Source organism: Eurytemora carolleeae, unplaced genomic scaffold, assembly GCF_000591075.1.
Source record: "Eurytemora carolleeae unplaced genomic scaffold, Eaff_2.0 scaffold547, whole genome shotgun sequence".
Classification (NCBI taxonomy): Eukaryota; Metazoa; Arthropoda; class Copepoda; order Calanoida; family Temoridae; genus Eurytemora; species Eurytemora carolleeae.
In genome coordinates, this window is record NW_019396443.1 from 122,076 (window position 1) to 194,164 (window position 72,089).

Below are 72,089 nucleotides of genomic sequence, written 5' to 3' on the forward strand. Positions count from 1 at the left end.
GAATAGGAGGAGAGGAAGGAATAGGAGGAGAAGGAGGAGATGGAAGAAAAGGAGGAGAAGGAGAGGAGGAGAAGGAGAGGAGGAGAAGGAGAGGAGGAGAAGGAGAGGAGGAGAAGGAGGAGATGGAGAAGGAGGAGGAGAAGGAGAAGGAGAAGAAGAAGGAGAAGAAGGAGAAGGAGGAGATGGAGAAGAAGGAGGAGATGGAGGAAGAGAAGGAAGAGGAGAAGGAGGAAAATGAGGAAAATGAAGGGAAGGAGGAATAGGAGGAGAATGAGGAATAGGAGGAGAAGGAGGAATAGGAGGAGAAGGAGGAATAGGAGGAGAAGGAAGAATAGGAGGAGAAGGAGGAGGAGAAGGAGGGAAAGAAAGATGAAGGGAAGGTGAGGAAGAACGTGAGAGTGGAGGGTGAAATAAGGTTTGTAAAGAACATTAATTATTTATTTTCAAATGTCCCTTCTTCGGATTTAAATGCTAAATATAAATATTAACAACTGATAAAGCACGCTATCTCTGTTACATATATCTATAGATGTCGGTGTGAAATATTTCTTTTTTAAATAGTTGGTGAAACTTCCGTAAAATTTCCATTGGTTTAGCTATGCATGGCTAAATTTGTTTCAGTTTTAAATGAAATCTGTTTTGCTCTGCCTCTAAAGGAACTGAGCTTTTGTCACACAAACTAAAATTTGCAATTTGATGATGTAAACCTTAGATATTTCAAACTTAGACTATTTGATCTGACAGAATTCATAGTTGGAAATATCTAATGTCTACTACATTGGGTTGCAAAGATATAGGGATTACGATATTGCAACTAAATTAGTCCCTGGATAAATATTCATCTCTAAAGTTAGTTAGGTTCAGCTAGATTAGAAACAAACTAAACTAAAAATTATTCATAAATTTCAATTATTCAAAAGTATGGTTTTGATTGCCACAGACTAACTTACTGGGAAGTATAGGTATATTCTTAGTATTCGTTTTATTATTATAATACTCTAGGCATATTCTTAGTATTCGTTTATTATCTATACTTTAGGTGTATTCTTAGTATTCGTGTTTTATCTATACTTTAGCTGTATTCTTAGTATTCGTTTTTATCTATACTCTATGTGAATTCTTAGTATTTGTTTTATTATCTCAACTCTAGGTGTATTCTTAGTATTCGTTTTATTATTATACTCTTGGTATATTCTTAGTATTCGTTTTATTATTATACTCTAGGTATATTCTTAGTATTTGTTTTATTATCTATACTCTAGGTATATTCTTAGTATTCGTTTTTTAATCTATACTCTATGTGAATTCTTAGTATTTGTTTTATTATCTATACTCTAGGTTTATTCTTAGTATTTGTTTTATTATTATACTCTTGGTATATTCTTAGTATTTGTTTTATTATCTATAATCTAGGTTTATTCTTAGTATTCGTTTTATTATCTAGACTCTAGGTGTATTCTTAGTATTCGTTTTATTATCTATACTCTAGGTATATTCTTAGTATTCGTTTTATTATCTAGACTCTAGGTATATTCTTAGTATTTGTTTTATTATCTATAATCTAGGTTTATTCTTAGTATTCGTTTTATTATCTAGACTCTAGGTGTATTCTTAGTATTCGTTTTATTATCTAGACTCTAGGTATATTCTTAGTATTTGTTTTATTATCATTCTATCAATTTTTTCACAAATTTATCAGTGAATGTGTCTATTTTCTTCAGATGACTTTGTGATATTGTATGTACAGTGAGCAGAAATCAAATAGAAGGAATGAAATAATGTTTGTAGATCCAGACTTTATATTCATCCCGAATACGCATTACTATATATGAATTTCGTGTTTTATTATATAGATAATCTAAGTCTACATGATCAGACATCCAAACAAACAGACAGACACCAAAATAGAGATTATACTTTATATATATAGATATATATCTTGTAATAGATCCTGGTTAGACGAGAACCCCTCCTTCTCCTCCTCCTCCTACCACCTGTTCTCTTCTCATATTAGCTGAAGAACTGGATATTTGTGTAAACAAACTGAGAAACAACATGATTCCTCAACATGAAACCTATTCAAACATTCTCTACACAAACTTGGATGCAGGGCTATAAACTATATTCTAACTATCCCCTATATCCTCAATTATTCTCTATTATCCTCTATTATCCTCTAAACCATCTTCTTCACTCCTACAGCGAGGTATAAAGGTGTATTTTCAGAAAACCTAGTAATTAGTAATATTTCTAAACTTAAAGGGATAGTTGCGAAATGTTAAGTTATTTTCCATTAAAATATGCAGATTTTAATGGATACACGTTGATATTTAAATGAGGAAATGGCGGAAATTGGTGTTTATTTAACTTCTCAGCTTATGTTTAAATAATAAGCATCGTTGTCAATCAGAAGCAAATCATAAGAGGCCACTTTTAAAGAAAAAAAAGACGTTAAAACCAGGAAAGAAATAGGAAAGGTTTAAATATCATATATCATATATCATAATATGTTTATAAACATAATTCCTTGGCACGTTAAACTAAAGTAAATTTCCCGTCATAAATTTTCTGTTCTCATACTTTAGCGTATAATTTCAACCAGAGGGGATATGAGGTCATTAAGTTGTTTGTACCAGTAGTGTCCAATACATTTTACCTTCTCTTTTTGTCTATATTTGTAGTGTAGGCGATCAAACAAACTTTAGGTCTACGCAAACAAAAATTAATTCATAAAAGTTTCAATTTGTACATCACATAGTTTTAATATTTGGTCTCCTCCGGGGCGAAAAGATGATTATAATTGCATAGAATATGTAATGGTGCAGGGAAGACAAGATAATTGGGAACTTAAATTAAACCTTTAGAAATATTACTCTTGTCTTTAATAACTAAATAAACCCTGGAGCTTGCAACTAGAGGTTCGTATACAATATATATATTTATATATATATTGTATATATATACATATACAGGGTTCGTCTCGATAAACTCTGCAGCTTGCAACTAGAGGTTCATATACAATATATATATTTATATATATATTGTATATATATACATATACAGGGTTCGTCTCAATAAACCCTGTAGCTCTGAAACTAGAGGTTCATATACAATTCGTCTCAATAATTAAGGGAGTGAAATGGGTTCCGTACCTAAATTCACAACAAAAAATTTTACTCTAAACTCCAGTGTTTTACTTAAAACTCCGGATATTTACTTTAAATCCTGGGAGTTTACTTCAAACCATGAATTTTACACTGAACACGGAGATTTTACTCCACAAACCCAGGGATAATCCTCTAAACCCAGGGATTAACCTCCAAACGCAGGGATTAACCTCCAAACCCAGGGATTAACCTCCAAACCCAGGGATTATCCTCCAATCCCTGTAATTTCAGAGAAATGAATTCCTTGTTTTTATGTAAATCATACGGTTACACGTTTCATGATGTTTTTCAATTTTAGATTTTTCTAATTTTAAATATTATTTTGACAGACATTTGTAAATGTACATTGAACAGTCATGATATCATTAATAATGGATACAACCAAATTCTCAAAATAGAAAAATCTTTTTTAAATATTTTATACATTTGTCTAATAGAGGCTGGATTTTTGACGAGGAGAAGGGGTCTTCCAGACAATTCCTGAATCGTTTTCGTTAACGAACAAATGAAAATTAGCGAAGAGTGGACGAACGAATTGCCTTAAGAGAAATAAAAAACATATTTTTTTTAAAACTAACAAAAAACGAGAGATTTAAAATCGTTATTGATCGTTCACATTTTCTGTTCAGTCAGACAGTGAACAAACGATTTCTGAATCGGCAATTTATAAATTGTTCACGAATGATTTACAAAATTGTTTGTGTTTTTTTTCGAGGGGGGGGGGGGAGGAACATGACCTTACATAACCTAACCTTTTACTGAACGAAAGGTTTTACCGAATCGAACATTAAGTTTAAAAACGAACGAAATAGAAGGAAAATGAACGATGATTCGGTGAATTCAGTTAATGAACGAATTAAAATCTTTAATGAATGACGAAAAACGAGGTCGTTAACGAACGATGACCGAACGGATTGAAAAAAATCCGAACTCACCAATCTCTATTCCTGAACACGCCTCTGGTATGAATTGTCTTCCTTACATACTTTTTTAAAAATACATAATAAATTTAAATGAATCAGTTCCATGTTCATGAATAAAAGAGAACAAATTCCCCTTGTGTTCCTAACGGTAAATTCCCCCTGTGTTCCTAACAATATCATTTTAAGATTAGACTTTAATTTCTGAATTAATTTAATGTACTTTTTATGTATGAAAGCGGAGCAGATTTAAAACTTGAAAACGTAGCTTAGAAATTACAAAAAATCTCAACCAGTGCAGTGCCGAGACTTATCTTCGAATTAGTTTAAACACCTATGATTTTAACCCTTAAGGTTTTTGTTTATGAATTGTTTATTTTTTATTCTTAAACGATTTTTTTGGGATTTGCATCAGACTCCGGGCGAGAAAGCTATGAACATTTTAGAGATACATTAATCTAACATAACAGTTGTAAATTACAAAATTCTAAGCAACGTGCAGGGTTATTCACAAATGATAAGACTCTAATGACGACCTGAAATTGGATTTCTGCCCTAAATATATTTTTTAAAGGTAGTGTTCGCGCAAAAATGAAAAAGGCTTACGTTTAAAAATATTCGATGGTGATGGCTACTAATCTTATTTCAATCTGTTGCGTCTGTAAGGAGAAAATTGTTAAAAACGACTGATACCGAAGAACGTAGCGTCCATACAAATTCAGAAAAGTTGCAATATTCAACTCGGATGGTAAAAAAAATCAATTTAATTCCAAACAAATCATTCAAATATTAAAACCTATAATGATCGGGGTTTTTTTGACGCATTCATATATAGTTGATATTATCATAATATATATATATTTTTTATATGATGCAATTTTAACGACTATTGGTTGGCCGCCAGGTGTCTCTGCATGGTTACATGTGGGAGAGACACCTAGTGGACAAAGAAATCGTCGTTTTACGAGCATTGTATATAAACAAATAAAATATATTATGAAATATCAACTATATGTATACGAATGCGTCGGAAAAAAATAGATGATTATAGGTTGTAATATCTGAATGATTTGTTTGGAATTAAAATGATTTTTTTACGATCCGAGTTAAATATTGCAACTTTTTGAACTTGTATGGACGCTGCGTTTTTCGGTATGAGTCGTTTTTTTCAATTCAATTCAATTTTCAATAGAAGTAAGATTAGTAGCAATCACCATCGAATATTTTTCGACGTAAGCCTATATCCCCTTTAATAAAATAAAAAAATTTTGTAGGTAACCCTGTATCCGATCAAAAGGTTAAACGAATACGATAATCATTTCTCGATCCTAGTTATCGCAGCATGTTTGGGTAAATTAGACCTAATGCAAACTCTAGATTGAAAAAAGAGAAAGGAAATGATTTCTTATCTTCATTTATCAAGTTTTAAGGCCGGGAAATCTAAAATATATTTTATTTGAAGAGTTGAGATTTCCATTTTAAATCAATACATAAGAATTTCTATGATAAATGAGACGATTTCAAATTATTGAAATTTTGAACAGGGAGTGGTTGGAATGTGGGGGAGTAGAGACTTAGAGAGGAGTAGGAAGGAATAGGGAGGAATAGGGAGGAGTAGGAAGAAGTAGAGAGAGGTAGGGAGGAGTAGGGAAGAGTAAGGAGGAGTAGGAAGATGTAGAGAGGAATAGGTAGGAGTAGAAAGGAGTAAGAAGGGTTAGGGAAGAGTAGTAGAGCGGAGTAAGAGAATACAGGGGTGAAATTTGCGCTCAAACTCAGGATTTACAGATCTTTAAAAAGTTTAATATGTCTCAAATGAATCCGAAAGAAGTTTTCCACAACACTGCATATTCAGTTCAACAACCTTATATAGCCGGTAACTTCCTTTAATAACTTTCAGAATTGTTTGGATATCTGTGAATAATAATAATAATATCAAAATCAAAATCCTTCTTAGTATACCATTTGACTTAAGCACTAAATATCAATTTTGTACAATTATGATGTACACAAATAAGAAAGATAAACAGGAACTCCCAAATGTTTCTTTCCATAAAAAGTGTACTGCAATTTCTGGGAGAAATATAAACAAACTAAGAGCTGCTAGAAAATGACCACGGAACTTTTTTATTATTTAGATAGCCTATAAAGCTGAAGCTGAGAGTTAAATATATGTGACTGATATCACCGCAGCTAAATAAGATGGAATCGTAAAATCGTAGAACGCAAATATTTTTACATTTGCACTAAAGTTATCTATAAAGCGTGTACAAGCATGAAAAATCAGCAACGTAGAGGGTGTGGGGCTCCCCTGTATCTTAGAGGGGGGGGGGGGGGACGCACCCTAAAGATATTGTAGATTTGGTAATTTACAGGACTAAAACATGGAAACCATATGATAGATCACAAAATAATTCTCGAAACGACCCAAAATTAAGTATTTAATTTTTTTAAATTTTACTCACACCTAAAAAAATCCTCCAACCCTGACCCAACACAAAATATCCCAGTTACTCCACTATTTTTCGCACTAATCTCTCTTTAAGGTTGTATTCCAATATATTGCTTGATGATTAATGTTTATTCATGTTTAAAAAATAATAACTTTTAGTAGTTCTAAATAAGGATCAATAAAGTTTTATCTTGACCTAGAAGTAAATATTTACATGAGATACGATCTGTTGAAACCAAAATTAACCTGGGCACTCTACACTCTACACATAGAAGTAAAAACCTCTGCAATATACTACCATCAATACAGACCTTGATTTACTCTTCAATATCAACATTATCTACTATTGGAGGTAAACCTGAGTTGGGAACTTTTGAATAAACGGAAAGGGTTAAACTCGTGCACGACAAAACCCAGCAAAAGGAATTGAGTCATTGGTACAAACTCAAATTTTATAATTCCTATATCTTCACAACCTGATCTTGTAAACCTTTGATATTTCAAACTTAGATTATTTGATCTGACAGATTTGATAACCTGAAATATCTAAGGTCCACGGCATTGGGTTACAGAGATATTAGAATTAGAAAATAAGAGCTTGTGGCAAAGACTCATTTCCTTTTAAGTGTTATGTAACGCTGCTCATAAGGCGAGACGCTTAAAATATGAAAATTGATCTCTGAATTTTATTCCATTTTTATTCTACAATCTCATATAAAATGTTGAAATAATATGAAATTTTTATATTATTTAAAATAATATAGGATAGAATAAATTTAAATTAGATTTTAAATCATAGAATTTTTTTAATGTAGATAAAGCTTTATAATTGAACTTTCCCTATAAATTCATTCATCATATTTCTCTGTTATTAGACTTCTTCTTCTAATGTTTTCTTTAATCTTGAACAGTCTAGTTTTTGTGTCTAGTCAAATACCTTTGATATGCAGTATACAAGAACTCAGTTTATTAGCTTAAAGAAGTATAGGCGGCCTTACAGAAACTTCAGTAGTGAGTAGTAGGTAACAAGGGAATAGGAGCTTAAGTAGTGAGTAGTAGGTAACTAGGGGATTGGAGCTTTAGTAGTGAGTAGTAGGCAACAAGGGGATTGGAGATTTAGTAGTGAGTAGTAGGTAACTAGGGAATAGGAGCTTAAGTAGTGAGTAGTGGGTAACTAGGGAATAGGAGCTTAAGAAGTGAGTAGTAGGTAAATAGGGGATTGGAGCTTAAGTATTGAGTTGTAGGTAACAAGGGGATTGGAGCTTTAGTAGTGAGTAGTAGGTAACTAATGGATAGGAGCTTATTTAGTGAGTAGTAGGTAACTAGTGGATAGGAGCTTAAGTAGTGAGTAGTAGGTAACTAGTGGATAGGAGCTTAAGTAGTGAGTAGTAGGTAACTAGTGGATAGGAGCTTAAGTAGTGAGTACAAGCAGATATACAAACAGATGGATAGACAAGTAGATATACGAGTAGATAGATAGACAAGTAGATATACAAATAGATATATAGACAAGTAGATATACAAACAGATATATAGACAAGTAGATATAATAGATAGATAGACAAGTAGAAATACAAACAGATAGATAGACAAGTAGAAATACAAACAGATAGATAGACAAGTAGATATACAAACAGATATATAGACAAGTAGAAATACAAACAGATAGATAGACAAGTAGAAATACAAACAGATAGATAGACAAGTAGATATACAAACAGATATATAGACAAGTAGATATACAAACATGTAGATAGACAAGTAGATATACAACACAGATGAACAACTGATTAGAATATTGTATAGACTTGTCAAGATAAAATCTCGTGAAGGTTTCAACCACAAAGTAAGGGCTTAATTGATATTTCTATTTATAACATATTGAAATTGGAAATTGGTTTCGGAGATCCCATATCTCAGATAAATAAATACAACTTTTAAGCATAAGAAGTTTTCGAAAAAAGTACCAGTATTCAGAGATGAACGCGCGTTCGGATTTGTTCAATTTGTTCATTCATTGCGCGTTGACGACCCTTTTTGTTCTTGTATTTTTTAGTCGTTCAGATAAAATGATTTCTGTAAAATCGTTCGCTTAAGTAAAATCGTTCGCGAGTAAAATCGTTCTTGCAGTAAAGTCGTTAGTTCATTAAAATCGTTAGTTCATTAAAATCGTTAGTTCATTAAAATCGTTAGTTCATTAAAATCGTTAGTTCATTAAAATTGTTAGTTCATTAAAATCGTTAGTACATTAAAATCGTTAGTTCATTAAAATCGTTTGTTCATTAAAATCGTTCGTTCAGAAAAGGGTTAGTTTAGGCCGGGTCGGGTGAGGATAGGTTTCCAAACAAAAGTTTCCAAACAATTTTAAAGTAGTTTTTGAACGATAAAGTTTGTGAACGAACAATTTAGATATCGGTCGTTAACGGTCTGTCTGATTAGAAAAATGCAAACGATCGTTAACAATTTTAAACAGTTTTTATTCGTTAGGTTTTATTTGTTCTTTCGTTCACCATTCGTTAATTTTTCTGAAGGACCCCATCGTTAAATAAAAAATTTTTCCTTTGTGAATATTTCGTTCGTTAACGAATACGATGCCCATCTCTAATTGTGTATTGTGTAAACTAGTGTATAGACAACAATACCCTTCAAATCTTTATCTGAGTAAAAATGACAAAGTTATCCCTCTTTTTCAATTTAAAAATAGTTTTTTTTCTTTAATTTTTCCAGACAGTTAAACGACGATTTCTTCTCTGTCTATCTATAGATGACGGTTTAAAGGTTACCGGATACGCCGCTCTATAAATGTGGAAGGTCACTAAAAACTTCGCCTACAGTCCCTTTAAAACCATTTGAAAATATTCACTAAAATAATTCAGTGGGAGTAACTATGATTGGGCCAAGGTTCAAGGCACAAATAAAAATTGCAAAATCCTAAACGATATTTCTTATTTATAGATTAAATAAAGACGACTTTCACTCCGCTTTATATTGGTTATGTCTTTATAGTGTAGATTGTTCTAATCCCAGAACTCTGATTTCCAGTTTTCTCTAGTTTTATCTCAGAGTATGCAGAATATAGAGAAATAATGATGAGGTTAATGATGACTGTCGGTCAATAAACTAAAGGGGCAATTCACGATTATCATATGAGAATTGAGAAAAGAAAACTAAATCTTGAATGAAAAATATTTTTATATATCGTTCCCTAGAAATTTTTCTACTTAAAGGGAGTGACCGGCTATGTAAGGTAGTTGCACTGAGGACGCAGTGTTGTGGAAAACTTCTTTAGGATTCATTTGAGACATATTTCACTTTTTAAAAGTCTGTAAATCCTGAGTTTGAGCGCAAATTCGACGTTCAAAACTCCTGATTTTTTTAAATTATTAATTAACGACGACATAAAATGTAAAAATATTCTACAATAAACTACAGACGTCATGTTCAGGAACATTTTGAGAAAATAAAAATTAATCTTATCATCGAAAATAAGTAATCTTGTTCAATTATTAGTTTCTATTATCTCATTATTCTAGTTTCTCGTTATTCACGAAGATGTTCGCAGATTTTCTATAATTATTATTGAAAAGACGACATTTAAAGAATTTGAAGAAATCTGCGAATAAATTCAAAGAAAATTAGAAATTCAATATAATAATATAAACGAAATAATCGATTTTAGCATTGATTTATTGACAAAGGAATTGAGTTTTTGCCACAAACTAAAATCTTCTGATTCCAATATCTTAGCAATCTTTTGATGCAAACCTTTGATATTTCAAACTTAGATTATTTTACCTATAAGTATTAATAGATTGAAATATCTAAGGTCTACGCCATTGGGTTACAAAGATATAGAGATTATAAAATCAGACTTTGTGGCAAAAACTCAACTCCTTTCTTTTGTGAAATATGTTCCTAGCCATCTAATTAGATTACTGTATAATTTTTACTTTATTTTTCGTTGTCGTTATTTAATAATTTAAAAAAAACTAATTCTGAAAGCGTATCCACCCCCAAATCAGGAGTTTTGAACGTCGAATTTGCGCTCAAACTCAGGATTTGCAGATCTTTAAAAAGTGAAATATGTCTCAAAAAAAATCCAAAATTGAAAGTCTATACTACTGTAAGAAATAACAAAACCCGGGGGGGGGGAAGGTGGTGATGCAGGAAGGGCATAAAAAGTGGTTATATTATTCCACAAATCCGCATTTTCTGCATATAACTTTTCTTACTGCAGTTAACTTCTTTTCTTGATCTTACTGTAGTTAACTTCTTTTCTTGATCTTACTGCATGCAGTTAACTTCTCTTCTTGATCTTACTGAAGTTAGCTTCTCTTCTTGATCTTACTGCAACTACTGCAGTTCGGTATTCTTAATGTACATTGCACATAGTGCAGTTTCAATTATTTCTTTTTATGTCACTGCTGTCCGTTTTATACTATGCTACTGTAGTTCACAATTCTTCTTTATCTTAATGCAGCTATATAGATAACTGTTCTTCTTAATTCTACTGTAGAGTTGCCTGATCAGTAATCTTGCAGTTAACTATCTTCTATCAATATAATTATAAAATACTAGCTGAAGTGTTTAGCATTGCCCGTGGAATTTTAAAAAATCGAATTTTGAAGAAGAAAAAAATTTAAATTTAAAAAAAAAGTTTAGTAAACTTGCTAGGTTTACACTCTAGTCATAATCAATAAATAAGAATAAGATTTTTTTTATATTTAGCTCTATATACTAGCCTTAGAGGGCGCTTCGCGCCCATCTTCTAAATTAATTGTGAACATGTTCTCTTTGTGTACATCGTAAAACAAAACAAAAATAATTCGCGGATTTTCACAAAAAATTTCGCGGATTTTCAAAATTTTTAAAAAATTAATGACGATTGAATTTTGATGGAGACAAATATTTGAAATTTTGATTTTTCATAAACCTTCCCTGGGGTCCCTAGATGTCCCACAAAAAATTTGGGCCCGATCGGTTCAGCCGTTTTGACGTTTATTGGATACAAACAAACAAACAGACAAACAAACAAACAGACAAGCCAAATTTATATATAGATATGAGCGAAGAGCTTTATTTTATAGAAGAATAGAAATGTATAAACAAAAAGTATTTATGTTGTATACTGTATACACTCACACATATGTATATATACAAAGAGTAAAATAAGATTAGATAAAATTAGGTTAGAATCAGGAAAGACAAGGACTGGGAGCGGGGGTAATCAAATTTGTATAAAAACTCTGAAATCTAATTAGAGTTAATCTTGTTAAAATTCGTACTTCTCACCGCCACCTGTTTTTCCCAATGTTAAAACCATGTTGTATGTTTGTATCATGTTGTATGTTTGAACCATGTTGTATGTTTGAACCATGTTGCATGTTTGTACCATGTTGTATGTTTGTATTATGTTGTATGGTTGAACCATGTTGTATGTTTGAACCATGTTTTATGTTTGAACAATTTTGTATGTTTGTATTATGTTGTATGTTTGAACAATGTTGTATGTTTGAACAAGGTTGTATGTTTGAACCATGTTGTATGTTTGTATCATGTTGTATGTTTGAACAATGTTGTATGTTTGAACAAGGTTGTATGTTTGAACCATGTTGTATGTTTGTATCCTGGTTTGTTTTTGTTCTATGTTCTCCTGCAGCAATATATCTCAACTATCCTCACTAAATAAGAATACATAAATAACATCCTGCGCAAATTCAGAAACTTTGTATCCTGGATACAGTAAACAGAGTATAAAGTTGCATTCTGGATACGTTAAACAGATTATATAGTTGTATCCTGGATACAGTAAACAGAATATAGAGTTGTATCCAGGATACAGTAAACAGAATATATTGTTGTATCCAGGGTACAGTAAACTTAATATATAGTTGTATCCTGGATATAGTAAACTTAATATATAGTTGTATCCTGGATACAGTAAATAGAATATATAGTTGTATCCAGGATACAGTAAACAGAATATGTAGTTGTATTCAGGATACAGTAAACAGAATATGTAGTTGTATCCAGGATACAGTAAACAGAATATATAGTTTTATCCAGGGTACAGTAAACAGAATATGTAGTTGTATCCAAGATACAGTAAACAGAATATATAGTTGTATCTTGGATACAGTAAATAGAATATAAAGTTTTATCCAGGATACGTTAAACAGAATATATAGTTGTATCCTGGATACGTTAAACAGATTATATAGTTGTGCTGTAATGTTCTAAGATAGTTATCGATATGTACTATAATGTCTAAAAACAGTGCTCCAAATGTACTGTATTGTCCTGGAAAACACTTTAACGTACTATTGTCCTTTGACAGTGCTTAAAATGTACTGTATTGTAATTTGACAACTCTGCAAGGTTACGATATTGTCCTATGACAGTGCTTTAAATGTACTTTATTGTCCTATGAAAGTACTTTAAATGTACTATATTGTCCTATGACAGTACTTTAAATGTACTATATTGTCCTATGACAGTACTTTAAATGTACAATATTGTCATATGACAGTGCTTTAAATGAACTTATATTGTCATATGACAGTGCTTTAAATGAACTTTATTGTCCTATGATCGTACTTTAAATGTACTATATTGTCCTATGACAGTACTTTAAATGTACTATATTGTCCTATGACAGTACTTTAAATGTACTATATTGTCCTATGACAGTGCTTTATATCTTCCTTTAATATATTATTTACGCTTGTGATAAAAAGCCGGAGTTTCTCTGCCGGAGAAAATTTGTCATTTTAAGATGACTTTCTTTCTCTGGTTGAGTAAAAACATTGATATATTTATTCTTGGTCTCTCCTGTATACTGTATACTGTATAGAGCTAATCTAAACCACCATGTTTCTGAATAACAAGATATAAGAACCCTCGTCCCTACTAAAGGATGCATCATGTATCAAGTATCATGTATTTAGCAGCATGTATTTTTATGTCAATTCTTTTCACTGTATACTAGTTACTTCTATACTCACATATAATACATTGTGTTTACTGTATCCTGGATATATACAATTCATTTTCTGTTTTTTTGTATCCTGGATACATTCAATTCATTTTCTGTGTACTGTATCCTGGATATATACATTTTCTGTTTACTGAATCTTGGATATATACATTTTCTGTTTACTGTATCATGGATATATACATTTTCTGTTTACTGAATCTTGGATATATCCATTTTCTGTTTACTGTATCCTGGATACATAAATTTTCTGTTTACTGTATCCTGGATATATACATTTTCTGTTTACTGAATCTTGGATTTATACATTTTCTGTTTACTGTATCCTGGATATATACATTTTCTGTGTACTGTATCCTGGATTCATACATTTCTGTTTACTGTATCCTGGATATATACATTTTCTGTTTACTGTATCCTGGATACATACGTTTTTGTTTAAGCTGTGCCCTGGATACATACATTTTCTGAATACTGTATCCTTGATATATACATTTTCTGTTTACTGTATCCTGGATATATACATTTTCTGTTTACTGTATCCTAGATGTGTACTGTACATGTTCTGTTTACTGTATCCTGGATATATACATTTTCTGTTTTCTGTATCCTGGATACATGCATTTTCTGTTTGCTGTATCCTGGGTATATACATTTTCTGTTTACTGTATCCTTCATACATACAATTAATTTCAGTGAAACATGCATTTTATTTAATTTTTACTGTATTCTGGATATCTTCAATTCATTTTCTATTTACTGCATCCTGGATACATTCAATTAATTTTCTATTTACTGTATCCTGGATACATTCAATTATTTTTCTATTTACTGTTTCCTGGATACATGCATTTAGTTTTATTTTTACCGAATCCTGGATACATTCAATACATTTTTTATTTACTGTATCCTGGATATATACATTTTTTGTTTGCTGTATCCTGGATATATACAGTTTCTGTTTACTGTATCGTGGATATATACAGTTTTTGTTTGCTTTATCCTGGATATATACATTTTCTGTTTACTGTATCCTGAATACATACATTTTCTGTTTACTGTATCTTGGATATATACATTTTCTGTTTACTGTATCCTGGATATATACATTTTCTGTTTACTGTATCCAGGATTTGAATTTGAACCAAAGATGGAACTGAAAAAATTATACATATATATAACTAGAAATAAAGTACATATGTTCATTGTATTGTATATTGTACGTTTTCCCCCGAAAGGAATTGGGTCTTTGGCACAAACTCTAATTTTATAATCCCTTTATCTTTGATACCTGATGTCATAGACTTTCAATATTTCTAACTATTAATTCTGTTAGATTAAATAATCCAAGTTCGAAATTTCAAAGGTTTACATTATCAAGTTCCAAAGATATAAGGATTAGAAATTTAAAGTTTGTGACAAAGATTCAATTTCTTTGCTGGTTACCTTTATCAACATTAATGCGCACTTTTAAGACGCATTATATGATAAAGCATTCATAAACAGGACGCACATTTAGGACGCATTTATGATAAAGCATTCATAAACAGGACTCACAATTAGGACGAATTTATGATAAAGCATTCATAAACAGGACTCACATTCTGGATACCATAATTGTGGTTTTAAATGGATCATATACTGTTTCGGATAATGCATGAAATTGGGCCAAATAAAGAATTGGATTGTTGAATTTGTTTAATGGAAAGTGTGTTGTGACACTGGAAAGTGTTTTTATGAATTATTACAAAAATAAATATAAAAAGTTTTCAAATAAATCTGGTTCCCTCCAGTCCCGTCCACAGATGCGGTGGGAATAATGGGTTTTCTCAAAACTTTCGAAAGATAAAACATTTATTTCATTCTTCTGGTAAAAAATATTTGGTTTGTTTGCTATGCGTAAAAAAAGCTTTAAAAAATTGCAATCTATCGGAATTTACATACGAATTTCATTTATTGAAACTTATGGTTAATTTTTAGAATAATCTGGTTTTATGCGGGGCAAAACTTATTACTTTATCAAATCTTATGATCCGGTAAGAAAAAAACAAAAATTTAAACGATTAAGTTTCTAAAAGGTTCCTGCAGCGTCAAAGATTTTTGTTGCAAAATCCAACCTTTGCTATTTAAGAATGCATTTATGCATGGTAATGTTATATTAAACTAAAAATATTATAATAGAACAAATACAATGGCCTGAACGCTGTTGATTTCCTTAAATGAACCAAAAAAGACAAAGAATCTAGCATCAAAAAAGCTTGTAAAATAGATCAATCCACAATGAACTTAAGGTAAAAGGTAAAACCCATGCGACATTATTGCTGCGACTTTGTGACATCGGAGAGCTCCTCTCGTCTTGTTTTTACATCCAAGTACATGAGAAAAGGATTAAGGCTTAGTGCCGGAGATCCAACCATGAAAAGGTTTAAGTGATAATTGCCCTCCCTCACTCCCTTCTCTGTACTCCTGCAGAAATCTATTAACCAGATGAACCATTAGTTAGATATATACTCCGGATAAAGTATATTCTCTGCACCATGTAAAATACATCCTACTATACCATACAATACAATCAATCCAGAATATATTAAAGGGATTGTTCACTTGTTTCAACAGGGAAGTTCTTCAATTATCGCTCAATTGTATCAAAGTTCGAAATAAGATCAAACACCGTATACCAGAACTTTCATTTCCCCTGTAATGTTGTGTTCCTCTTAAAATGGTTGTATAATTATTGTAAGTTAAATACAGTACGAACCAGAAAACTACGAAACAAGGAGACGACATTTAAGTAATAATTAAATATATTTGATTTTGCTACAAAGAAAAAGGTTTTAATTTTAACTTATTAAATGAAATGGGTCTGTTTTACACTGCAGCTCAGTCATGCTGTGTCTCATGTCAATTGGAATATTCAAAGTCATAATTTGAGCCTTACAGTCGTCTTCTTATTACGGAGTTTTCTGGTTCTCACTGTATATACTTATGGTTAGAGGCGTATTCAGGGGGCAATGGGGGCAGAGCCCATCCTGGACCAGTGAAATTTATTGATTTCAGGGGGTTTTCAGGCCCAAACGGGTGCTGAGCCCCCCCCCCCCCTGGAAAGAAACAAAAATATAAGCCCCCCCTGGACAAATTCCTGAATACGCCCCTGATTATGGTATTATATTAAACATAAATTATGTTAAATAAAAATATATGGCGCGAAACACAAAGAAAATTTCTAGCTACTTTTTAATGGGGAAAACCATTCCATTTCATCTTGGGACAAACAAACAGTTTACCTACCCCACCAGATTTTAACCCTTTACTAAAAGCCCCGTGGGAGGGGGGCCTCCTTGCATGCTCATAGATCCTGGGGAGGGGCAAGAGAAATATATACTCCCCTCCTCTGAATGAGGGAGGGAACCCCCGGACGCCATTAGCCTCTGCATGCACAATACAGCAAAATATGCCTGTGTAATACAGGAGGTTTTTTAAACTTGTGTTTTAAGTTTATATAAAAGATTTTTTTACAAATTTTTTGACAAAGTGGCATGAGAGGTTTCTCAAAGATGAGAAGTTATCTTAAATAGTGTCTAATTATAATGACTAATAAAGTGGTACGTAAAACTCTAAACATTTTTTACACGAATAGGAAAATATTTAGAATTTGAATTGAACTTCATTTTATCTTTTATAATCTTTGATTTAAGTAATACCCTTTTTTTCCTAGTTCAAATTAAATCTAGAAAATTTGTATCATTTATTTAAATCTTAACATTTTTCAAAGAAATATTGTTAAATCAAAAATAAAAGTTTACTCAGAAATATTTCCCCAAATATCTTCCTTTTTGCATAAGAAATATTTAAAGTTTTAGTATAAATCTTATAAACCACTTTATGAGTCCATATATATTTCTAATCATGACAATTAAAAAATAACTCTAATCTTTAGTAAAATTCTTATGCCACTACGTCAAAAAAAAATTGTTAAAATTTTTGATTACAAATAAAATAAAAACCAAGATTTAAAAAAGCTGTGCTGAAAGGTGGAGGCTCGTTTAAACTGCATAGCGGAGACACGGTCTGCACAGCAGAGGCTTGGTCTGCATAGTGGAGGCTTGGTCTGCATAGTGGAGGCTTGGTCTGCATAGTGGAGGCTTGGTCTGCCTAGCAAATCTGGGAGGTTTGTGACTGCACAGCAGAGGCTCATGGCGTCTGTGGGTTCCTCCCTCCCTGAATACGCTACTGCGCATTCCTCTTCTCTGCCAGTTAAATATATCCTCCTAATAATTTTGTACATAGATCTCATATGTATTACGTTGATATTATTAGTCATTTGGCCGCATCGCTTGGCCCCCTAGCCTGTCCTAGCCGCAGCGCTCAGCCCAGAATGTGTCTTAATACCCTAACCTAACCCTGAAATAACACAAAACAAATATTATATATTGTTGAAAATTGTTGAAATTTAGGCCATGTACAAAATTGATAGGAAGAGGTCCAAAAATATCATTTACTAAGACGGACCCAAATATAGTTCAAATGAACCTAAATATAGATTAAATGAGCAAAAAATAATTCAAATGACTAATAAGCCAAAAAAAAAATTTAAAATGGGGCAAAAATTTAGTTACTAGTTAAATTAGCAAAAAAACATTGTTCAAATGGGCAAAAAATAGTTCAAATGAACAAAAATATATAGCTCAATTGATCGCTAAAAAATATTTTCTTATTTGAACTATCTTTTTGATTTATCTAAAATATTTTGTTTTTCCTCATTTGAAGTATTTTTTTCCTCATTTGAACTACTTTTTGCTCATTTGAATTATTTTTTTGCTCATTTGAACTATATGTTTTGCTCAATTGAATTATTTATTTTGCTCATTTAAACTCTTTTTTCTTATTTGAAAGCTATATGTTTTGGTTAAAATTTGAACTTGTTTTGCTCATTTGAAATACTTTTTTCTCATTTTAACTAATTTAAATGGCCATTTGAGCTATAATGTGATTTGGTCATTTGAATTATTTTTATGTCCATGTGAAAACTATTTTGTGATGATTGTTTGACCCAGCTTTTCATGAAATACAAAAATTTTAAACTGCATAGTTCAAATGTGTAAATAATGTTTTGTATGAACAACAGGAAATTACGATTATCAGTTTAGATTGAACAATAGTTCAAACGATAAATAGTTTAAATGATCAATAGTTCAAACAGCAGTAGTTCAAATGTGGATCTGTACCCAATCGAATCGGTCGGAAATATTTAGGCTGTATGATTTTAAAAATGTCCAAAAAAATGAACCATATTAAGAGTGCTACATTGTCTAATGTTAATGACGTTTTTTTGACACCCAGTATGTACTAATGTTTTAATGTACTAAAAACCGGTTTTTGAACAACGGACTTTAGTGGGCTTTAGCGGACGTTAGTCCAGTCGATATGGCACATCTTAATTTGGTTGTAGACATAGTTGTCGTCTTTTACAATAATTTAAATTTGCCGCTTAAAACTATCCGCGGCAAAAACCGGTTTTATTTTCCGGTATGTAGTCACGTGATTGAAAATTAGCTTCCACCCAGCACCATGGCAACTCTGGCAACACGTCTCTAGCATTTATCGGTTTAGTCGCCATCTTTAAATCGCGAACGTTTTGCTTTCCAATACAACACATCAATTTTCCAAATCCTTCAAATATACCTGAATCTAGCACAATTATCTAAGTTTCATTTAGATAAAAGATAAAATGGCAGACAACGAAACTGATCTTTTGGATTACGAAGAGGAGGAACAGACTGAAACCGTTGAGGCAACTGAAAATGGAGCTGGAGACAAGAAGTCCGGAGTCAAGGGAAACTACGTCTCCATCCACAGTTCTGGTTTTAGAGATTTTCTTTTGAAGCCTGAGATTCTCCGCGCCATCGGAGATTGTGGTTTCGAGCATCCTTCAGAGGTTCAGCACGAATGCATTCCTCAGGTACGACAGATTATGGGTCTGTCCTAGCCGCAGCGCTCGGCCCCCTAGCCCATCCTAGCCCCAGCGCTCGGCCCAGAAAGTGTCTTAACTAACCTAACCCGTGGCCGCAGCGCTCGGCCCCCTAGCCCATCCTAGCCGCAGCGCTCGGCCCAGAAAGTATCTTAACCTAACCTAACCCTAAATAACAAAAAAAAATAATTAATAATAAATTTGCTGAAAAATAAATGGTCATGTACTAAATTGATAGGAGGGGGAGGGGGCCTGGGGGGGTCCATAAATCGTATACTAGGACAGACCCCTTTAGAGTGAATAACAAAACAAACCCATTAAATCTACTAACATTTGCCTCCTATTCAATGCATTCCATGTTATTTTCGTGAATTTATCTTTATTACTTAATACTTTTTAACCTAGGCTGTTCTGGGTATGGACATTCTGTGCCAGGCGAAGTCTGGTATGGGTAAGACAGCTGTGTTTGTCCTGGCTACCCTGCAACAGATTGAAATGGTTGATGGAGAGGTAGATAAATTTTCTTTCTTGGAATTATTCACAACTTACTCTGAAGTGGTTTATTGTATCGCCGTTTTTGAATGGGAATTGATTTTTGAGGTTTTGTGTTACCAAAGTTAATTTTAAACCAGGTTTATATCGCCTATTTTATTTATATCACATTTTACCGAAATTTTATCAAGGCAGATTCTTTATTTGTTCATTTGGTTTTAGAATTTACTCTTTTTTCCACCAATTCAACCTTGTATGAGTGTTATAGTCCGTGCTTAGGATCTGCAGTATTTTGACTCCTGCCGTATTCGAAAAATTTGCGAATCCATGGACTCCGAATGGGTAAAATACCATAAAAAATGGATTACAAGCAAATCGCTTAACCCTATTACGACTGACCTCTGGTTTACCCAAAATGGGTCTCAGTGACCCCCCCCCCTCTATTTTATTTTTTGGAAACAAATCTTTAACATTTGATAGATTTTGGGAAAGCCCTTGGACTCTTCTTCAAAAATCTGAAGAACAAATTTCGAATTTGCCTAAATCCAACCATTTATTCCAAAATCTAGCATGAAGTGTGTAAATTAACAAAAATCGCGCTAAATGACAAATAATACATTTGTTGAGCACTTGCCCCAGCGAATTCAAATATTCAAAAATATCTGCAAAATTAGTAAAATATGAATGTGTATTCAAGAAAAACCATAATTGCGCAAATCCTCTTCTAAGTTCTTTGTGTAAAAATCTACGCCAAATTTTGACTTATTGCAAAACAACTAGAAGGGGGGGGGGGTCAGTAAACAGAATAGGGTTTAAAATTAGCGATAAACGAACAAAAAAAATTTTGTTTAAAAAATAAATCGGTAAATCTCGAAGAAATATTTATGACCTGGATCCGGATCCATTTTTTTCCAGATTGGATCCGGGATCCGCATCAAAATGAAATGTATCCTAAGCACTGGATTAAAATTAAAGATTTTTTTTGAAAAATTGAAATCAAGCAAGGGTTAACATTTTCGTCAATTATCATTCCCTCTTTGCTTTAGAAATTTAATCTTAATTTCTTGATCACTTAAGATAAAAGAAAACTTGTCTAATAATCCCTTATTTCCTCCCTCTATTAATACATCTCGAATTTGTTTACTGTTTTTAGGTATCTGTATTGGTTATGTGTCATACGAGGGAGCTTGCTTTCCAGATCAGCAAGGAGTATGAACGGTTCAGCAAGTTTATTCCTAATATGAAGGTCAGTTCATCAGGGCTTATGGAGGTGTCCCAAACTTTCAAGCTTCATGCGTTGACAAGTTATATACATCTTCTAGAGAAATAGACTAAAATCCTTCTACTACTCAGAGTTTTAAACTTTGTTCAGGTCTTAGTCTTACATTTCATTTTTTATTTATCAAATCCCTTTTCCTAGTGAACTAGTTTTTTTTGGGGAAAATTGATATCTGATAAAAGATCAGCTTACGTTTTGAAACTTCTTATGTACACAATGGGGAATAAATTCAAAATAATTTTTTTTTTATTAGGTCTCCGTTTAAATATGTAAAACCCAACTTACCACCCTATTATTTCAAGTTATTCAATATATACAACTGTTATATTTACAGACCTAAATTATTTTTATGTTCAGAGAATTATGGACAAGTGTGAGAAATGATCTCTGAAATTTTTCTTTTCATTGCTTCGTTATTTTTGAACTGTTATTCAAGCTTTTTTACTTAACATTCATGTTTTATTTAGGTCGGAGTTTTCTTCGGTGGACTTCCGATAGCTAAGGATGAAGCTGTTCTGAAGAACAATTGTCCACACATCGTGGTCGGTACACCTGGACGTATACTTGCTCTTGTCCGAACCAAGAAGCTACCCATCAAGAATTTGAAACATTTCGTCCTGGACGAATGTGATAAAATGCTGGAGCAACTTGGTAAGACATATTTCTTTGTTCAAGTTAAATTGCCTCCCCCCCCCCACACACACACACACTAAAAAGCAGGTTGTTGGGTATAAGACATATTTGTTAATGAAGAAAATATTTCCTCTGCGTTGCCTGTTAGATTTAAATTCGCAATTAAATTTAATTATTATTTAGATATGAGGCGAGATGTGCAGGAGATTTTCCGGTCAACCCCTCACGAGAAGCAAGTGTGCATGTTCTCTGCTACCCTCTCCAAGGAAATCCGACCTGTCTGCAAGAAGTTCATGCAAGATGTACGTGAGAAAGTTGAAGCCAGTCCTGGCTAACATCCTGCCCACATCCTCGCCGAGCTTCATACTCGCACAGTCATTCCTAAACTAAACGGAACGCTGCCAGAATACTGCCACCCGTCACTAGCTAGCATTACTCAATCAATCAATCATCCGCTCGTTGTCTTCGTCTCTTAAGTATCAAATCATACCGTTCTTAGCACCTCAAACGTAACCAAGCATCTCATCACACACGACACATCTGGCAGGTTCTGATTATCCATCTTGTAAATTAAAGGAGAAAAGCAAGATTGCTTCAGCAAATGGTTTAATATGTCGGGGAACCAACATGGTTTGGGGATTGGAAAAGTAAGAAAGATCCTAACGAGATTTGCATCGTGAATTTCTCGAGGTGGAGGTGAGTGGCTCGTAGAAACAACTGCGCAGCTTTGACGGATCAATATTTCAATGTTAAATCTGGGAGAGTTGAGCTCGGCACGGTTTGTATGCACCAGGAATATAAGAACTGAAGACCTTTATTTTTTTTAAATAATATTTTGGTTAGCTTAGTCTAACGTTCAGTATTTATGGGTATCGGGTAGGGTGGAGGGATATTCAAACTTAAGGTTTGAGAATTGATCCTGTTAAGTCACGCCACGGAGAAGGGTCGGTTTACTCCGTCCCTGATCTGAGGAAGTTCCCTGGAGCCTGGGCTGAAAGAGCCAGAGTATAGAACTCTTACGTCGGATCATCCGATGGGTTACTCAGAGCAAAGTGATGCGTGAACCTCCTCTCTGGAGGAACTCAAGAGGGGCCACTCTAACGGGATCGATCTCAACCTTGATATTCAAATTAATTTTGTGTTTCTGGGAGAGTATTGAATCTATGATTGGATAAAATATCAAATTGTAAATCCCAGTTAGGTTTGCATTAACGTTTTTTTAGCCGATGGAAGTTTACATTGATGACGAGGCCAAGCTGACTCTTCATGGTCTCCAGCAGCACTACGTCAAGCTGAAGGACAGCGAGAAGAACAGGAAACTGTTCGAACTACTCGACGTACTGGAGTTCAACCAGGTGGGTTGGAGAATATTAATATTGTCTTAAGTACTTAAAATTTAATTTAATTTCATCGAGTAGCAATTACTGTAGACATATTTACAAGTGACCCTCCTATTATACAGTGGCGTGTCTGATTCACAGCCTTATTTTAAAGATAAATAAGATTTTTCTTTTTTTAAGGTTATTCGGTGTACTGCATAAATCTGTTGAGTCACTTTTTCAGATGAACTAAAACGAAAATGAGACACTTTTCTTATGGGAAACTATATATAATTCATCCATAATTAGACAAAATTTAAAGAGTACCGTTCTGAATCGGAAACTCCACTCTATAAATAGAGATAATCTTAACTCACTTCACAGTCTCTCGTGAAAACGCAAAATTGTTCAAATTTTATCTCACTGTCATGATTTCAGGTTGTTATATTTGTGAAGAGCGTGCAACGCTGCACTGCTATGGCTCAGCTTCTGGTTGAGCAGAACTTCCCTGCCATCGCTATACACAGGGGAATGAGCCAAGAGGAGAGACTCTCTAGGTAGGATATCTCGGGTTGGATCTCTTATTAGGATATCTTGGGTTCAATTACATCTCTGGGTAGGATATCTTGGGTTAAATAGGATCTCTGGGATATCCAGAATTCAGCAAGATCTCTGGGAGGATATCCTGGGTTCAATAAGTTGTCTAGATAGGATATCTTTGGTTCAACAAGTTTTAGGCACTTGGCAGGATATCTTGGGTTCAATGAGATCTCTGGGTAGGCTATCTCGCAGTGCTTTGGATTCATTTAATTTTGATGCGGATCCGGATCCTGGATCCGCACAGAAAAAAATGGATCCGGATTTGGATCCGGATACGGATCCAGGTCATTTCTTTAAGATAAACTGAATTTAAAAAAAAAAAAAATCATTTGTTATTTTTTCGCTTATTTTTGTCCTAAAACCATTCAGAAATAAGGAAATTTTTATAATCTCCCTTTTTTCAAAAGTAAAGATTTGGGTTTTAGGAGTAAAAAGTTTTTTTTTTGCAGTTTTGGGTTGATATTTTACCCCGTGGATCCGCATATTTTTGGTTTTATATGGTTTAATATGATCTCTAGGCAGTGTATCTCGGGTTCAATAGGATCTTTGGGTAGAATATCTTAGGTTCATTAAGATCTTCAAGTAAGGATATCTCGGGTTCAATAAGATAAGTAGGAAGGATATATGGGTTCAATTACATCTTGGGATAGGATATTTCGGGTTCAATGAGATCTCTGGGTAAGAGATCTTGGGCTCATTTATTAAGATCTCTGGGTAGGAGATCTTGGGCTCATTTATTAAGATCTCTGGGTAGGAGATCTTGGGCTCATTTATTAAGATCTCTGGGTAGGAGATCTTGGGCTCATTTATTAAGATCTCTGGGTAGGAGATCCTGGGCTCATTTATTAAGATCTCTGGGTAGGAGATCTTGGGCTCATTTATTAAGATCTCTGGGTAGGAGATCTTGGGCTCATTTATTAAGATCTCTGGGTAGGAGATCTTGGGCTCATTTATTAAGATCTCTGGGTAGGATATTTCTAGTACATTAAGATATCTGGAAGAATTTTTGTGGTATTAAAATTCATTTTTGGTTTTCAACCATTCTTGGCTAAATTGAGTTATCGTGTCCAATTTTTTAGGGATTTTGAAATGTGTCACCATTTTGGAAATTATTTTACTAATTAAAGAGGATATTTGACAATGTTTTAGAATCTTTTTCTTTTCTTATGGTTAAGTATTCAGAAAAAGGTGAAAAATCGCGTTCTTTTAACACCTCTCTTAAGCTCCATCCTGGAGTAGTTAAGTAAATTTTTTTTTTCAAACTCAATACTATTGCTTCTTAATAACACTCTGAATTTAGAATTTGCCTAAAAATGCTAAATTGACAAGTTTAGAGGCAAGTGTGTAAGTTATTGGCCAAAAAAACGTAATTTAAAACCGTTTTCGGTGTATTTTTCTCCCAACTCCTCTTGCTTGGTGAAATAATGTCGCCTATAAAAAAAAATTGTTAATTCATAAAATGATTACCAAGATGTGCTTTGATGCCTCTATAGCAGTGCAAATAAAAACAACCCCAATATCTTTAAAGACCACGGAGGTATAATCCATTCGGAGAATTATTTTCGTCTAAAGATGACTTTAATGTAATGTCACTCAAAAAGCGTGGTTTTAAGCGTCGCTTGATTAGTTGACTAAAATTTCTTTATCTCAGCTGTTTTAAAAGATGTCCCTACATTTGTTTTTTCCTGTGCAATCTCAACATAAAAGGGCATCTTTTTAAGAATTTTTTTTTTTTTTTTTTTAGTTGCATCATTTCAAGCAAGAGGAGTTCAGGAGAAAATAAGACCGAAGACTGATTTTAATATATATTTTTTTGGCCAATATCTTGCACATTTGCCTCTAAATTTGTCAATAAAACACTTTCAGGCCATTTCTTAGCTGCCAAATTATTTTTAAGAAGTATGGAATTAATTTTGAAAAAAAAAGTTTAATTAACCACTCCCAGATATGATAGTGCTGAAGAAAGATGTAAAAAAGATGCGATTGACTACGATAACTCAATTTAGCCGAGAATTGTTGAAAAAAGGAAAAAATGGCGGGAAGAAAAGTAAAATGGCTGGTCCATTTAAGAAAATTATTTTAAAAAGCTAAAATTTCGTATTTGGGCTCGTTTTACCCTAATGCTTCCTAAAAAATGTTTTGCACATCTGATTTTTTTTCAGGGGCACCCTAGAACCTACTTCACCCCTCCTTAACCGAGTAAAAGATTAAAAAAAAAACAATATGAAGTAATCATTTGGCATTATTCTGTAGACTTTCCAGGTCTCAGAATAGTTGAGATTGAATACCTAGCTGTTTCTTCTAGGGAAATATTTCACTTACAAGATTTGTGAAAACCTTTACTTGTTAAAGGTAAGTTTTCAAAAATCTTTTTCTCGGTTAAGGAGGGGTGTGTAGAAATTTCAATAAATTGTCGAACGAGAATAAGAGATTTGTCCAATATTTGTGAATTTTTTATTTTTAAATTTTCCCTCGTCATGCCACATTTTCATTCAAGAAAACAAGATTTAATATTCGTCGTCGTTCTGGCAGTTTACACAAGTTATAATTTTGTATTTTAGGTACCAACAGTTCAAAGACTTCCAGAAGCGTATTCTGGTCGCGACCAATTTGTTTGGCCGAGGAATGGACATAGAGCGTGTCAACATCGTGTTCAACTACGACATGCCCGAGGATACCGACACATACCTTCACAGGGTCGCCAGGGCTGGAAGATTTGGTACCAAGGTAAAACCATTTTACATTAGAGATAGAGCAAGAGATATTTTTAACTTTTTTCCCCCTAAGATATGATGCTGCTCTATTGTAACACAATAACCCGGGGGTATATATTTTATAAAATATTGAAGTTTAAATATGAGTGGGGAAAATTGAAAATAAAACGGCAAGTTTTCTCAAACTTTTAGCCTAAAATTTAATATCCCCCTAAAAATCATTTATTTTTCCTTAATTCAGCGTAAAAACGCGCGCAAAGAAATTGCGCTCTGTGCCAACATTGCCATCATACCTGAAATAAACCAGTAAATCTAATATGTAATTAATGTTTTTAATTTCCTTTTTTCATTCAGGGATTGGCCATCACCTTTGTCTCCGACGAGAGTGACGCTAAGATCTTGAACGAGGTTCAAGAAAGGTTCGAGGTTGATATCACCGAGTTACCGGAGGAAATAGATCTATCATCATACATTGAGGGCCGCTAGTTCAGACGGATACACCAATATTGTAATACAACCATTGCATTATACAAATATTGTAATAACTGAAGGCAAATTTGAATGTAAATTGAATATATCTGTTTTCTAAATCTACTTTGTTTCTCATCTACGAAAATAAGACTTAAATAATATTATATAATGTTCACTTTAAACATTGCGGTAGGTTAAATGTTACTTTAAATGTTCTATGGAAGTATTGTTTACTCGCAGAATAATAATTCTCACAAAAAAATGTCTGGGCTCTGAGAAGGTTTACTGAGAGATATCATCGGGATGGAATTAACATTACTGAGAGAAACTTTGGAGAAGATATTCGTCTGTTTGGAAAAATGTATTTGTTCATCCCTTCACAAAGAAACATTGCAATGTGAGGCACAGACGGATAAAAATTTAATAGTTCTATATTTAATAGTTACTCTTAACAGTTCTATATTTGGATAAATCTGTGTTAATTATGCAACCTCGCATGGGTTATACTATATTCTAGTTCAAGTTAGGCAAAAATAGATATGTATCTAGTCGCGGAAGGTTTTTTTCAGTTAATAAAGTAAATTGTTAGAATTTATGTGCCCTCGAAACTCGGATTTTCCGAAGACACCAATTGTAAAATGAAGAACTCAATTTTTTTCTACAACTCTTAAATACTTCATCAAAAGCCTTGTTGAGTTTTATTTTAAGATGGGTGCACGAACTATTGCACAGGAATCAAAGGGAGAAGTTTGACGAGTACTATCTCTATTGGAGCGTATTGTGAAAACTACAGAGAATTCATTGTAAAATCTACAAAAGAAAATAAAGAAACCTAAATGTATGGGACGGAAATTCTCCGAAGGGATTAGAAAACCAGCTTCTGAAACTGACTACTGACTCGAGACAGTCAAACTAAGGAAGAAATGAGATGAAACACATACAGAGAAGCTAAACTATGTATTATGTAAACAGTAGAGGTTAAGTGCTGAAAAACCACAATATTTATATTTATTATTATTGGAAATATTTATTTCAACATTTTCTGTTCAATTAAAATCTAATATTATGATGTGAGAGATGTGATAAAGCTATTTATTAATGTTTATGTGATCTATCATCTGATATGTTTGTGTTCCGCCACTTGACATAGATAAGAAAATGTTCTACTCCACGGATCTGCTGACCGCCAAGGGTGGGAAGTTCAATATGATCTGGTTACTTGGTGTCTCAGTTTCTCAGGAGAAGAAAAGGTTTGTTTGGACCGTAGAATCTCCCTGAATTAATGTTGGGCAATGCTTGTACGAGAGGAGGGGTGTTATGATCCGGATCCGTTGGATCTTGAAGATTTTGGCTTCCTGGATCTGGATCCGCAAAAACATGGGGATCCAAGGGGTAAAATATCAACTAAAAACGGCAAAAAAAAATTTACTCCGTAAACCCAAATCTGATTTTTGAAAAAAGAGAGATGATGAGAATTTCCTCATTTCTGAATGGTTTGAAAAATATTTTTTTTTGTTAAAGAAATTCAGTAAATCTTAAAGAAATGACCTGGATCCGGATCCATTTTTTCCAGTGCGGATCCGCAACAAAATTAAAAGGATCCTAAGCACTGGTGTTAATATTTATAAAAAGTAATACCCTGATGCACGGCTAATAAACTATCCAGTTAACCGCAAACGCCAACTGACCGGCAAACCTGGGGGCTTTCTATTAGCAGAGAAAAGAATGGGAGTGGGTGAAATTATTTCTTACACGACAGAAATACAAAGATATCTTGCCAATAATTTATTAAAAAAGGCTTATTGGACTGTTGTGAATCGGGCATTTTATGGGTTAGATTTAGAGTCACTTGATATTACAGAGTCCCCTTTAGGTCGTCTTCAGATTGGTCAGTTTTCTGAGGCACTGCTCTAAATCATCTCAATCTAGTCGGAATTCAAAATATAAAAATAGCAGAAGTGTCGCTCATAAATTGTTGTAGCGCATGGAAATCATTGAGTTTAAGGCTAGATGACTACGAGGCACCACGCTAATTTAATTTAATTGTAAATCTAAGGAGAAAAAACTATTTGTATTTCTAATGGAGTGACGAGGTCACAAAGTCGTACCACTAATGTAGAAATTCTGCACTTCCTTGTGCCCAGTTTGCAGGGGACAGAAATATATTAAAGAAATCTGATTTCAAACTAACACCCATTTCAATAGTTTAATGCCGTTTTAACGTATGTTGCAGCAAAAATTAAATAGAGTTTGGTGTTTTTCCATCATTTTCAGTTGCGATTTCTAAAGAAAAGTATTTCTGTCGTAAAAGAAATAATTTTACTCGATTTCATTCTTTTCTCTGCTAAAAGAAATCCCCTAGGTATGCCGGTCACTGGCGGCTCACGCTCTCAAGCTGAAATTGTTGAGAATTTTGCCAATTACTTCTAAAAACCAAAACTAACAGCAAGTGCTTTACAGTGCTAAAATGTAAACGTAAAGGGCTACAGAAAAGCATCAGTGAGTTAGAGCGGTAAAATCTAAGCTTAGGGCGTTGCGACACTTCTAAGTCAATCCTGTCTTAAAAAGTGATGAGACTGTTTATAAGCAGGCTGAATCTTATATGTGCGGTAGGTTAGCGTTTGCTATCAATTAAATATATTTATTAGCCAAGCAAACCCCCAGGTATCCCGGTAGGTTAGCGTTTGCGATTAATTAAATATATTTATTAGCCAAGCAACCCCCCAGGTATCCCGGTAGGTTAGCGTTTGCGATTAATTAAATATATTTATTAGCCAAGCAACCCTCCAGGTATCCCGGTAGGTTAGCGTTTGCGATTAATTAAATATATTTATTAGCCAAGCAACCCTCCAGGTATCCCGGTAAGTTAGCGTTTGCGATTAATTAAATATATTTAAGTAACTAAGTAAGCATCTATGCAGCAGAGGCAATGGACTGAATTTACATCTTTCCAATACAGAGAAACGTCAATATCTTTCTTATTGTCATATACAAGATTTAAAGGTTACCTTTAAAAATCGAGAATTTTATTTATGATTAGGAGTTGACTTCAAATTACGTCTACCATCATCCCATAAATTTCTACTTGATTCTTCCGATTTAAGAAATGCAAATTATCATACAGAGTGTCCCAAAAAAATTCAGTGACCTATTGGATATCGTCTTTGTTATGAATTAGCATTGTAATACCTAATTTCAAAAGCCATAGTACTATTATGTCTGCTATGATAAGGGTAGAAGACTGTAGAAATTGTGTCTATAATGTCTCCGCAAGATGAACATTGAACAGTGAAGACGGACAAGTTACTCTGTTTGTATACTGCAGTTTTCTTGTTTTACCAAGTACACCCTTACGCAGCCAAAACATAAACAAACAAAATGTGAACATAGCAGACGAAACTCTTACAGATTACAGCTTTTTCACTAGGTATCACTAATCACTATACTAAATCAAAGAATTATTTAAAAAGACGATATCAAATTCGTCACTGAATTTCCATGTTTATTGGGACACCCTGTATAATGATGAATGTTGATATCGGACCCATACTCCAGGCTTCTTATTATCATAAATTTGTTTTTTTTTATGTCAAGTAGATTTATCCGATTCTTCCACAGAGCATACTAAGGAAATGAATTTTAGCCACAAAGTAAGTTTTTATCCCTATTTCTTTTTAGAAAGCTTTCCGTCCGCAATGTTTCCTAAATTGTGGAATGAAATTGAATTTGACCTTAAAGAAACTAAATCTGCAAAAATATTTAATCAAAGAGTAATCAATATTTATCTTGAGAATTATGAGAGGTTTAAATGCGAAAAACCTAGCTGTATATCGTGTGAATAATTAAAAAAAAACATCTAAAATAACTGAAACTTTAATAGCTCATTATGTTTCTGTATCTACCATCATTAACACCCTGTATTTTAATTTATCTCTACATAAAAATCCCTCTGATCTCACCCTGTCACAGATCACCTGACAATCTCCTTCCTTCCAATCAACTCCTAAATTATCCAAAACATATCTTGATATGTGTAACCAATTATATTCAGTATCGTTAATTAACTTCGGGCCAACCACTCAAAACAACCAACCCTGGTTAGGCGGGTCCAAACTGCAAAGTAAATTATGATTGCTTATTTGTAATATCTCATGAATTTGAAGTTGATATGAAATATGAAATAGTCAAAGTTTGAAATATCAAAGGTTTACACAATCAGGTTACAAAAATAAAGGGACCATAGAATTATTCACCAAGTCATAAGACTGGACTAACACTTAGTCTCTTTTTGTATCCGGCCTAGAGAGGCAACAACTACCCATACACAACCATCCAATATCTCTAGGAAGCTTGAGGAGAAGTTAATGCTGGCAAATGATCTGATCGAACAGAACATGGAGCTGAGAAGAATGTTACCTGTTCGAGGAAAGGAACGGAGCTTCTCTCTTCATGTTAATAGTATCCTTCTCCACGGCCTATCCATCAATCTCAAGTTCAAGGTTTTTCTTCCTTTCCCTCTATTCCTTCTTACACTTTACTAATTCTTCATGCACTGTACTAATCCTTCATATAATCTAATAATCCTTCATGTACTCTACTAATCCTTTATATACTCCACTAATTCTAATACTCGACTAATTCTTCATTTACTGTACTAATCCTTCATATAATCTACTAATCCTTAATATATTCCTACTAATCCTTCATATACTGTACTTTTCCTTCCAAAGCCTCCTAATATTTCTTAAACTGTATAAATCCTTATACTCTAATTCTTCTTAAATAAATCTTATTCTTATATTCTTTCTATTCTTCTCATACTCTTCTTATCTTATCCTTTTTATAAACTTCTTATCCTTTTTATACTCTTCTTATCCTTCTTATACTCTTTTTAATCATTCTTATACTATACCAATTATTCTTATACTCTTCTTTATCCTTCTTATACTCTTCTTATCCTTCTTATACTCTTTTTAATCATTCTTATACTATACCAATTCTTCTTATACTCTTCTTTATCCTTCTAATACTGTTCTTTATCATTCTTTCACTATAGCAATTCTTCTTATACTTTTCTTTGTCATTCTTATACTCTTCTTTATCATTCTTATACTATACCAATTCTTCTTACACTCTTCTTTATCCTTCTTATACTCTTCTTTATCATTCTTATACTATAGCAATTCTTCTTATACTCTTCTTTATCCCTTATACTCTTCTTTATCATTCTTATACTCTACCAATTCTTCTTATACTCTTTATCATTCTTATACTCTTCTTTATCCTTCTTATACTCGATCTTCTTTATCATTCTTATACTATACCAATTCTTCTTATACTCTACTGTTTTTGCTTATATACTCTGTCATAACTCTCAAACATACTTCCTCATTTTCTTCTTTTTAAAAACTCTATCAAGACCTTTTTTTCAAGTGAGGGCTACTAGATGTTATATTTAGGTTGACTTTGTATACCGGCGGATAAACCAAAACAAATCAACTCGGCGGGAGGAAGTGCAGGAGATTGACTGCTTACCGGGGACTGAAGCCTACGTATTGCCGGCGGAGATGGCGGTTGATATTGACTGGGGAAGAATGAAGAACAGGGTTGACATGTATCAACTTCCCTCGGAGTTAGAGTTAGGCAACTCCATAGATCTTCCTTCACAGGTAAACTACGATCATTGACTCAACAGTCTTTTTTCGTGTTTAATGTTGATGGTAAGAAGAACAGAAAATTTATGGTTGAACGTTTTCTTTTAGGGAGCTTTTGACGCCTTTGGTGGATCTATGCTGGATAATGGGTTTGGAGAAATTCTTCCACGAGGGAACGGGGAGACTAGTGATCTTCTTGACAACTTCCTTGAAAGTGAAGCTGGTGGAATTACGCTTCAGGTTTCAGCTCAGGACAAGATTGATATTCCTGCTCCAGGTATCACAGTAAATTGTTTCAATATAAAATGTCGTCTTCCAGCCACTGGACCTAAAAATAACAGTGAAATATAGCTTATTGCTAGATACTGTTCAGAATTACAAAATTGTCAGAGAACAAAAACAAATTAATTAATTTTACAATTTTAAAACTGAATTATATTACCTTGTTAGAATGCTACATATATAATGTATATCCTGAAATAATACATGATGGTGTGCGATCATAAAACAAGGCTAGAAATTTAAAAGGAAGAGTGAAAAGCTTTTAGAGTCATGTAAAATATCGGATGAAAAGTTTTTGTTATCACAACATATTCTTGATTATTTTTTAATGTGCTTACAGATCTTGAGGTTTCCGCTGAAGAAGAGAAGAAAGATGGGCGACCAGGCGGACGAAAAAGAAGTGCTGACGATGATGTCGCAAATCCTAAGAAAGGAAAGAAATCACCGAGGGTATATATATTATTTTTATAATTTATTTTTATCAATGTTAGAAAACATGAGGACAATTTAAAGTTAATCCCCAATAGGTTCCAAATACCAGAATATTTTTCTATATGTACAAAGTTGTAATCTCTGTTTGCTGCTTGTTTGATTGTTTTTTTTTCGGGTGTCTGTTTGGGTGTTTGTTTGTTTTTATGTCCGATCATAACCCATCAACTCCTTGGCCGATTTGCCTTATATTTTGATTGGGGAACTCGTGAGAATCACGGGAATTTTCTTAGCTTGGGGTTGAGAGTCTAAATTTAGTGGATCGACTTAAATAGCAAAAACTTCAAAAGCTAAAAATCTTTTTTATTTAATTTTCTTATTAAGAGAGACGAGGTGACAATTATGCAAGAAGAAGACGAAAATATGATCCCAGATGCTCCTCTTCGACCCAGGTATAGAGATCATACAAACATGAATAGAACATGCATACTTCACATAGTCCCTTCACACATAAGGATAAGTGTTCCTTAATCTTCAATCTCCAGCCTTGACATAAAAAGGTTTAAAAAAGAGATAAAAATTTTATTTGTTTTATAAAATACAGAGATTGTGTGCATAAACTGTTTTTTCTCCTTGTAATCTAAAATGTTGTTAGCTTAGCGCAGAAACTGCCATTCAGAGTCGTTTTAGAAGAAATATCAAGTTTTATGACACCCCCAGAAATGGCAAAAATAATAAGGGTCGTACTTAATGTGTTTGTTCTAAAATAGTCGTGTGCGATCATATTTGAAACCTGAAATTCTTCAAATCTTTAAATTGGATTTATTCAGGATTCCCTCGGTCAAAGATTTTGATTTTTTATACATTTTGAACTTAGGTTGACCTCCTCTTCAGCGTAGAATTAATTTCATCTCTGAGCACAAACTTCATGTCTTGAAAGGGTTAAGCCTCACTATGTAGAGTATATTACAATAGGGCCCTTACAGGATGAAATTTCATACTGTACAGTGTACAGCTTTCCACTTCTCGAAGTTCTCCAATAACTTATCTTTAAAACAGCAATTTGAATTTCAAGAAGTTCTTGAACCGATCAATAATTTGGAGGGTATCGTCGTTTTTATAGCTTGAAAAGTGTTTAATTCTGACATTTTACTTCTTTGCATTGTGGCAGAAATGCACATTGCACAACTTAAGCCTTATTCTTACAGAGAAACTATAATTGAAAAATATTTTTTTTTTTTTCAAATTAAAAGAGAAGATCATGAACATATTTCTCATGCATTCTTGATAAAAGAACGCCAATGTCAAATGGAAAGGCACCTTAAAACAACCTCTACAGTTCCTTTCATAGAGTTTTAGGTTGTCATGAAAGTTTCCTTGAAAACCTTGAATTTTTAATAAAAAAAAGATAATCATAGTTTTGAAAATTATGATTTTTTTGGTGATCTTATTTTAAAAGAGATGGAAACATATATAAACAGGACTAAGCAAGAATTTGGTAGAAAACTATCAAGTAGTTTCTAGGATTTCATAATTCTTAAATTCAACCATTTCTAGGGTTCCCACTCAGCTGGATCTTGTAACCCCAGCTCTCGAGATTCAGAAGAGGAGAAGAACTCCCAGAAACCTCTTCTCTGGTGATAATTCTCAGGTTTAGAGAAAAGCAGGGGTTTTAGGAATCCCCCCCCCCCCCCTCCGGGAAATGAATGGATAGAAAAATTAAATGAGTTTCTAGAGAATCAGATAACTGTGAAATAAATGTAGTCTTTGATCTTTCTTAAATTAAAGATTTAAAATTGTTGATTCTAGGATAACTCTCTAAAAAATGTTCAGGGCACTTTAGTTTCAGCCTTCAGCTCAGTTTTAAAATAAAAGATCAGAGCTGAAAACTTTAGAATGAAATATCCAGAGAAGCTCATAATTTCTTGATATCCAGATTAAATATTGCTTGTTCTCCACATGAATTTAAACTCCAGATTAATTATTCGACGGGATATCTGGATATTTCATTCTAAAGTTTTCAGCTCAGTATTGACTTTCATAATGAAAAGGATTAGTAGACGACTAAAAGATCACTATTTTCTAGCTCTCACTCCTAGTTTTTATCTTTGCTTCGTCAGGACGAGCAACCGGAGATCCAAGACAAGAATCTGGAGAACGATGTATTCTTGCCTGACAACATCGGGATGGAAGTACCTCTCAACGTGGATATCGAGGTGCCCATGGACACGGACATCCAAGAGCCTCTCAACGTGGATATCGAGGTGCCCATGAACATGGACATCCAAGAGCCTCTGAACATGGACATCGATGTGCCTAACATGGACATCCAAGTGCCTACTGTGCGTGAAGTATCTGAGCAGATTGAAACAGAACAAGAGGCTGGTGAACCTGGAATTGGCGAGGAACCTATTGATAGACCTGCTGCAGGAAATGATAATGAAACTCCAACAGAAGTTCTCCGTCCTCTCGTTTTAAAGGTAGGTTTCTTTAAATAAAAAGATATAACGCTGACAAATAATATTATTACTTGAAGAAGAAGAAGGAGTCTACAAGACAACCGAGGAATATGCTTAAAATTGATAAAGGTAAAATTATAAGCTACTAATAAATTAATAACAATTATACTAAAAAAGGTGGACTTAATATAATTTTCTTCCAGACAAGCAACTTTCAATGGAAACGATCCATGCAAACCTTAACAACGACGGGGTGAGTAAAATTTTATCATTTATCAGATTTATTAAATTTCGTGAAGACACATTCTTTTTTACCATGTAACTTTTTTCGATAGGACTTACTTCTGAAGAAGGATTCAGTGAGCATTGGTCTAAGCTTTAATTTCTCCGGGTCTGGCAGGAAGTTTGGGGGTAGTCTCAGTAAACACTGGGACAAACAGCTCAGGGTTTGCAAAACAGTGACTGTAAATGATTTTGAGGAGGATATGATTATGAGAAATATATCTGCTAACAATTCAAATAATATCTCCGCAATCTCCGCTATAGGTAAACTAGCATTTTAAGTAAAAAGTATAAGTTTGCTGATTAACCACAAGTGGTGTTTAATTTCTTGTAAATAATGCACTTACTCGCTAAATAAAATAAATGAATTAATTTTTAAGTGGGAGGGGTGAGGGGGTGTTGGGATAAAACTATGAAATGAGAAAATACTTGTCTTTTGATGTCCAATTTATTATTTTTCCCCCCAGATCATAAAAAACCATTTCCTCTCTTCCCCCCCCCCCATAACAGCCTGTTAACAATATATTTTGAAAAAACTGACATTATCTGTTGGTAAAGAAAAATAAAAAAATAATACCTAGTGGTAGATACAGAGCGTCCCATATAATATTAGATTATCTTCAATCTTCAAAATACACACATTCATTCTTCTTAAATTTTCTGATTTTCCCCCCAAATCGTAATTTAGACCCATTGATGCGGTCTAATTTGATGTGGGACACCCTGTATGATCTAGATATAAATTCTAAACCGTTCTATTTTGAGAACATTTTTATGTTCTCACATAACCTCATCTCATTAAAAAAATCCAAATAAATACTTAGTTTACCACCTACAAAATAAAAGCCAAAAAGATTTGAATCAATAGAAATCTGAAGTTATTTTATTGAAAATAAGAAATGAAAAGATTTATTTCAGGTCAGAATAGCAGGCTTAGTTTAAACACTTCTATAAATCGGTCACAGGATGGCCTCGAACCCAGGCAAAGTAAGGTTAGTAATGAAAAAGTTGGTTCGAAATCTTCAACCGCTGTTATCTGAATTGTTTTAGGAGCCTCCCAGGTTGGATATCATTACGGAGAAATCCCAAGAAAATTCTGTCCAGGTACATCATTCAGGAGGGGGGGCTGAGCGATTCAACATTTGAGGCTTCAAGGCTTGAAACCCTTGGTAACCATAGTTTTCGCCAATCCGGATCCCAGCCCCCCCCCCTTTTACGCCTCTGCAGTCGGCAATTATTTCTGGTAATATTGGAAGTAAAAAAATGTAAACAACGGTTTGTAAATGTAAATTGGCTATAATTTTGTGATTATTGTTTCGTAAATCATTTTAGGTGAACACATGAATGTTCTAAATTATTTCAAAAATTAAAGACGATTTTGATGTCGTTCCTTAATTATCAAAAATCCTGCCCTTCAGGAATATTAGTTTATTTGAGTTGGGTCGGCATAAATTAAAAGAGGGCTTTAAAAATAACGACCAACAAATCTCTAGTATTTAATTCGGATTCCTTGTTTGAAAAAACAGGTAAAAAACCTTCAAATCAGAGAACAGAATTGTATTTTACATAAATCATTCATTGATAACCGAAGCACTTCATGCAAATTCAATTTTTATACTTGACTCAGTTTTAAATGACACTTTCATTCGACTGCAGCATAAACGAATTATTAAGTATTTTTAAAAAATACATTTCGTCAGGAGAATTTCATGACGGGCGGATTTTTGGTAATGTCAATTTGGTAATGACAATTTGGTAATGACAATTTGGTAAGGTGACAATTTGGTACCAAATTGCAGGGTGGCCAAAATGTACGGATTGTACGGATTTTTTATTTTGTAACCCTAAAATTGTACGGATTGTACGGATTTCTTTTCAAATTGTACGGATTGAACGTTTTTTTATCCTGGAAATACACCGTTTTTTTTAAATTTTCACTCATTTCAGCAAGTTTTTCATGAAAATTTCAAAAAAAAATTTCGTCAAAATGAAGTTAGTTTAACTTATTTTCTGCATTCTAAATAATATTAGATTGATTAACGTTTCAATTGACAATCAAAATTCATTCATAATTTTCGAGATCCCAGAAGTGTTCATTTGAGAATATGTTCCAGAAGTGTTCATTTGAGAATGTGTTTATCTATCTGTCTATCTGTCTAGCTATCTGTCAAGCTAACTGTCTAGCTATCTATCTGTCTATCTATCTGTCTATCTATCTGTCTAGCTCTATGTCTAGCTATATGTCTAGCTATCTATCTAGCTACCTGTCTATCCATCTGTATATCTATCTGCATGTCAGTTTATCTATCTTTTTATTTATCTGTTTATAAATCCTATCTGTCTCTCTGTTTATCTATATGTGTATGTGTCTATCTGTTTCTCTGTCTATCTATCTGTCTGTCTGTTTATCTATCTATCTATCTATCTGTCTCTTTATCAGATCTGAGAACATCCTCTCAGGTTTCTTCCGTTTATCTGTAAATCTTTTCATTTTTAGTTTAATATTAACTTTCTTTTAACTGAGTGTGCAACCCCTGTACCACGCTATTTTTAATTATATTAGATCCTAAATCTTCACTTCACTCTTTCTAATTATAACTTGATTGTTTGGTTGTTATATGGCCTACACACTGATCTAAACAGTTTTAAAAATTAGAATCAACGCTCTCTAGTTCTCTGGTTCTCTGGTTCTTTAGTTCTCTGGTTCTTTGGTTCTCTGGTTCTCTGGTTGTCTGGTTTTCTGATTCTCTGGTTCTCTAGTTCTCTAGTTCTCTAGTTCTCTATTATCTAGTTCATTAGTTCTCTAGTTCTCTGGTTCTCTGGTTCTCTAGTTCTCTGGTTCTCTAGTTCTCTGGTTCTCTGGTTCTCTGGTTCTCTAGTTCTCTAGTTCTCTTGTTCTCTATTATCTAGTTCTCTAGTTCGCTAGTTCTCTTGTTCCCTATTATCTAGTTCTCTAGTTCTCTAGTTTTATAGTTCTCTGGTACTCTGGTTCTCTAGTTCTCTAGTTCTCTATTATCTAGTACTCTAGTTTTCTGGTTCTCTGGTTTTCTAATTCTCTGGTTCCTAGTTCTCTAGTTCTCTAGTTCTCTAGTTCTCTAGCTTTCTAGCTCTATAGTTCTCTAGTTCTCTAGCTCTCTAGCTCTTTAGTTCTCTGGTTCGGTTCTCTGGTTCTCTAGTTCTCTAGTTCTCTAGTTCTCTAGTTCTCTAGTCCTCTAGCTCTCTAGTTTTTATGGTTCGGTTCTCTTGTTCTCTGGTTCTCTGGTTCTCTAGTTCTTTAGTTCTCTAGTTCTCTAGTTCTCTAGTTCTCTAGTTCTCTAGTTCTCTAAGGATTCCAGGGATTTTTTTTTGAAAATTGTACTGATTGTACGAATTTGTTAAAAAAACGTACGGATTGTACGGATTTTTTTTCAAAAATTGTACGGATTTTTTTTCGAAAATTGTACGGATTGTACGGATTTCCTCTGAAAATGTACGGATTTTTTCAAAAAAGTTTTGGCAACCCTGATTAATTGTCATTACCAAATTGACATTACCAAAAATCCGCCCATCAATTTCATTGTGAAACACTTCCAAATTACAAAAACAAAAATCAATACTCTCAATTCAGTCAATTTTTCACTTGCATTCCGTTTATATAAGTTTTACTCCGCTATAGGTATATACCATGTAGCGGATGTGTTATTTTCACCAAAATCCATGGAGTCATAACTTACTGATTAGTTATGACACTGAAAATGCAATTAAGTCTTTTAATGATTTACGCAATACTTAATTATGTTCAGAAGATTGGCGACCCAGATATTACGCCTCAGGATATTATTGCTGTTGGGCAACCACATCAGGAAGACATTACTGACGTCCTTCCCCCTCAAGAGAATATTGCGGACGTCCAACCTCCTCAAGGGGATATTGCTGACGTTCTCCCTCCACAAGAGGACATTGCTGACGTTCTCCCTCCTCTAGAGGACATTGCTGACGTTCTCCCTCCTCTAGAGGACATTACTGACGTTCTCCCTCCTCAAGAGGACATCGCTGAAGTTCTCCCTCCTCAAGAGGGTCATGATGATATCCCTCCTCCGGACGGTTTTCCAGATGACGTGCAGCGGACTGATGAATTTGCATTTGAGAAAGAGATGGAGATTCTGGCCACTTCTACGAGGGAGTTCCTGAATGCAGTGGAGGAGGTCTGTGAGGAGAAGAATGATGAGTTCTTCACTTACTTCTCAACAGGTTTAGTCCTTTAAACGTCTTATTTAACTTTTAAGTAAGAAAGAGTTGAAACACTGCTAAGGATCCATTACATTTTGGTGCGGATACGGATCTGAATCCTGGATCCTGATTCAGGTCATGAAAAGAAGAATTTTCAAATTATTTTTTAAAATGCATTTTGATACTAAAACTTAATGAACCATTGAGAAATAAAGAAATTTTTAATAATCTAATTTTTTCTATAGCTCAGTTTTGGGTTTGATAGCAAAAGGTTTGGGTCTGTCCTAGTGAACGATTTTTTGGACCCCCTACCCCTCCTATCAATCTTGTACATGACCATTTATTTTTCAGCAAATTTATTATTATTTATTTTTTTGTTATTTAGGGTTAGGTTAGGTTAAGACACTTTCTGGGCCGAGCGCTGCGGCCACGGGTTAGGTTAGTTAAAACACTTTCTGGGCCGAGCGCTGCGGCTAGGACAGGCTAGGGAGCCGAGCGCTGCGGCCACGGGTAAGGTTAAGTTAAGACACTTCTTGTCAGACCCATGTACAAAATTGATAGGAGTGAGGGGGGGGGTTTGTTTGTTTGATATTTCGCCCGTTAGATTCGAATCCGTGGATCCGAGTCCCGGATCCAAGAAGCCAAAATGTTACGGATCCGGATTCTAAGTACTGGTTTGAAAAATGTTAGCGCAATGTTTTTGTTTCCTAGTTTGTCCTCCTGAACATACACAGCGGAGTAAGGGTGCGACTAGTTTCTTCTCAATGCTAACCCTGGAGAAGAAGGAATGTTTAAGAACTGAGCAGGAACAATTCGTGGGACCAATCAAAATTAAACTTCTCCAGAAGGTTGGTCTTATTTAATATTTGTATCGTTAATGTTACCTTAATTCTGTACAGAGATTAAGAATAATTTTTTTATAAACTTAAAAGAGAGAGAATTATTTTGGCAGAGTGGGATTCCGGTTGTGTGCAATGCCCCGTAAAATTCCAAAACAGAGAGGGATTGAATTTTGTAGATCCAGAAAAATAATATCTTTAATCTGTGGGATGCCTGAGTGGAGACTGGCAGCTGGTGGGGTCTTATATGTAAGACATGGGGCCGCAGAGCTCGGCCCCCTTGCCTGTCCTAGCCGCAGCGCTCGGCCCAGAAAGTGTCATAACTTAACCTAACCAGTGGCCGCAGCGCTCGGCCCCCTAGCCTGTCCTAGCCGCAGCGCTTGCCCCAGAAAGTGTCTTAACCTAACCTCACCCTAATCAAATACTAATTATTTTTCTGGATCTACAAAATTCAATCCCCCTCTCTCTGTTTTGGAATTTTACGGGACATTGCACACAACAGGAATCCCACTCTACTCTATTTTTGCACCTTATATAGTAAATTAGTACAGCAAACTTTACCTATAGCTTTAGGTTAGTAATACTGATCAGATGAAAATGTTCACTGTTAAGGGTTCAAAGTACTGTTACTAATAAACAAATTTAATGAAAGATCACTTGAAAATACGTCACAGTCCCTTAAGACCAAGGATGTAATGCGTGGAAAGTTATTTTAGAAGTGTACGCATGTTTTGTACACTGCAGTGTACTGTCACTGGGCGGTAATTTAAACACAAGACGGATTTCGAAGCCTGACATGGGATCCATCTTTCACCTAAATAATCAATGAAACATTCTGGTCATAGGAAACTATTATGTGAGTTATCAAAATTCAATGCTTTTAACCTCCTCCTATACTAAACGAACACTGATGCATCTATTCTTGTTTACAAATTCCGCCCAGAGAGAACTGGTTTCAATATGTACGCAGAGTATAAGCAACATGCAATTAACTTTTGTTGCATTACATTCATGCTTAACACAAACAAATGGTTAAATGGAAAACTTAATTTTTTTAAAGACCACATCGATATGATTTAAAATGTGCAATCAAAAGCAACCGGGGATATATGAGGGCTTTGTGAATTTTTAATAAATCCCAAAATCTCATAAGTTAATAAGAAAAAAAATCAAAAAAAAATCATATAAACGTCAGATGAGAGACTATAATATTATTAATATCATATTTAAATTCTAACATCCAAGTAATGATTCAGATGAGAGTTGTTTATTAATATTGTAACTGCATCATATCTATAAAATTATAACTTAATAAGAGTGGTTTAAAAATGGTTTACAAAGCCACGTTTGTAGGTACAGTCCTTAATACAATAGAGACGGTTTTCTATCTCAATTTTTTCATTTCTATCAAGCTTTCAAATAGTATGGATACACAAAAACATGGAAACAATAAGAAGCTTTCAATAACAGTTTTTCTTTGTTTACTTGTGAACTTGTAATTTGAAAAAAGCTTGCTAAAAAATCAAAACTTAAATAGAAAAGCCGTCTTTATTATTTTGATATGAATGCTGACCACTGTATTCAGTTACACTTAGGAATCAAGACATTAAAATCTAATAACCAATGAACTTCTTGATATGATAGGCTGCAGAGTTCGAGAGCCATACAGAGACCAGCAGCAGTGGAAGTAGGAGTAGCAGCATTCAAGGCTCCTTCCAGGAGATGTAAACCACCAGTGCATGGCCATGACTGGATATGTTTTTCAGCAGTAGTTGGTCACACCCAAATATTAACCTAAAATTGATCGTGTGTCTAGAATTGAGATTTAATGTAACAATGTTTGAGAACTTAATAATTTGCAAAGCTTAATATTTCTGCTTTTGATCATTAAAAAAATTTGACATTGTAAAATTTTAAAATACTAACATGTAAATCCACGCTTGAATTTAGAAAAGAAAATTATGAACCTGTAATAGTGCCATACAAAATCATATATGTTGTTACAGTCTAGTTATTTGAAAATTATTAACTAAATTTTGGTTTGAGTGATGAAAATCAATACTTTCGTACAATAGAGGCAATACAAATAACTTCTTAATAACCGATTTTGTTAAAAAGTCACTGAGTACAATCGTACAAGTGTACAGTACAGTACGCTTCTTGTTTAAATTGTCAGTATAAGTGTAAGTATTGAAGTAAAAGTAAATATTTATAACTCATTGTTTCAGAACTGTTTTGATAATGAAGTGGGCACTAAAACGACGAGAGTGACAATATTTGTGAAAAGAGAGTGGCGACAAAGATTAAACTCTTAATGTCGGTCTAATAGAGCTAAATACCGCACTTCACTAATCCTCCTGCGCTGCCTGATCCAGAAAATCTCACGTGTTTACTTCTATACAATCATAACCCTACTAACCCGAAAACCTAAAAATACTAAAACCTCTACAGAGGTATACTTTTTTTTGGGTATATTTACGTAAAAATTGGATTTTAAAGGTTTTTACATTCGCATTTTTACGTTTGTCATGTACGTATTTTTACAAATTTAAAATAGGTATTTTTACGTATTCCAAACTTATAGATACGTATATTTACGAATGTCATACTTGAAGGATTTCCGGTTAGTAGGGAATACAAGCATTCTGAGTATACTTAACATAGCTTTATAACCAAGTGTTCAAACAGGACAAGATGAGATTATAATGTGAAACTATCAGACGAAACAAGGGGTCCAATACTTTTTGATGACGCGAATCCATCCCACGCTTGATCTCAATATCCACAGGGCCAGTTTTTGAATTTTAGGGAAAGTGGTTAATTATTTAACTTTATTTATCCCTGGCCACGGTTTATCTGAGAGGAATGAATTTAATCCTTCGGTGGACAAAAGACACGACAGCTACTTGATACCGAGATTTACAAAACAGTTTCGACCTCTGAAGACTGAAGAAAAACTAGATCTAGGATAAAAGACGGGTTAAAGATGCAAGATAAAGAGTGTAAGAGGATAATAAATGGAATCTGTTTCATTTTGAGTTTCAATTCTTTATTTTTTCGGGGTCAGCGCATTTTTCCGTTTTAATGGAGGCGCCTGAATGTTGGTTAGACACCGTCTTCATAGAAATCAGTCCTAATCAATTACCTTTTTTGTTCTCGTGTCTTTTTATTTTCATAACTGATCACTCAAATCAGTGCTTAGGATCCGGATACGTTGGATCTGCAACATTTTGACTTCCTGTATCCGGATCCACAAAATTATGAGGATCCAAGGAGCAAGATATCATTATCAACCAAAAACATTTAACATTTTTTATTCCTGATTGTTTCATTTAGTTTTGGCCTAAAATTAAAGAAGTAAAATAATTTAAAAATTCTACATTTGTTTAATAAATCAGTAAATCTTGAAGAAATGTTAATGACCTGGATATGGATCCATTTTTATTCTTGGCGGATACAGGATCAAAATTTAATGGATCTTAAGCACTGACTCAAGAAAATATGGTCACGTTCTAGACCAATCTTCCGACCATTTTATTGCATTGTATTTGTATCTGCCATTGTATTAGGCACGTCCAGGTAAAGTTTTATAAACAAACTAAATCAGTTTCAGAATACGAGAAAATGGGTGACTCAAGAACACGAAAGAAGGACGGATCCTTGGTGAGCGAAGGAGTACTGCTGAAATGGACTGGAGAAGGACGAGGTCTAATTAAAGATGATCTAAACTACTCCCTTGTCCAGTTCTCCGCAAACCAGTTCTTGAACAGGTTGGAGGGAAGAAGGGAGAATATAGGTCGCCGTTGTAGATATACTCTTCGAACTATCGGGAAAAACAAACTCGAAGCTTGTAACATTCGTTTGCTTCCTTCCGGCCGCGGCGTTGATAAAAGAAAAGGAAACTGCAGTGCCAAACTTTCCGAAGAAACTAATGAAAACCAAGACCCATGTGAAGCTGTCTCCAAGCAGAAGGGAACCCCTAATCAACGAAACCAGGTTTACTTTTGAAGTCAATGGATTACAGATTTTAACTAACCCCCATTTCCCCCCTTTAAAATAGTATTTTGAACACACGACAACATGTAGTACTTTTTTGTAAGAAATTATGTCAAACGCAATTTTCAGGTGACCATGTCCTACATTTAAAGACTGGTTTTCCGTTTCACACTGATAACCTAAAAATACGAAAGTATCTTTCATAGAGAACCGCAAATTTCCATGATCATCTCAATTATCCATGTTTTTACACGGTTATAAAGGGTACCGATGTGAACCGGACATGCCTTTGTCATTTGTAATGACGTTATCACTACCTGAAGTCCCCCCCCCCCTATATGATAAATTTCCCCCATGATTTTATCATTCTTTGTGCCACGAGTTAACTTTTTGTAGATGAATAAAGGGTGAGAAATAATTGATTTTTAAAAATCTTTTGTTAAAATCAAAAATAGAAGGACCAAAAAGTCTTCCCATTTATAAAGTTGTGGCCTACATTTTTCCGAGGGAGGTCCCCTCCTCTCCCCCTTAAACCGCCACTGATACTTAAGAATTGACAAGTACTTAAGAATATATTGATTAGTTTACTTTAATGTGAATAGTGCTTGTTGGATTCTGCTGGAACAGATGCACACTGGGAGGTTGTCACACCTAAGAAAAAATCTATTCATAAACCCTCAGACGACAGGTTCGTATCTCTTTTATCATATCTAGACATTAGGTTGACAACAATCTGGCAATCTTGAATATTTTTATTTTATTTTTTTATGATCAGCTCTGAAAATAATAATATCTTAATTTGTGGCTTGCAGTGCGATGATTTTAAAAAATCTTAAGATTGTACCAAAGAGTTGCATGCCCGATATCAAAGCAATAATGAATAAGATATCTTCGTTTCTAACTTTTCCTTCTTTATCTCTAATTGCATATATATATGAAACAATATTTATGACTGTTTTGGTACCTTTGCTCTATTCAACTTTGCTCTATGAGGAAACACGTCATTTGCTCAAAAAAAATTTTTACGACTGTCTTGGTTCTTTTGCTCTTTTACACATTTTCTCTATGAGAAAACACGACATCTTCTTTATAGACATGTTGTGTATTACTATCTTAAGTATTGCCATCTCTAAGTATTCAATATTACAATTATATTACTATTTTTTTCTGTTACAAATTCAATGTTTCTTAAAAAAAATTTCACCAAATAACAGTTTAGTCTCTAATTATCTAGTCTTATTCCTCTTATTATTGAACAGTCTCGCCATCTTGATCACCTTTGGAGAACTGATTCAAGATGCTAGATTTTAGAATTAGCGAATTTCCAAAAAATAATTCCTGCAATTCAATAACTGTCATGAATTAAATTTCAAAGTTTATTTTTTATTTTTCTACTCAAAGCTGCGTTTTCTACACTGTCATTTAACAGTTAAATTATCTTCGAACTCTGTGATTTTCACTTATTCAAGTTTGGCCCGCAAATGACAAATAGAGCATATGGAACTATAGGAAATGGCCATAGAGCAAATGCTGTATTGCCACCCAGGATATTAATCATTTTTAGTGTTACGATGAAGGTTAAAGCTGTTCTGTTGTGAATTTGGCATACAACTTCAGAACATGGACATTATATTTTCTTAAAGCTACAAAATCTTAAATTTCATAAACCGAAATTTACAAAATAATCAAAGCAATCAGTCCCCTATAGCTGGTGATATTTTCTTTTAGGGTCAAAATTCAGCATATCGAAGTTTTATTAATTTTTCATATAACGATCCAAAACGATCACTAAAACTACCTATAGCCTTTTCTTGTCCCAAAGCATGTTAAGTTTCACCAAGGAAGTTTCCAAACCTAGCTTTAAATACATTATTTTATAATTAGGATTTCTAACTTCCGACTTTTGTAGCTTTGGGTAAATTTAAAAGTCTTGCAATTGTATTTCCTGGGCAAATGTTAAATTGGGCATTTGTAATCCGGTTTATACTATCATTTTCTGACTGGCTAATGTTAGTTTGTGTTGATCAGGCATGAACTGAACCAGTTCCTGTGCAAATATAGATTCCTTGGGAAGATCAGCTCTTACGACAAGAAGAGTAGATGTGGAACTGTTTCTTCAAACCAGGAATGGAAATCATCCTTTGGGCAGGAAACAAAGATAATTTTGCTGTCTAATTAACTTTTAAACTTAAATGGGGTCGAGAAATGGAGTAATAAGAAAGATTATGTAAGTAATATTTCTGTTTATTGTTCTTATTCTTGGGAACGATTACCTTTTCCGAATAGTTGGAGTTTGGAAAACTGAAGTTTGGAGATGAGTGTATGACAGGGTTGGGAGGAGGAGTAATTCATCCTGGGAGGAAAATATTCTTCTTTGTGAACTACAACCCCTTGCCACAGGTAATAATCTGGGGTGCTTGGTGGAAACAACTTAAATTTCAGTGCTTAGGATCTGCAACAAATCATAAATACTAAAGAAATGTTCATGACTTGGATCTATTGATTCCGGATCTGGATCTGCTCCAAAGTTAAATGAATCCGGATCCGCAACAATTTAGTCATCTTAAAGAAATGTTGATGACCTGGATCCATTTTTTAAGGACTGATCCATCCCAGATCCAGATCCGCATCAAAATGAAATGGATCCTAAGCGCTGATCAATTGTTATCATTAGTGAGAAGCTTTTAAATTTTTTAAAATTAAATTTTCAGATTCATTTAAAAATCTCCAGCCCCATCTCACTTCATGTGATAGATCTATCACTAGTTCATAATTTTTCCTCCAAGCAAGAATGTATGTTTGGTTGTAATATTTTATCTGTATCCTTTTAAATGTTACAACAAGCAGCAATGATAAAGATTTTTTTCTTTAATAATATTTGACTGGCTCCTCTTGTAAAAAGTTTTTTTTCCTTGAACTCCAGCTTCTACAACAAACTGCACCCCCCCCCTCTACCTTGCCCCCCCCCCCATAGAAATACAAAATTTTAATTAATATTTATATCAATATTTTATTGTATATTCATGTTTTATATTTATGTTAAAAGAAGGTTCTTGGCACTACATTGCTTGCTGAGCCCCCTGGTGTTCAACATTTTAAATAACTAATTAAAAATATTGTACATCATGTACGCCGAAAAATAAACTTATAATAATTATTATTATTATTATTATTATTATGTTCAAACTATTTCTCAGGTGAGGCAAATGACCTCAGCTTCAGATGTGATGACCCCCCAGCGAGTCAGTGGGGTCATATCAGCCTGGAACGGAGAAAGTGGAACACTCAAACTTCCTAAAGATGACGTAATACATAGCTTATACTATTCAACAATGGTGTACCATCAATATATTGTTTGTGTCGTGGTGGTGCGCTAGCCATGGATAAGATTTAAGATTTAATATAATTTTTGGTTAAATGGGACTGTTGTCTGTTCTGAGCTGTTAATCAAACTATAATTTTCTAATCCTCACCCCCCCCCCCTTACCAGAAAACTTAAAAATGCATAAGACATTCGAATTTATACATTTTTAGGTTTGGCATACATACAAATCCGCATTTTCCATGCATATGACGTAAACATATTTTCGTAACCATTTTTATGTAAAAGATATATATTTTAAATCCAAAAACTTAGTATTCGACAAACGTAAAAATGTATATGAAAAAAATCTAAAAAAATCCAATGAATCCGGAAGTTTCAGGGTTTTCCTAAAAGTAAAAATACGTTTTTTAAGGCATATTCAAGTTCTAAAACCAAAATGTTAAGAATTTGATGACTATAATTTTGCAGGCAATTTTGTTCCTCTTTATTCATACACTTAATTCCACAAATTTCTTAAATCCATATTCATAATAATCAATTTTAATCCAATCCAATATTCTTCTACACAAATTCACACTATTACCTGTTACTGAAAAAAAAACTTCAAATAGTGTCTGTAGGGACCGTTCCTTTCCGCGCTCAAATTCCGAACGAAAAATCGGCTTTTTCTCCTGCCACAGTTGTCTTTGAAAAGTAAGACTATTACCAATCAATAGCAAATAGTCTGTTTAGTTTACCCTGAAATTACCCAAATAAGTGAACGGTCCCTTAAAGGTTTACATCATCAGGTTTCTGATATTAAAAAATATGAAAACTATAATTAACATAAATAACGATGAATATTTGTTGATTTTTTTGCAGGTTCAAGTTCTGGTTCATGTAAAAGATGTTTGCTTGGGAAGTGTGACCAGCATAGCTTCTGGGCTGAAGTTAAACTGTACTCTAAGTATTAACCCCAGCCACAAACTTCAGGCTAAGGAGATCAATCTTTATACCAGTAAGCATTAAGTTATAAGATAATTAGCTAAACATGAAATAACTTAGTTTTATATTTTTACTTTTAACTCAGAGAGTTTCCGGCCTCGGTCTTTGAACTCTTCTATTAGTATTTCTAAATCACCACCTCAGCCAACTAACCGTCGGCGATCCTCTTCTCCTGTTCCTCCCAGATTCAAGAAGCTCTCGAACTCGCAGGTTTCCATTTGTATTTAATATAGTATGTATTTTAACCATCAGATTTTGATTTCATTCACTTAATGTTTTAACTGAAGTGTATTTATATTTGTCGCAACCCTAGGATAAATACCCGGCAGATGAAATGTTGGTGTCCTACATTGAACCAGATGTGTGGAGAAAACAAGACTTCCCTTCCATGAAGGTTCTCTTTTAGTTTATATCAGACTGAAACTATTAAATAATAACTTAATGTTGCTTTAGGAGAGCTCTGACAATCTTCATTTTAAAGATTCCCATGAGAAGTTGAATATGATGGAAACTAGTTTATTTGAGTACAGCATGGACTTCTATGAACCTTCCTCAAGCAAGGATAGATTGGTTAATGAGTTGAACATATTTGCTCCGGAGTTCGTCCCTGTTACTCTCATTCATCCAGGCTTGGAGAGGTAATAAGTGTTTATTTTTAAACCTTTTTGGTTATCAATAAAAAGGGGTGGATATTAGTAGTTCTTGTGGGGACTACCCCCCCCCCCCCCTTTCTCTTTAAAAATGTATGATTCCTTTAACATGAGGCATTAAATTGTAGACTTTTGTCAAATTCAAATTCAATGTATTATTATATAAGGTAATGTGCACTTGGGGAAACTAGGGGTACTGACAGGTACTGGAGAGTACAGGAGGTATTAGGGAGTAATAGAGGATACTGGGGACCACCCAGTATTAATTAAACTAAATCAGTTTTATATGAGTTTTTTAAAATATGCAAAAAATATATTTCTGACACCCCTAGGCTTAGTACGTCAATATAATTCACCAAAACCATACTGCATTCCTTCAATTATCATACAGGGAAATTTTCATCTTTCTATCATCCCAGGGAAAGATATATGTTCTTAAAAATAGTTTTGTCAAAAACGTGCTGATGTTCATCAATAATAATGGTTTAAATGTGGATGGGCTTGTAATAAGGACGAATTTCTTAACCAAATGTAAAAAAAATAGTTAATTTAAAAGCGCTCTATTAAAAAGCATTAAATACATACACAACCCATTAACATTTTTGGGAAAATATAGCATATATAATTTAGTTTAAAGGTAATTACTCTTCAGATTTATGATTTCAGAACCTACATGCCCTTTGTTCATTTTTGCCAGCCTTTTTAATATTTTGCAATCTTCTCATATTGAGAAATTTAAATGTTTAATTTGAATTCTGTGATAATCCCAATTTTTAGTTTAATTGAGGAAAAGAATTTTAATCATGACAATTTATTCAGTTCTCTGGTTTTACCATCTTCTGAGTTCAATGTAACAACCACACAATCCAAGCCTTTATATCAAAGAAAATCAAGTATTTGTGAAGCTCACGATTATCCTTCTTGCAAGAGTCTGGTCTCAGAAAGTACGATTGTCCCTGAAGCACCTACTGCAGAGAAAACCTGTGAAAAAGTTCAAGTTCAGGTTTCAGGGATAAGAAGCTCTGAGTCTGCTCCAACACAAGAACCACATAGAACAAAGGCGGTTTATAATGAAGGACTTAGATCAGAGTGGAAATTATCAGGGTCCATTAAAACACAAGGTTTACAGGAAAGGTCACAATTGTATCACTCTAAATCTTCAGAGAGAAAAGTTCTTGGACCTGCTAAAGCACAAAGCTCGGAGAGAAGAACCATGTTATCAATGAAAGGAAAAGTTTCTGAGATCAAAGGTTCAGGTAAGTTTATATCAATAGAATCGACAGTTCGTGAAAGAAATATTACGTTTTAAGGAAAACGAAAGTGTTCGGGTGTTCATGAGAAGAGGGATATGAACAGAAACCTTCTCAGTGTTCCTCTTCATCTATCAGAACATGACATGACCGTTCTAACTGCAGAAACTAAGGCTATGTTGAGAATTAAGGATGCTGGAAAACCTGGAGGTAAGAAAATAGTTGTTAATGACGCCTAGCTGGGAAAACAGTTTACTCAAAACAAATGCTTTATCTAACAAAATACTAAAGATAATAACAAATCTGATGATTCATTGCTGATCTGGGTCGGCATTAAAAGCATTACTTTCCAATATTTAATCTAAATGGAGTTAGTTTTACTGAATATTGTGGATTCTAAGCAGTGGATCTGAAGAGAATATGTTGTAGGTTCTGGTCCTGGAACCTGTCTCCAGGAAAAGATAAAGAGCTGTACTGGAGAGAAGGATCTAAACCTCGTCTTTAAGGAGATTAAACCTAAGATAATAACCCTAACAGAAGATCCATCAGGCTGGAGAATAATTGCAAAATTTGTTGCACAGGTAACAAAGACTTCAAAAAAAATGTCAAGTTTCTTAAGACTAAATCTTCTAAGATAGAAACTTTAATATTGAACACTTGATCTTGATTTTCAATGTGGCCACTTTTAATTTTTCGATGAATGCTTGATCCTACAATCAAAATCCGTAGATTAACAAAACACAAATTTAAAAAACAAATAAAACAACATTTTTTTTTCATTTCTTGATTGATTTAGTTTTTATCTAAAACTAATGATTGAATCTGAATATTCAGGTTTCTAAACATTCTCCAAGTCTAGAGCGAAACATCACACGAATATTCTCAAGTAAGGATTTAAGTTGACCATGGTGATTTTTCATCATTTTTGTTAAATAAATAAATTCTTTCTGATGATTATATTTCTCTGAATATAAGTTAAAATTAATGTTTTTATTTTTCAGCCTCATTCCCAGAAATGGTTGGAAGCAAAGGAGGCTGCCTGGTTCTCAAATCCTGCTTAAATCTTTTTCAGGGCTCAACAGACAACTTAAAAACAAATTTTTAAAAATATTGTTTTGAGAGGGACATGTTTAAGTTATGATCTGAGTTTTGCCACTCACTCAAATTGTCCAATCCCTATAACTTTGCAACGTGACTGTGTAACTCTTTGATCTGTCAAACTTAGATATTTATGTAACAGAGCTCTTAGTTTGAAGTATCAAATAAGTATGCAATGCCTTACATTTGGTTGCAAAGATGTATGGTTTAGAAAACCTGAGTCTTCAGTCCATTATGTATACTCATCAAGAATCTCGTTTAATATCGTTTAAGTATGGGAATTAAATTGGAATTTATTGTTTTTTTTTTTAAATGTTTTGTATGAGTTAGACTGAGAACAGACAGATTCTAAGTGAGAAAGTAGCGGAGTTAGATCCGACCCAGCTGTCCAGGTTCTGGGTTCATGGAGCAGCTGTCTTCAATCTAGCACTAGGTATTCTCGTACTTAAAGGTTCACGGAAATGGAGAAATTATATTAGCTGAAAGTTAACTATGTTGTTAATTTTATTAATTATAAACCAAAATTCTTGTTTCCTTAGTTAATATTTGCCTTCTTTGATTTAGATTTTCTTGATGAAAGAAGCGTAGTTCAGATTATTGACAACCTGACAGGTATTTAAAACTAGTCATTATGTTTCAGTGATTAGAATCCGTTGGTCACAATATTTTGGCTTCGTAGATCCGGATCCAAAGATTCGAATCCGTCTGGTAAAACGTCCACCAAAATATGTATCTAAAAAAATTCATCTGGCAATATAAACCTTTTAAGAACTGTAAACATAATTTTAGTGACCCTATCTATATGCAAAGGTTGCAATGCCCGATTCATTAGTTCTAGGTTAAAAAGTGTGAAATTCCGATAATCCTTTCATATTTTCTTCAAATAATAATGCGCAAGGAAAATCACAATTGAAATTAATCCGTTTAAAGATCAATTTTTAATGCATACTTTATCAGACAAAGCTTTAAAGAGAAACCTTTGTGAATCGGACTTTGCCATCTTTGCATGGAGGGTCAATGTTATTACTTTTTTTAATTCGTTTTGAAGAATATTCTGCATTTTTTTTGATCCATTAAGCTTAATCTTTATTTTGTTTTGTCCCTATAAAACCAGTATATTAAGCAAGTTTTTATTTTGCTGAAGTTCATAACGAACAGTTATGAGTAACCACATTTGTTTGATTGATTTGTGTGATGTACGTACTGTGCAGTCTGCAGTACACTTCTTAAGTAATTAAATGTAAAAAGTAAACCATCTAATTGTTATTCCAGGCCAATTCCTTTCGTTGTCAATGCAGATGAAAAGCTATATTGGGATACAGGGGCTTATATGTCGAGCTAGGAAATATATTCAACATTTTTTAATATTCATCACACTAGATTACAGAGATAGCTTAATTTATTGTGAAAATCTACTTATTACCTTTAGGTAACCCTTCATTTTTAAATTGGCATGTCTGATTCACAACGGTACCTGTAAAGGTGTTGTCTGATCAAGTATAAATTAGATATACAACATATATGTTTAAAATTTTTAAAACTAATTATTTCAATCGTGGGTTCTCTACAAAAGTGACTTGAATTTACACAAAAGTCTCTTAATTTTGATTTCATTTCATTGACTAGCCATTTCATTTTGTTAAAAGGAAATAAGATCTGTGCTACATTCAATATTTTTTATTTTAATTATTTAATGATTGAATGAATACGTATAGAGGAATGGATCTTGTTGAGGAAATAGTAAAAGAGCTGTATCCCAATTTTCCATCCCTTTCTATGGACAGGTTTGAAATCTTATTATTTAATTATTTTCAGCATCAACCATTTATTGAAACCAATCATACAATATACATACTTAGCTGAGCAGTGAACATTTACATGTTTATGATCAAGCATATATCCCTATTGCTAGAAAAAAAAGATATTTTATTTACTTTTTCTCTGTAACTTTTTATTTTAGTTACATAGTGTGAAATTAATTATCTCGTGTTCTAGCACCTGGGAATCCCTCTCCTAACGTTAAATATTAGAGTGTCCAGAATAACTAAATTACATCTTCTTTCTACTTGTACTTACTTAATATAACTTGCACATTCTCAACAAAAAATTATCAATAGGTCTTAACCTTAAAGGGGCTTAGGCATAATTTAAAGTGATTCATGCAAAAATAAAAATGCCTGATTCACAACGTTACCCTTTAAAGCTTTGTCTGGTCAAGTATAAATTGGAAATGAATGTTTTTTTATGTTGAAAACTTAAGATTTTTAAGTGGGGTTTCTCTACAATGATACTACCGAAAAAGATAAAGGAATTTTCAGAGTAAAACAGTTAAACCTAGAAAATAACGACAATATCTTCCACATTATTTATCAGATAAAAGTTTCTACAGTACAGTTGTGCATGGTCACTTGAAATTTCTGTGCATGGTCACTTGAAATTTCTGCGACAGCCATGTTTCCATTTTTAAGGATATGATCTTAATTTTCTTTGCCTGAAGAAACTCTTACTTATTCCAAGTAATTTTTCAGAGCTCTAAAATGCATAAAACAGTGGAATAGGAAGATGATATTTAAACAATCTTATCAACATTTGATTCTGTTAAAAAGCAAGTAGCTTCATTAGTTGCTAGAAATCCAACTTATCTAGGAAAATGGTGCCAACTGAACACTTGCTGTAATGATATTTGAATATTAGACATAACTTGAGTCTAGGGGTCGTCTTCTTTTTCCAGAGTTTAGTAGGACTCACTTTTGACATTCTCTGCTATAAGTTTTAATTACGATCCTCTACTTAAACATATCGATAGAACCCTATGAAATGCCATTATTTTATCTAGGTTTGGAAGCAACGTTTTAATCGCTATTATCGAATATGGTTCCAGTGATACTAGAGAAAAGGTAATTTATTGCTTTAAACAAGGATGGTGCCCAGATGATAATTAAAGATAAATTATACAAAATAAATGGTTACCCACAATGGTTAAGAATTGTTAAGACTGTAAAGATGACCTAAAACAATATCATATTCCCAAGGTTGAATTAAGTCTTCTGCATTGAATAATAAATATAGTCTTTTCATGTCTTACTTAATTGTCTAAGATAGAAAATAGTTTACAGTTTCATGAAATCATAATTATCAGGAAACAGAGTTCAAATTTCTGACGTCTCATCCTTAGTGGGGGGACCACAATTGAAAATAATCATTTTTCAAAATTTAAACATTTTTAATCACATATCACTGATACCCTTTACAATCAGGTTGTGAACAGTTTAAAATCCAACCTGGAAGATCTTGCTGTTCATCCTAGCGGTCACCGTGTTGTCATTGCTGCACTCCTTCACTCCTCCTCCGACCTTCAGGATCTTATGATAGAGCAGGTAAAGACATTCTTTATATAAAATGTTAACGAGACTGTAGTGGTAATTGCATTCGGATTCAGTACTTTTCAATCATGATTTTGCTGCAAAAAAAAAAAAACAACGGAAGAAAATTGTCAGAACTATTTACTTGAAAATCAAGTTGAAAAAAAAACGAAAATGGCTTGCACATTATTGACTTGAAATAGGTTTAAAGAGTACAGTTGTTAACTGTGCATACCAATATCTGAAAAGATTATCACTTCAGATTCAAACAACGGTCGCATGATCACTTCAAATTAAAAAAGCGGTCACATGGTCACTTCAAATTAATTCAACGGTCGCATGGTCACTTCAAATTAAAACAACGGTCGCATGGTCACTTCAAATTAAAACAACTGTCGCATGGTCACTTCAGATTAAAACAACGGTCGCATGGTCACTTCAAATTAAAACAACGGTCGCATGGTCACTTCAAATTCAAACAACGGTCGCATGGTCACTTCAAATTAAAACAACGGTCGCATGGTCACTGCGAATTAAAACAACGCTCTCATGGCAATTTCAAATTAAAACAACGGTTGCTTTAATCTACCAAGATATTTTTTTATTCACATATAAGATTTTGATGTTAGGTTTGCAGGGAGAAGAACAGTGATGCAAATACAGCTCTTGTCAATCTCTCTCACAGCAAGGATGGACACAGGGTGGTGATAACTATGCTAGAGGTCAATTTCAATCAATCAATTTCTTTTAATAGGAGATTACAAATAGCAAGGAATTTGTTGTTGAACATCTATTTTTTTAAGGTGTTGGAGATCCAATGTTTATTAAGGTGTTGAAGATCTATTGTTTATTAAGGTGCTGGAGATCTATTGTTTATTAAGGTGCTGGAGATCCAATGTTTATTAAGGTGTTGAAGATCTATTGTTTATTAAGGTGTTGAAGATCTTTTGTTTATTAAGGTGTTGAAGATCTATTGTTTATTAAGGTGCTGAAGATCATATTGTTTATTAAGGTGTTGAAGATCTATTGTTTATTAAGGTGCTGGAGAGCTATTGTTTATTAAGGTGCTGGAGATCCAATGTTTATTAAGGTGTTGAAGATCTATTGTTTATTGAGGTGCTGGAGATATATTGTTTATTAGGGTGCTGGAGATATATTGTTCATTAAGGTGTTGAAGATCTATTGTTTATTAAGGTGTTGGACATTTAATGTTTATTAAGGTGTTGAAGATCTATTGTTTATTAAGGTGTTTAACATTTAATGTTTATTAAGGCGTTGAAGATCTAATGTTTATTTAGGTGTTGAACATTTAATATTTATTAAGGTGTTGAAGATCTAATGTTTATTTAGGTGTTGAACATTTAATATTTATTAAGTTGTTGAGGATCTAATGTTTATCAAGGTGTTGAAGATCTAATATTTATTAAGGTGTTGAAAAACTAATGTTCATGAAAGGGTTGTAGATCTAATGTTTATGAAAGTTGTTTATTAAGGTGTCCCAAGGTCGGAGTAGTTTCCAGGAACTGAAGACAAGTTTACTATTCAAGAAAGAATCCTTGTACAACGACGAGTACGCTAAAAAGGTTCTCAATACAACCCGTTTACTTTGAACCAGTTCAGGAGTATTGGACAGTACAGTGTACACTGATTTTTAGTTAGAAAGTAACAATATTTGTGTGAACAATAATGTAAACTATCAGTGTTACGATGTACTAGTTCAGATAGTGGAATAGTTTTAACTGTTATAATTTGTAAGAAGGATATAAGTACATTTTTATCATATGTACTTATCCTTTATTGTGCTAAATACATGTAATAGTAATATGTAAAGGTTTAATTCCATTAATCCATTTAAGCTGTAAATATTTCGTAAAGGTTCTCAATAAACCGTTCACTGCGATCATTATCTATGAGAAGTTTAAATTAAGTATATTAAAAACTGAGTTATTAGATTTACTGTTGTAAAGTTTAAAATATTTTGATCAAATTATTTTGAGTATGTTAAAACAATCAGGCGTGCAACCCAAGCATTTAATTATAAATTAATTACGTAGTGAAAGTAGTAAGTTATTAAGCACAACTCCTACTTTTAAAAAAACCTGAAAAAGATATGTAACTGAAGTTGGGCTTTTTTATTGGAATATTTGTTGACCATCTTTTTTGGTGAACAGTAAAGAAAAGAAACATGTTGGCGTTCTATGCAACATACAGTCCTGTATGACCAAAAATGATTGTATTACATCCGTCCTACGATACTTTGGACCTACCCGCACGTGGTTTTTTAGCAACTTTAAGCTGCTATTGGTCCGATGTACTGTAGGTCGGATACAAACTTCATTAAAAAAAGTTACTGTATCCGAAGGTCGGTTGCACAGGTTTCTTAGGTTGGTTGCATTCTTCTGTAGTTCGGATGCCACAACTTTGGTAGGTCGGATGCACAAAAAAGTTAGTGTACCCGACCTACTGTAGGTCTTTCGCACAGCTTTCTTAAGTTGTTTGTACTCAGCGCTGTAGATAGGACGCACATCAAATGTCTTAACCTAACTTAACCCCACATATCGGCTAAAACTTTGTCATTTGATAAATGCGGCCGCAGCGCTCGGCAGAAAAATTGTCTTAAACTAACCTAACCAACATATTGTCTCACTTGGTCATTGATACATGTGGCCGCAGCGCTCGGCCACCTAACCTGCCATAGCCGCAACGCTCGGTCCAGAATTTGTCTTAACCTATCTTAACCCCACATATTGTCTATCACTTGGTCAATTTAAGAAATGTGGCCGCACCGCTCGGCCCCCTAACCTGTCCTAGCCGCAGTGATTGGCCCATAAATTGTCTCAATTTCTAACCTTGTGTATCCCACCTACAGAAATCTGTGCATCCGACCTAAAAAATCTGTGCATACGACCTACAAAATCTGTGCATCCGACCTACACAATTGTTACATCTGACCTACGTCGAAAGCTGTGCATCCGACCTACGTGTGCAATCGTAACATCGATCCTTATGGTAGTCCTGTCAATTATATACTGACTATATCTGCAGTTCCTGCGTAGGTCGGATTAACAAAATAGAATGTACATCCTTCCTATACAGCTGTCGTAGGTCCTAGGTACTGTAGGACAGAAATGCCGTAGAACAGATGTAATATTACCCCAAAGGCTCGATAAAAACCCTTCATAAAAAACGAGATTTCTTTGCACTGAAAGAAATTCCTCCATTTTGACAGGGCTAAGTAAAAATTTAGCATGTTGTAATATGCAGATACTAATACTCCTGCTAGATGGACAGAATATTCTAGCAACCCTACTGCATTCACTGCATGGGACTGTTAAATTATTCTGAAACTGTTTGAAACTTTATATTACGCCATTCTACTTTATTTAAATACTTTAAACTTCAGCTTGCTTTTTTTTGCTCTGTGAAGTCCTATGCTGTATTGTTAAATTTTGGGTCTTCACTATCATACTTTGTCTGCTGCAATACTGGAGGTGTCATAAATTAAAAATTGCAACTCGACGCATGAGAATGCAAGGTATTATTTCTTGAGATTTTCAATAGGCATTTTTCCCCAGATGTGCATTAGAAATTAAAAGTTTTGATTCGTTGAATGGGAGAGAGGAACACAGGATTTGAGTTTTTGCCACAAACTCAAATTTTCTAATTTCTATATCTCTGTAACCGCTTAGTGTAACCCTTAGATATTTCAAACTTAGTTTATTTGATCTAACAGAATTAATAGTTTGAAATATTTAAGGTCTATGACCATGGGTTGCAAAGATACAAGGAAAAGAATATTTCAGTTTGTGGCAAAAACTCAGTTTCTTTTGAATAAAAAGTATCATAAATTATGAATAACTTGTTTTTTTCCCTTTATTACCTATAAATATGTAAACTGCTTTATCTAGGGCTTCAACTCAACAAAGCCCGTTGAATCCGTAAAACAAAAAACACATACGTATTTGTTAATTATTTCATTTATTATTTGTGTATGGTGGATGAATGATGTCCCAAAACAACATTGTTTAAAGAATTAGATAATATTTGATATGCGTGACACTTGTTGAAATATATTAGATAATATTTGATATGCGTGACACTTGTTGAACTATATTAGATAATATTTGTTATGTGTGACACTTGTTGAAATATATTAGATAATATTTGATATGTGTGACACTTGTTGAAATATATTAGTGCTCTCAACAATAAATCAGACTACTGTAGTCTTCCTCTAGTCCTTCCTCCCAGTTATACTTTAACGGAAAGATTTGTCCCCACAACTGAAAAGCTCATCCTAGAGGAGGCCAGCCCTGAAAACTAGAGTAATTCCAAGGGTTAGTTTTTTTCGGGGGGAAATGGTCTTAATATATATACTCTAATGCTTCTAAATACAGTTGTCGTTGGATATATCAATATAACGAAGACGACTTTCTATTTCAATTTTAATTTCTACCAAGGTTACACGAAAACATGGAAACAAAGAGAAACAGTCAATTAACAGATTCTTTTAATTGTTGCTTGCAAACGTGTAATTTGAAAAAAGTTTGTTGGAAATCAAAACCCAATTAGAAAAGTTGTCTTGATTATATTGAAATAAACGCCGACTACTTCACGTCTGTTAACACAACACGTGCACTGTGCAGATCTTAAACCAAAACTGCAATTATCTAAATAATAGAACTATTGCAAACATTTATCCTGAACAAAAACTTCCAATATACATTATAGAATAATAAATGTACCTCGGAGTATAGACCTGCCAATCAAGCTTTGTGTATTAACATAAATATCAGGTTTGTCTTGAGATCTATATATATATATATATATACAACATAATTCCCTCGATATATATTTAGAAAACAACTAGATCTAGGGATTTACTTTCTTCTTTTCATTGAAAACAATTCACAAGCAGTATTGAAAATCTATTGATAAAATATTAACAGATTCAACAGATTTAAGAAAAGATCAGCTAGTTGTTATCTGTAGCTTTGCCTTTTTTATGCTCAAAAATCATGGTAACCGACCAAGGGATGTAATCCGTCGTCTTTGCAATAAGGACAGAGATCAGGGACAGAAGGGAATCGGTTATAGGTATAGATCATGTAGTGACATACAGTACATCGGATAAATGAGAGTTGCGGCATCAGTGTACACATATCTGGGGTATGTAAACAGTAGACAGTTTTTCTATACCATAGCATGAAAGATTTGTTGAATAAAACTGCAAATTAAGAAGTTATTCGATCATCAGTAAACTTGAAAAATTATCCTATGGGCATAACAATACTAATCCGAAACATAAGAGCTTATACCAAGGTAAAATATGAATTTTGTTTAAATAATTTACAATTTTAAAGTTTTTGAAAAATCAACATTTCTGCAACAGAGCTGACTATCCCTCCACGGCTTATGTCATTTGTGGAAATATTTTTTGAAAGAAGGATGGAAAGCTAGACCAACCAACGCATATTTTGTTTTATAGACTGTAACATATTTTCCAAATTGGATTTGTCTTAAAGGAACATTTCATAATTTTTTCATATCAAGGGTGTATAGATAGGGTGTTCGGAGGGGGGGGGGGTGATGACAGCCCATGGCCACTATATATCGAATATATCTCACCAATGACTAACCAGAGTTAGAGGCATTTGGTTTCTTCAATTTGAAATCATACTCGTTTTGGTTTATATTTTGACAATTTTTAAAGTTACGGATTTGTTTGTCACATACTTTTTATTCAAAACATATATGCCGACAAAAAAGTATTTAAGAAAAAAGGCTGAAAAATTATGTTTAATAGGAGTAATTGTGATCGAAAGTTATAGCTTTCTGGAATATTGACAACCATTAAATTCACGTGATCTTAAGCTTTAACATAATCTTGTTAAGGTTTCATGATACCGGGTCTGTCAGGAGATTTATGTACTGCATGAAGTTCACAAGTGAAGGAAATCAGGAAAATCATGAAGTTCTATTTTAAGAAATCTTTGAGAAAAGAAAAAGATGGAGTTGTGGAGTACTTTACAATAATTAGAAACCTAATTAAAATATTGTTCTTTTTTTCATTAATAAATGGTTAAGCCCACCATGTTGTACATTCTTTATAAAATTATTCTTACAGCTTCGTCATATTTAGAATTTGTTTCGAGTTGGATAATGTATAAAGATTTTAGATATTGGTTTACATACCATTTAATTTAACTGTGTCTAGTAATCTCCGTTTAGTTATCAAATAAGCTTTTTAAAGTAAAAAAAAAGAAATAAAAACATGGCTATTTTTACTGTTTTTGCGATATAATTTTCCGTTTTTGGCATTTCATTCCAAGTTAATTCACTTATCACATAAACAGAGGCATATTGGATGTTAAATTTGTATCATGCATATAAATAGAAATTGCTCGTGAGAAAAAATAACAGTTTTTCTGAGTAAAATTCTGAATTTGGAGCACAACAAATATTTTGGGACAAAAAACTTTTGTATATGATAATGGATTTTTTGAAAATTCAAAAACTTTATTTCGTCAATTCAAAAGTGTTTAACTTTAACAGAGATAGTCATATATCTTGCAGGGAACCATGCTTTTTAGTCAAAAAATTACAATTTAAATTCTTCCAACGGATGCTATGTCAAAAAACCAAAAAAAGGTTAACAAATTTAAAATACATCAATAACATTTTTAGCATACAAGTTAGGGCCGAACCGGGGGGGGGGTGGACCACGCCCCCATGTGCCCCACCCCTCTTGTAGGATGAAATGGAAGGAATACTCGCGCGCTTGGCTGCGCTTATAATTCTCAGTATTCTCGAACCCCTTTTATATCAAAAGAGCCATTTTGAATGTTTTGCGTCATGTTTTTCATATTGATAAATATTTTTTGAATATTTGAACTTTGCACAAGGAGTTAGAAAAACGAATTGACAAATGTACATTAAAATTAATTGGTTTCTGCATTTTCATTCATGCTTAAAATGACGTCTACAAAAATCCCCCTCTTCTTTAAATGTACATGTTAACCTTTATGTTCAATGATAAGGAGTCTGTACAATTTCCCTGTACAAACAGTCCATCAGCATTCTATACTCTACCCTTTCTCCGTAACCGACATAAATGATTTCCAAACATAACATAACATAACATGTGCAAGACTTTCATCAAACCATTTGCAAAACGTCAAACAGATGCTTGAACTAATGGCCCAAGTTCTATTGTGGTAACTTGGTAAGCTGGTAAGGGTTGGATCGTCAAAATTGAAAAATTTCACCCGTAATAAAAGTTGTCATTTATTATTTTTTAACAAGCACCAATTTCCACGAAATTTTAAAACGATTAAAAATGGCGAATTTTAGACTGTCAGGAAATGAGGGACCCACTGTTTATAAAAAGTACAAGTACTGATCTCGGAGTTTTATCACCAGTCTTCAATGTGTAGAAAAGTAGATCTATTCAATATTCAGTATTCAGAAGTAGTCTCAAATAATCCCTGCCAAGATTGTATAGGATACGTAGGTTACCATGATTCAACGATATAACAGCAATTTTCCTCATATAGTCTCTCACTGAGAGGAGCTGGCCATTGACCACAAAGATCATAGTTTGAGTTAGGTTAAAAGTGCTAAAGCTAAAAAATGTACTTATTAGTCACTTATTGTTCAACGTTGACTTTCATTTCATGGTTCGCACTCTGCGCACCACGAGCGACAAGTGATTGTTCGCTAATAGATTATAAAAGGGGGGAGGTGGCTTTGGAAAAAACTATGATTTCCAAGGGGGTAGTTTTTGCAGTCATCTATAGTACTATATACGTCGTATATATAGTGTTTTTGCAGTCATCTATAGTACTATATACGTCGTATATATAATGTAAAAAAGTCGGTTATGTACTTCAAACTTTGATATCCAAACAAACTAACCATTGTTTATTTAGAGACACCCTGTATAGCTTGAGGAAAATAAGGAAAATTCAAATTCCTGCAATAAATACTAGGTTTGTCCCACTAAACTTTATATTGTTATTATTATTATACATGAAATCAATAGCACTGTAACCGAGGACTATAAATCAACTATAATTATTTGCAATGAAAAATACGGTTATCCTAGAGTATACCAGGTATTCTGGAGTATACCAGGTATCCTGGAGTATACCTGGTATTCTGGAGTATACCAGGTATTCTGGAGTATACCAGGTATTCTGGAGTATACTACAGGTATTCTGGAGTATACCAGGTATTCTGGACTAAACCAGGTATTCTGGAGTATACTAGGTATTCTGGAGTATACCAGGTATTCTGAAGTATACCAGGTACTCTGGAGTATACCAGGTAAATCGATAGCACAGTAACCGAGGACTATAAATCAACTATAATTATTTGCAATGAAAAATATGGTAATACTGTGTTATCCTGGAGTATACCAGGTATTCTGGAGTATACCAGCTATCCTGGAGTATACCAGGTATTCTGGAGTATACCAGGTATTCTGGAGTATACCAGGTATTCTGGAGTATACCAGGTATTCTGGAGTATACCAGGTATTCTGAAGTATACCAGGTATCCTGGAGTATGGTATGCTGCAGGTATTCTGGAGTATACCAGGTATTCTGGAGTATACTAGGTATTCTGGAGTATACCAGGTATTCTGGTGTATACCAGGTATTCTGGAGTATACCAGGTATTCTGGAGTATACCAGGTATTCTGGAGTATACCAGGTATTCTGGACTATACCAGGTATTCTGGAGTATACTAGGTATTCTGGACTATACCAGGTACTCTGAAGTATACCAGGTATTCTGGAGTATACCAGGTATTCTGGAGTATACCAGGTATTCTGGACTATGCCAGGTATTCTGGAGTATACCAGGTATTCTGGAGAATACCAGGTATTCTATTCTGAAGTATACCAGATATCCTGGAGTATAGTATACTGCAGGTATTCTGGAGTATACCATGTATTTTGAGTATACCAGGTATTCTGGAGTATACCAGGTATTCTAGAGTATACAAGGTATTCTGGAGTATACCAGGCATTCTGGAATATACCAGGTATTCAGGAATATACCAGGTATACTGGAGTATACCAGGTATACTGGAATATACCAGGTATACTGGGTACCCAGAGAAGAACCCACGGAGGACGGATTAACTAGCAGTTACGCAACAATCCTGGATCCTCTCGGATACAATATTCCAGGTCCTGATACTGAGGTTCACATTCGATATTTCGGGGAGGGAACCCCCCCCCCCTTGTCAGTGAAATTGATTAAATATGTCTACAGAGCTTTACAACGGTCTCAGTTGTTTTCAGTCCAAAACGCATTTTACAGATAGAGTGAGTTCAACTATAAGGCATGATGCTTCAGGGGTTTGGGATATCGAAATGTAGATTAAAACCTTAATCTATTTTTGGTTAAAAACAATAATAACTTCTTTTTATTTAATCTGATGGTTAAGTAATGGAAAATATGCAAACCGGAAGTTTTTCCTTCCAATATTTTGTTCTTCTAGAAGAAATGTATTTTATGTCTTTGTTTTCCTCAAACAGACCGAATAGTATCAAAGTTTGGATGCAAAACATCAAATATGATTTATTTGAATATTGTTAACTTTAAATATTATCTTTTTAAAACTAATATCATACTAAATGTTAAGTTTTCCCTAGTATCCCTCATATTCAACAAGAGAATTTTAACCGATTTGACACTACTGTAACCAGTGTGAGCTCAATAGCTCGGAAATGGGATAGTAACCCCTCCAGTCATCATACGGACCCGGAGCTAAGCTCGGATTGCAAGTAGTCTGGCCTATAAACAGGACAATGTATTAGCTATTTTGTATGTAGCTATAGGTCGTGCAGAAAGTGGGACGGATGATAAGTCGCCTCATGAACATCATGTAGAGAGATGTATCCGTTAAAACTGTCAGCCTAGAAAACATGCTTTTAATGCTAATTTGAACGTTTGGAAGATTTGAATGCGTGGAAAACCAAAACTACTGTTGGAACGGGAATTCTATTTTAAATTCAAGCTAATAGACATGAAACACGGCTTGATACGAGGAAGGAGAAAATCGGATCGGCCTTGGCTAAAACCGAAAGGAAAGTTAGTATTCATGAAGGATCGGAAGACGGATGATTAACTCGTCGTACGAGGTGAATGAAAGGCGGAGAGGCTACCAAAGAGCTCCGGTGTTCCATGATTCATTTGTATCATCTTATTTGTTCCTTTTTTTTACTTGAAAATACATTTTTTCCTATATTCGTAGATTTACTCACATCAGTTTCAGGCTTTAGAGTTCCTTTATTTCATACCATCATTTTTTATATGGTAACACTAGATTCAATCCTTAATAGAAAAACAGGAATTATAAAATAATGATTTAATTGTAAATCTGTGAATTAAATTATAGTTTGTAGAAAATCTCCGATATTGTAGATGACATTTGTGTTCACGTCATCATCAGCTTGATCAGTGTTTTTATGGTGCCTCGTTCCTGTGTTCCCAGTTTTGATGATTATTCGTGTTTTCTTCAAGTTTAGATGTGTTCCATGTGTTCCCACTACAAGAATATACGCTTCAGGGAACATCAAATAGCTATCTGTCAACATTTATCATTTCAAATTTCTATTAAAAAAAGATTGTACACGTAATTCTTAGCGACTATTCCTTGAAAATTCCTGCCATAATTTTTATCAAGATAGATTTAACAGAAGATTTCCAGCCTTAATTTGCTTTATTAAATATTTGCAAAGCAATGGAACATTTATTTGAAAGAATTTTCAGATCTGCTTTGAATTCTGGATTTTGGGAAGTTTTTTTTATGCCAATCTAATTTTTATTTTTCATATCTTACTAATAATTTCAAAAATGTTCCATATTTAAGCAATATTCAGGTTTATCATTTTATTTCTTTCAAAAGAAACATTAAGTATAATTTCTTGTAATTATATTCGACTTTTAAACATATTTTACCATCTTAAAATGATTAAAGATTAAGTTTGGTTGGACTTTAATAATTTCAATTAACGTTTTAAAAGGGTTGTGAAATTGTAAAAATCCAGCGTGTCTTAATAAAAGTTACTTTAGACTTTTTAATCTTTAAAAAATTTGATGGGAAGAGCTTGTATATACATTTTGAAGTGTGAATACATTCCTTTTGTCTGTTTTAAATATATCTTTTTTAATGTCTGTTTATTGAAATTTATGTTGCTGAAATCGGTACCCTAAATTATATTTGAATTTGATAAAAATTGATGTTTTTATAGATTTTCAACAAACACTGTCTGGTTTCGCCAGTTAAAGCAAAGGAAAGCATTATTATTTTAAATATTAAAATTGTTTTTGATTTTTATTTATATCTATAACACTGACGACTTTGAGACATATATTTATATTTGTAACATTTTTTGTGAATAATCTGATTTTGAAACGAAGAAATTTCAGAAAATTAAACGATGTATGTAAGGAACAATAATTTAACAGTTTAAAATTCATAATTCCTTAAATAATGTGAATCAAATGTTACAACATAGTATTAGTTTCAACTCAATCTTTCTTTAGTGAGTACCGAAAAAACACATGGATCCTGCCAGCCTATATTTGTTAGATAAAGCGTGCTGGGTCCACCACACACTGGGTTCACTAGACGGGTTGGTACGATATAATGCGTACGCAGTACGATCACAAAGACTGGTAAAGCCTAGCACCGATGCAATGATAGGACTCATGGGAAACGCGTTTGCATTTTCAGTATTCTATTTAATGCTAATAAATAATAGTTCAAAATTTATAAATAGCGATAATATATATTTATAACAGTAATCCATAGTCTGCATAATAATTTTTTACAACTACTTTACAGGGAAGTTATAAGGAAATTTTACTTTTCCAAGGGCTCTACAGACCAATTTTGCCAACAAAACACCCAGAGCGCAGGGAGGGATGTTTTATAGGCAAAATTGGTCGTGGGAACCAGTGGTGAAATAAAAAATCATAACAAAAATGGCTAAAAAAGTTAATCTTAATTTAGATACATCTTTATAATAAAGCTCTTCGCTCATATATAAATATTTGCATAATTATATATCTGAAAAGTAAAAAAAAAAACAGTTTATTTTTCCATGTTAGCCATCACTGGCCAAACGGCTGGACCGAATTTGCTGACATTTTTTAGGGAATTCGTTGGTACCCTGGGGGTAAAATAGATTAAATATTTTTTTTTCTTCAAAATTCGAATTTTTTTTTCAAAAATCTATTTTTTTAAATTCCAAATTTTTTTTTCTTGGGCAATGCCAGGCACTTCAGCGAGTACGATATCTAAATATAAATTTGGCTTGTCTGTCTGGGTGTCTGTTTGTTTGTTTGTATCCAATAAACGTCAAAACGGCTGAACCGATCGGGCCCAAATTTTTTGTGGGACATCACGTGACCACTGGGAAGGGTTATGAATGATAACAATTTTAAAATGTGTTTAAAAGGTTTTTAATTTTGTAAAAAATTTAAATTCTTGAAAATCCACGAATTTTCTTTTTTAAATCCGCAAAAATTTGTCTTCTTTGTTTTAAAATGTAAACAAAAAGAGCATAATCACAATTTAAAAAGAAGATGGGCGCGAAGCGCCCTAAAAGCCTAGAAAGAAGGGCGCGAAGCGCCTTGAATTTATAGTATATGTACATTGCACATATTAAACTTTTTAATATTTTGTATTTTCATTTTCTTCTGAAAGCTGATATGCAAATTATATTTCATTAGCAAACATTCTCCTGAGAATACATATATTTTAGAATAGGGATGCTTGGGGATGTGAACATTATAGCGTGTGTTTGTGTGTAAGTGAGGACTAGTGTGTGTGTGCTCGGGGTAGTGTGAACATGAATGACGTGAAATTGTATAATTAAAGGAATTTTAACTTTAGATAAAACGTCGAGATTGTAATTCAAAATAAAATAAAATTGATAAAAACCTGTGAATAAGATGCTTGTGAGTTTTAAATCGTTTATTTTATTGTTTAATTGCATATTTTAGCAAATATGAGAAAGCAATTTAAACAAATTTAATTGTTTTGAAATATTAAAAATATTTTTAAACTAACTAAAAAATTATGAGAATAAAATGGTTATTATCTTTTTTTTCCTTGACATTTATGACATGAGAAGTGAATTTGTTCTGTATTTTCACAAAGAAAACAAGATGTTAAAGAATATTTTAATATGAAATGCTTTGAAGGTTGAAGATGAAAAATCCCTGGCTATTTTTTCACTATTGTACATCAGGTATAAAACTTTGAAATTCATTATAATTCTCATTTCTAATTTTACTGCATGTACAATGTAAAACAAAATTCCAAGTTCAGAAGAACAACTTTTTCTGGGATTTGTATTTCCAATTTTTTTTTTTTCATTACTTTAATTATGTATATACATGAATTTCATGTTTTAAAAAAATAGCTATGAATTCTAACCACAGGGGGATTTTGATGATGACTTTAAAACCTTTCTGTAAAATTTCTTTCATTCAAAGATAATTATTTCAACGATGCATAACTCCGAATTTGTTTTTTGCTTTGTTATTACTCTTTCTTTGTTTTCCAATGTGTTAAATATTAGGAGTTCTACCCTCCTTCTCCTTACTAATACTCTCTCTCTGCACCTTCAGTCCTTCCTGGGAGGGAGGCCTTCTTCATAATTCTACTCACACAGGATATATCCTATACGAGGTTAGATATATCCTTTACGAGGTTAGGTATATCCTTTACGAGGTTACATATATTCTTTACGAGGTTAGATATATCCTTTACAAGGTTAGATATATCATTGAAAAGGTTAGATATATCATTTAAGAGGTTAGATATATCATTTAAGAGGTTAGATATATCATTTAAGAGGTTAGATATATCATTTAAGAGGTTAGATATATCATTTAAGAGGTTATATATATCATTTAAGAGGTTAGATATATAATTTAAGAGGTTAGATATATCATTTAAGAGGTTAGATATATCCTTTACAAGAGTAGATATATCATTTAAGAGGTTAGATATATCATTTACAAGGTTAGATATATTATTTAAGAGGTTAGATATATCCTTTACAAGGTTAGATATATCCTTTACAAGGTTAGATATATCATTTACAAGGTTAGATATATCATTTAAGAGATTAGATATATTCTTTACAAGGTTAACTATATTATTTAAGAGGTTAGATATATTCTTTATAAGGTTAGATATATCATTTAAGAGGTTAGATATATCCTTTACAAGGTTAGATATATTATTTAAGAGGTTAGATATATCATTTACAAGATTAGATATATCATTTACATGGTTAGATATATCCTTTACAAGATTAGATATATTATTTAAGAGGTTAGATATATCATTTACAAGGTTAGATATATCCTTTACAAGATTAGATATATCATTTACAAGGTTAGATATATTATTTAAGAGGTTAGATATATTCTTTATAAGGTTAGATATATCATTTAAGAGGTTAGATATATCCTTTACAAGGCTAGATATATTATTTAAGAGGTTAGATATATCCTTTACAGGGTTACATATATCCTTTACAAGATTAGATATATCCTTTACAAGGTTAGATATATCCTTTACAAGGTTAGATATATCCTTTACAAGGTTAGATTTATCCTTTACAAGGTTAGATATATCATTTACAAGGTTAGATATATCATTTACAAGATTAGATAAATCATTTAAGAGGTGAGATTTATCATTAACAAGGTTAGATATATTATTCAAGAGGTTAGATATATCATTTAAGAAGTTAGATATATTATTTAAGAGGTTAGATATCTCCAAATATTCTAGAAGAATAAGCAGGAAAATGAAAGCATGGGATCGAGATCGAAAAGTTTTGATATTTTATAGTTTTCATACTTATTTTGGTCCACCGAAAGGTGCTCATTGAAACTTATTTATTGTATGTATTAAGAATTTGATGTATAAAAGTAAGATATTCTGAATTTAAATGTTTATGTTTGAAAATTTACTCTTTATATAGCTATATCTTGTGTAGACAAATGAGAAAATTCGTCATTTTCTGAGTTCTGATCAATCATGTAACACCAAACAATTTTCATATTTCTCCATAATAAAACTTTACCAACGTTTCTCTGGAATCAATAACTTTCTAAAGTGTTTTGAAGAAAAGGAATTAAATCTTTGCCCCAAGCTCAGCTTTTCCAATCCCAATATGTTTGCAACCCAGTTTCGTAGACCTTACATATTTTAAACTGTGAATTCTGTTAGATCAAATAAGTTTGAAATATAAAAGGTTTTCACCATCAGGTTACAAAGATATAGAAATTAGAAAATATTTGTTACAAAGACTCAATTTCTTTTTATTGGGTTCTAAGCGGATCGGGGAAGGAGGGGGCCGGGGGGTTCACTGTAAGTTAAAAATTTATTTTATTTAAAGAAACCAGAAAACATTTATAGATCTGAATTGCAATGAAACTCAACCCTGTTTACAGTCGTTGCGATCCAATTATTGAGTATTTTTCCCGTGATTACATATGGAGTCAAGATCCGACTAGTTTACTCCTAGCTTAAGGTTGTTTCTTTCTAAGAGAAGGGGATAGAAAATATATTATATAAAGCCAAAGAGATAATTACAAGGGATAGTAAAAAGAGATAATTACAAGGGATTGTAAAAATAAGTCAAAAAGATGCTACTTTATAAACAGCATATTTTAATAGTAATAATTATGGTATCTTAATACCTAGCAAATAGTAAAAGATCTAATAATAAGACCTAGTAAAGAGTAAAAGATCTAATTATAAGACCTAGCAAATAGAAAAAGATCTAATTATAAGACATATTAAAGATTAAAAGATCTAATTATAAGACCTAGTGAATAATAAGAAATATAATTATAAGACCTAGTAAAGAGTAAAAGATCTAATTATAAGACCCAGTAAAGAATAAAAAATCTAATTATAAGACCTAGTAAAGAATGAAAGATCTAATTACAAGAACTAGTAAAAAGTAAACGATCTAATTATAAGACCTAGTAAAGAGTAAAAGATCTAATTACAAGACCTAGTAAAAAGTAAACGATATAATTATAAGACCTAGTAAGGAGTAAAAGATCTAATTATACGACCTAGTAAAGAGTAAAAGATCTAATTATAAGACCTAGTAAAGAGTAAAAGATCTAATTATAAGACCTAGTAAAGAGTAAAAGATCTAATTATAAGACCTAGAAAAGAATAAAAGATATGATTATAAGACCTAAT

General features: G+C 33.2%; 4 protein-coding genes and 1 long non-coding RNA gene across 10 annotated transcripts in view; all 5 read left to right on the forward strand.

Moving 5' to 3' along the window:
• Positions 1 to 19,095: 19,095 nt before the first annotated feature.
• Positions 19,096 to 27,129, forward strand: LOC111703416 (spliceosome RNA helicase DDX39B). Its single transcript, XM_023475356.1, has 9 exons — positions 19,096 to 19,489; positions 19,904 to 20,008; positions 21,144 to 21,236; positions 21,737 to 21,920; positions 22,086 to 22,204; positions 23,126 to 23,257; positions 23,660 to 23,778; positions 26,383 to 26,548; positions 26,890 to 27,129. The coding sequence occupies exons 1-9, from the start codon at positions 19,259 to 19,261 to the stop codon at positions 27,019 to 27,021; spliced, it is 1,281 nt and encodes a 426-aa protein (XP_023331124.1). The 5' UTR covers positions 19,096 to 19,258; the 3' UTR covers positions 27,022 to 27,129.
• A 94-nt stretch (positions 27,130 to 27,223) lies between these two features.
• LOC111703414 (uncharacterized) lies at positions 27,224 to 43,390 on the forward strand. Of its 2 annotated transcripts, none has more exons than XM_023475354.1 (16): positions 27,224 to 28,256; positions 31,352 to 31,505; positions 32,466 to 32,675; positions 32,769 to 32,937; positions 33,283 to 33,392; positions 33,756 to 33,823; positions 34,929 to 35,022; positions 35,492 to 35,851; positions 35,908 to 35,959; positions 36,034 to 36,083; positions 36,166 to 36,376; positions 37,031 to 37,104; positions 37,163 to 37,216; positions 39,895 to 40,342; positions 41,033 to 41,169; positions 42,805 to 43,390. In XM_023475354.1, exons 1-16 carry the CDS (start codon positions 28,165 to 28,167, stop codon positions 42,886 to 42,888), a joined length of 2,367 nt encoding a protein of 788 aa, XP_023331122.1. In that variant the 5' UTR covers positions 27,224 to 28,164; the 3' UTR covers positions 42,889 to 43,390. The 2 variants fall into 2 exon arrangements, with proteins under 2 accessions (XP_023331122.1, XP_023331123.1); XM_023475355.1 differs by having other exon boundaries at positions 39,898 to 40,342.
• A 1,329-nt stretch (positions 43,391 to 44,719) lies between these two features.
• Positions 44,720 to 57,728, forward strand: LOC111703413 (uncharacterized). The gene is made up of 22 exons (XM_023475353.1): positions 44,720 to 45,156; positions 45,759 to 45,844; positions 47,185 to 47,281; positions 47,443 to 47,556; positions 48,354 to 48,461; positions 49,343 to 49,478; positions 49,551 to 49,675; positions 49,779 to 49,859; positions 49,919 to 50,103; positions 50,935 to 51,371; positions 51,426 to 51,575; positions 51,795 to 51,946; positions 52,200 to 52,251; positions 52,367 to 52,437; positions 52,794 to 52,896; positions 53,028 to 53,075; positions 53,736 to 53,805; positions 54,179 to 54,247; positions 55,300 to 55,360; positions 55,721 to 55,840; positions 56,455 to 56,547; positions 57,319 to 57,728. The coding sequence occupies exons 1-22, from the start codon at positions 44,785 to 44,787 to the stop codon at positions 57,433 to 57,435; spliced, it is 2,847 nt and encodes a 948-aa protein (XP_023331121.1). The 5' UTR covers positions 44,720 to 44,784; the 3' UTR covers positions 57,436 to 57,728.
• A 3,303-nt stretch (positions 57,729 to 61,031) lies between these two features.
• On the forward strand, positions 61,032 to 61,916 carry LOC111703412 (uncharacterized). Its single transcript, XR_002765608.1, has 2 exons — positions 61,032 to 61,147; positions 61,721 to 61,916. It is a non-coding gene; the product is annotated as an uncharacterized LOC111703412 (long non-coding RNA).
• A 989-nt stretch (positions 61,917 to 62,905) lies between these two features.
• Positions 62,906 to 72,089, forward strand: part of LOC111703410 (uncharacterized) — a 23,285-nt gene continuing 14,101 nt past the window's right edge. For 2 of the 5 annotated variants that reach the window (XM_023475347.1, XM_023475351.1), the window contains exons 1-6: positions 62,906 to 63,058; positions 63,757 to 63,816; positions 66,263 to 66,407; positions 67,093 to 67,134; positions 69,053 to 69,099; positions 69,433 to 69,542. In XM_023475347.1, the coding sequence (XP_023331115.1) occupies positions 66,367 to 66,407; positions 67,093 to 67,134; positions 69,053 to 69,099; positions 69,433 to 69,542 (240 nt within the window). In that variant the 5' untranslated portion in view covers positions 62,906 to 63,058; positions 63,757 to 63,816; positions 66,263 to 66,366. Of the gene's footprint in view, positions 63,059 to 63,756; positions 63,817 to 64,931; positions 65,023 to 66,262; positions 66,408 to 67,092; positions 67,135 to 69,052; positions 69,100 to 69,432; positions 69,543 to 72,089 lie in introns of all 5 variants that reach the window. The other 3 variants (XM_023475349.1, XM_023475350.1, XM_023475348.1) reach the window with 3 other exon arrangements.

Bases quoted from the DNA above. Each gene is read 5' to 3' on its own strand.
- LOC111703416 (XM_023475356.1), top strand. From the start codon at position 19,259: ATGGCAGACAACGAAACTGATCTTTTGGATTACGAAGAGGAGGAACAG. The intron at 19,490-19,903 runs GTACGACAGATT...TTTTTAACCTAG, and splicing joins AGCACGAATGCATTCCTCAG to GCTGTTCTGGGTATGGACAT. The intron at 21,237-21,736 runs GTCAGTTCATCA...TGTTTTATTTAG, and splicing joins AGTTTATTCCTAATATGAAG to GTCGGAGTTTTCTTCGGTGG.
- LOC111703414 (XM_023475354.1), top strand. From the start codon at position 28,165: ATGTTCTACTCCACGGATCTGCTGACCGCCAAGGGTGGGAAGTTCAAT. The intron at 35,960-36,033 runs GTAAAATTATAA...ATTTTCTTCCAG, and splicing joins TATGCTTAAAATTGATAAAG to ACAAGCAACTTTCAATGGAA. The intron at 37,217-39,894 runs GTACATCATTCA...AATTATGTTCAG, and splicing joins CCCAAGAAAATTCTGTCCAG to AAGATTGGCGACCCAGATAT.
- LOC111703413 (XM_023475353.1), top strand. From the start codon at position 44,785: ATGGGTGACTCAAGAACACGAAAGAAGGACGGATCCTTGGTGAGCGAA. The intron at 51,576-51,794 runs GTAAGAAAATAG...AATATGTTGTAG, and splicing joins GGATGCTGGAAAACCTGGAG to GTTCTGGTCCTGGAACCTGT. The intron at 54,248-55,299 runs GTTTGAAATCTT...TATTTTATCTAG, and splicing joins CCATCCCTTTCTATGGACAG to GTTTGGAAGCAACGTTTTAA.